Source organism: Pezoporus flaviventris, unplaced genomic scaffold (genome assembly GCF_033815535.1).
Source record: "Pezoporus flaviventris isolate CSIRO_AGI_PZ_B2104156 unplaced genomic scaffold, CSIRO_AGI_Pfla_v1 ptg000071l, whole genome shotgun sequence".
NCBI lineage: Eukaryota > Metazoa > Chordata > Aves > Psittaciformes > Psittacidae > Pezoporus > Pezoporus flaviventris.
In genome coordinates this window covers 2,218,176-2,279,123 of record NW_026892619.1, presented here as the reverse complement: position 1 = coordinate 2,279,123, position 60,948 = coordinate 2,218,176, and the positions used below count along the sequence as shown (strand labels likewise).

At 51.4% G+C, this 60,948-nt stretch overlaps 3 protein-coding genes across 17 annotated transcripts in view; 1 reads left to right on the top strand and 2 right to left on the bottom strand.

Annotated features, from left to right (window-relative positions):
* Positions 1–224: 224 nt before the first annotated feature.
* On the bottom strand, positions 225–38,427 carry NSD3 (nuclear receptor binding SET domain protein 3). Of its 9 annotated transcripts, none has more exons than XM_061472448.1 (24): positions 38,149–38,424; positions 30,385–31,127; positions 27,608–27,676; positions 27,051–27,210; positions 26,023–26,177; positions 25,090–25,593; positions 24,212–24,338; positions 21,644–21,744; positions 19,207–19,252; positions 18,565–18,695; positions 17,897–18,025; positions 17,168–17,294; positions 15,875–16,072; positions 15,187–15,357; positions 11,401–11,550; positions 8,832–8,988; positions 8,137–8,339; positions 7,565–7,677; positions 6,484–6,753; positions 5,324–5,440; positions 4,830–4,971; positions 4,243–4,349; positions 3,552–3,756; positions 225–2,602 (listed from the first exon to the last, which is right to left on the bottom strand). In XM_061472448.1, exons 2-24 carry the CDS (start codon positions 31,081–31,083, stop codon positions 2,361–2,363), a joined length of 4,323 nt encoding a protein of 1,440 aa, XP_061328432.1. In that variant the 5' UTR covers positions 31,084–31,127; positions 38,149–38,424; the 3' UTR covers positions 225–2,360. The 9 variants fall into 9 exon arrangements, 7 of the variants coding, with proteins under 7 accessions (XP_061328432.1, XP_061328437.1, XP_061328434.1 ...); XM_061472453.1 differs by having other exon boundaries at positions 11,401–11,424; positions 38,149–38,422; XM_061472450.1 differs by lacking the exon at positions 38,149–38,424 and adding an exon at positions 38,053–38,074.
* A 1,269-nt stretch (positions 38,428–39,696) lies between these two features.
* Positions 39,697–45,960, top strand: LETM2 (leucine zipper and EF-hand containing transmembrane protein 2). 3 transcript variants are annotated; one of them, XM_061472492.1, is made up of 10 exons: positions 39,697–39,845; positions 40,453–40,882; positions 41,290–41,433; positions 41,758–41,892; positions 42,277–42,480; positions 43,418–43,537; positions 44,124–44,234; positions 44,378–44,464; positions 45,201–45,275; positions 45,790–45,960. In XM_061472492.1, exons 1-10 carry the CDS (start codon positions 39,799–39,801, stop codon positions 45,838–45,840), a joined length of 1,404 nt encoding a protein of 467 aa, XP_061328476.1. In that variant the 5' UTR covers positions 39,697–39,798; the 3' UTR covers positions 45,841–45,960. The 3 variants fall into 3 exon arrangements, with proteins under 3 accessions (XP_061328476.1, XP_061328475.1, XP_061328477.1); XM_061472491.1 differs by having other exon boundaries at positions 44,378–44,502; XM_061472493.1 differs by lacking the exon at positions 44,378–44,464.
* A 6,984-nt stretch (positions 45,961–52,944) lies between these two features.
* FGFR1 (fibroblast growth factor receptor 1) overlaps positions 52,945–60,948 on the bottom strand; it is a 22,753-nt gene continuing 14,749 nt past the window's right edge. For 2 of the 5 annotated variants that reach the window (XM_061472457.1, XM_061472458.1), the window contains 13 exons: positions 60,074–60,197; positions 59,367–59,557; positions 57,323–57,467; positions 56,179–56,381; positions 55,284–55,429; positions 55,076–55,197; positions 54,853–54,963; positions 54,581–54,771; positions 54,358–54,480; positions 54,141–54,211; positions 53,856–53,993; positions 53,255–53,360; positions 52,945–53,162 (listed from right to left, as the gene is read on the bottom strand). In XM_061472457.1, coding sequence (XP_061328441.1) covers positions 52,986–53,162; positions 53,255–53,360; positions 53,856–53,993; positions 54,141–54,211; positions 54,358–54,480; positions 54,581–54,771; positions 54,853–54,963; positions 55,076–55,197; positions 55,284–55,429; positions 56,179–56,381; positions 57,323–57,467; positions 59,367–59,557; positions 60,074–60,197 — 1,848 coding nt within the window. In that variant the 3' untranslated portion in view covers positions 52,945–52,985. Of the gene's footprint in view, positions 53,163–53,254; positions 53,361–53,855; positions 53,994–54,140; positions 54,212–54,357; positions 54,481–54,580; positions 54,772–54,852; positions 54,964–55,075; positions 55,198–55,283; positions 55,430–56,178; positions 56,382–57,322; positions 57,468–58,838; positions 58,990–59,366; positions 59,558–60,073; positions 60,198–60,948 lie in introns of all 5 variants that reach the window. The other 3 variants (XM_061472456.1, XM_061472461.1, XM_061472462.1) reach the window with 2 other exon arrangements.

Below are 60,948 nucleotides of genomic sequence, written 5' to 3'. Positions count from 1 at the left end.
CCAGCTTATAAACCAGTCTCCTGTTGCTCCAGGTTTTGGCTATCCTTAATCTTAGCTTTTTGGTGGAAAAAAGAAGCACCTGTAAGGAGTTTGAGACCAAAATGAACCAAGACCTCGAGTGCATGGCACGGGAGCAGCAGCAACCCTCAATTCACAGCGTTTGACATGCTTTTAAGCCTTCTGTGAACCTCTGTGTGGCCTGCGAGGTGAAGGATAGACCACAGCTCTCATCCATGTGGAGCGCTCAAGAGGGGGGTCCTGGTGCCCTCACACCATTGACACAGTGAAAACTGCACTCACCCCATAGCCACGCTCTGTATTCCCAAGAGAACATCACCTGAACATGATCAAGCCTAATAAATAAGCTGAAGTAAACACACTGGGCCCTACTGCAGCAAGAGCTACGTCTGGCACTGCTGAAAAGGGCAAAGAGCCCCAGTAAGAGCCTAAAAAGAGACATTTATCACCAAAAACAGGAAGAAAAAGAAAAGCCTTTTCTGCAAAGGGCTTTTTGTGGTGTAAAAAGTACCAAAATAGAGCACTGCTTTCAAGCAACGTTAGTGTTTCGGATGTCCTCTGTAGCACGGACCACAAGATGAAGTGCTTTGCAGAGCCCAGGAGCCTCTGCACCATAACTGAATCCCCCCGCCCAGGTACACCCCAAGCACCCATGGGTGCTCAGGAGATGAGCTGCTGGCTCAGTTAATGGCACTGTAGTGTATTCTGTCCTTTCTAATTGCACGCAAAGAGATTCCAACCCCTCATCTGAGGGCTAAGACATCACCAGCCAGAGGCAAGACACCTTCCACCACCTCCCATGTACTTCTTCTGCCTTTGATTGGCTTAACTGAGAAGTCACCACGTTTCTGGAGCTCTCCTAAAGACACAGCTCTTAACCCAAAGGCTCCACTCAGCCAGATGCCAGCAACACTTGATATGAATTCCTTATCTTCAATACCTTATTCTCGAGTACCCACGTCAGAAGTGGGCTCTAACTGTACCAGGGCAAGGGGACACACACACAGTGCTTGGCTGAAGGGTGCACCAAAGGGGAAAGCAGTTCTCCAGGCTCCTTGCACATGAAAGAGAATGGTTCTTAAAGGAACCTCCTCCTGGAGCAGCCCCTTCATAAGCCTCTCCAACAGAGGAGATGCAAGGGAGAAGTGTTTCAAGAGGCTCACGTTGGCTGCTGTGAACACAGCCCGTGACCCAGGCGGAAAATACCCTGTTCATTGAAGTGCTGAGATTTTTCCTTAGCTCCATTAACAAAAATGAAAGCCAGAAGCTCTCTCAGCAAAAATAATACCTAAGCATTCCATCAAAGCAAACACATACATGGGTCTGATTCCTTCCGGGCTCAAATCTCCTCGGATCTGAAGCTAATGGGAGGTTGGGAAGGCAGCAGGAAGGAATCACATGAATGCAACTGCAGGGAAACAAGCCCAGACTTGGCAGGTGACAAATACCTACGCACAGAGCAGGGATTTGTCCTCCTCCCTCTACAGAAGTCAATGGCAGCGCTCCCATGGGCAGGATTAAGACTTCAGTTCTCAGTGTGCTCGCAGGCTGAGGCTCTCCTGACTAGGAAGGTTAGGCAGGAGAATGGAATGCCTATTGTGCCATTAAGCTCCTTCTGCATTTCCACCTGCCTGCAAGCACCCACTTACAGCTCCAGTAGGGAGATGCAACTCCTGCCCTCCATCACCAATGCCAGATCCGGCATTAAGAGCCCTTCCAAGAAGTCCCCCACCTCATTTCTCATTGGAAAAGCTTGACAACAACATTCAGAGGTTAACGTGAACATAACCTACCTTCTCCAAATGCCTTATAGCAGTAAACACTGGGATAGAGGCATTTCAGGGTCACCTGGTCTGAACCCCACATCTGCCAGTGTGGCACCTCAGCACTACAGAGCGGGGACGGCTTTGTCCTTGCTGTAAACTACACACAGAAGTGACCTTGGCTTTGCTGCTTTGTTTCTAAAGCCACGAAGCCTGAGCAAAGCCAGATCTTCCAACACCCTTTAGAAATTAAATAAATAAATACGCTGCTATGATTTGCTTTTCTACACTCAAGAGAACAGCTTGGAAACGGAATATTCTCTGCACTGTCAAAAGGTTTCTCCTCTGAAGGCCAAGACGTCTCTGGTTGCCCACAGGAAGAGCTGCTGTAGCACATTCAAGGCTAAAAGAAAGACCAAACAACAAAAACCCAACCACCACCGCCTGCTTCTGCTCGCTCGGAGGAAATGGTCCCCATCCCAGTCCGCGCACGACGATGCCAAAGACTGAACGTGTCCAAGCAGTCTCTTTGAGTTCATCGCCTGCCCGTCCCCTTCTCTTGGCTCTTTGTAACCAAATTCACTCCTTGGCTTCTTCAGCGGGGTTCTGTGCTTCCAATTTGCACTTGATCTTGCTCCAGTACTCGGGGGCCACGGGAGACTTAGGGTCGTGCGCGGAGCAGCAGGGGCGGCCGTCCAGCGCCGACGGCACCAGCGCTCCCTGCTCGTGGTCTTTGCAGAAGGAGTGAGGGCAGAACTCGCAGAAGGAAACGGCGGGGTTGCTACAGACGTCGCACTGATGCCACGGACATTCCCACTTTCCTGAGGACGGGAAGGGCAGGGAAGAGAGGCAGACAGGAAGCTGGGATTAGCGCGTTTCGAAACTGGAAAACCAGCTCTGACTGCGGTTGCCACTTCTGCTCCTCGTGTCCAACAGACACGGGGCATCTTTTAGGCCTCACTTGGCTCAAAGCATCAAAATGGGCTTAACCAGAGCTCAAAACAAAGAGAGCTCAACCTCCTCTGGCATCAAAACACCAAACGTCCTTGCAAGGGGAGTTGGGTTTGATTTGTGAGCATCTCTTACTGACCTGGACTTGCTCAGAGAGGCATCTCCAAACTAAGCTGTTCAATGGAAACCTGAATGCATTAGTTTTGGAAACTAAGTGAGAAATGGCTAAAAGAAGAATAAATTGGGTAAAAATACGTTGGAGCACAAAAGCCCCAGATCCCCAAACCATTCAGACACGTCTTTCTATGACCATATGCTCAACTCTCGGACTGCAGAGGTGCACTGAGCATAGGAAAAAGGGAAATCAAAAGCTTCTTGCTGCTTCTTCAGCTTCACTGGTGGCAGCTGCTTGGATTATTTAATCCTAGACTAATCTGGCCTTCCAATGATTTTCATCAAAGTCTTTGGAATCAGGAAGATTAAAGAGATAAAGGCTTTTCCCAAATCCTGCCATGGGATTAAGACGTTGTATTGCTGAATAACCTGAACCCTGGCTACAGAGAACTCTGCCTTAACATGGAGAAATCAAACAGAAGGGACGTGCCACCCTTTAGCAGTAGCCAAATTAAACACATGAGAGAACATGAAGTATTACAACACCTCTGCTCATCATGTCAGAACACTGCCACCTGATGTATGCCTAAAACCAAGCAGCACTGCCAAAGCCAATAAGCTGCTTTTAACCTAAATGAATGCTGCATTTCAGCTCTGGCACTGCAGGAAGGAAAGCTGAACAGGAAAGCACAGGACTGCTCTTACCAAAAGGGGGTTGAGTCAGGTTAAGGCATAGGAGGTGGTATGCTTTGGGACAGTCCTTTTTGTCACACATGACTAGCTCTCCCCCGTCTCCACACTGGAAGCAGTTGTCTTCATGCATCTGCTTCTGCTCTGTTTTTATTTTCCTCTTCTTCTGCTTTAACTTTGCATTCTTCACCTTCTCTTCGTTTGCTGTTGCAAATGCTGTCTGGCAATTACAAAGATCAGAGCATACAGTCACTTTACAAACCCCTTGCATTACAATTAATCACTTGGGCTTATTATTTGCATGCACTCTGCCTACATTAAATCCACCCCAAATAAGAGTTTAAGCTACAGAAGCCAGAAATGCTCATCCACGTGTGCCTGAATTAACACAGTTTGGTACATGAAGTCCACAACAGCACTACTGTGCCTTTAGAGGCTGTCAAGGGTGGAAAGTATTAGAATCATAGAACCATAGAATAGTTTGGGTTGGAAATGACCTTAAGATCATCCAGTTCCAACCCCCTGCCATGGGCCAGGGATGCCTCACACTAGGCCATGTCACCCAAGGCTGGCCCTGAACACTGCCAGGGATGGAGCACTCACCACGTCTTTGGCCAACCTGAACTAAAGAGTAACTCAAACAAGAGCCTCCCTGCCCTGCTCTCACTGGATCTGGTAGGAGAAGCTTCAGTTGCCATCCACGTACCTTTGGACGCACCCCGAGGAAACCACTGCAGTTCTCTGCCCCGCAGTGACACTCGGTCCTCCCATTGCCCAGGCAATCCAAGTTGTAATTGAAGGTTAACTCCATCCCTGAAACATGAAGAGAAAACAATTCACCCACAGAGCCGCTGAGGAAAGACAAGGCTTGGCAGGAGGCATCCATCAGGTTGAGCTTGGAGATCCAGCAGCAGTGTGTTTGGAAGGAAACAATGCACGGAGTTCCTCGACTCCACTATCACACAGAGCCAGGCACAATGGGAGATCAGGTGAAACGCTGAGCATAGAAAGATAACATCACCCCAGACAAATCCTGATGAAAGATCAGTACTGTGCTAAGCGTTTACAGGCCAGAGCTAACACTGTACTTGGCAGCAAAGCCTGGAGTCAGCTTTAACGGCAGCTTTCAGCTTCAAAATCTCCAACGACAGATCCCCAGAACTCAAATACTTGTCTTTGCTCCAATGAATGCCAAAGTTCCTATAAGCATTATGGAATTTAAGGGGAAAACCACCACAGCCAGTTACAGCCATGGAGACAGAAGTATATGTGCAGAACAGAGCATCTTCTTACCTGCAGGAATGTCACAAAGAGCAAACAGTCCAACTCTAATGTCCCCGTTCACTGTCCACTTCTGTGTTTCACAGTTTGGATTACAACTATGGTTCATAAACCGAGAGTAATTCCCCTTTGGGCCAGCATCTATGATCCGGTCCTTCAGAGCAAAAAAGACACAGACATGGTCAAGTAATTACAAAGAAAAAGGTGAAACAAGTGATTACTAATGGCCCAGGCAGCAAAAATACGCTTATTTCATATACTGCTTCTAAGTGCTAAGTTCTCCCTTAAGAGTTAATGAAAGACAGCCTGAATATTGATGCTACAATGTGAAATAGGCACAACCTGAGACACAGGTTCTCTGTTTCACCTCCTCACCCACTGCATTAAAGGGAAACACTGAGGTGTGGATAGGAGGGTAGGAGCAAACATGGAACAATGCTTCTGCCAGCATTTTGCCCCAAGTTTCAACCCTCAACAGCTCACACTGAACGAGGTGTGACGTGTACCTTTGTTACAGTTAACATATAGAAGTTGGTCACGCTGTTCTCGTGCGCGCGCTTGATGCGCAGTCTGCACTCCTCCTCGTCTATCAGCTCACCAACATATTCATTCACAAATTCACCCTGGAAGGGAAGGCAAACAAGTTAAGCACGGGTTTCTCATCTCCTTCCTATCCTAAAGGGAAGCAGCACAGGAAGAAAAGCATTTCATAGAATCATAGAATGGTTAAGGTTGGAAAGGACCTTAAGATCATCCAGTTCCAACCCCGCTGCCATGGGCAGGGACACCTCACACTAAACCATCTCACCCAAGGCCTCGTCCAACCTGGCCTTGAACACTGCCAGGGATGGAGCATTCACAACCTCCATGGGCAACCCATTCCAGTGCCTCACCACCCTAACAGTGAAGAATTTCCTCCTTAGATCCAGTCTAAACTTCCCCTGTTTCAGTTTGAACCCGTTACCCCTTGTCCTGTCACTACAGTCCCTAATGAAGAGTCCCTCCCCAGCATCCCTATAGGCCCCCTTCAGATACTGGAAGGCTGCTATGAGGTCTCCACGCAACCTTCTCTTCTCCAGGCTGAACAGCCCCAACTTCCTCAGCCTGGAGCTGCTCCAGGCCCTAATCATCCTTGTGGCCTCCTCTGGACTTGTTCCAATAGTTCCATGCACAGTGCTGCACGTGAGGTCTCATGAGAGCAGAGCAGAGGGGCAGGATCACCTCCTTCGACCTGCTGGTCACGCTCCTTTTGATGCAGCCCACATACTACAGTCATCACAAGAAGCATGGCAATTTAACCCTCTCGTAGGCAGACGTGAGTCTAAGCAATAATTCTGCTCAAAATGAGAACAGCAGCATAATAATCCTTCTATCTCACATTTCTAGAGACTGTGAACTACACTTTAAAGCTAAGGAGATAAATCCTTGTAAAAATAGATAAAAGCACCACATTCACAGTTTAAATGACTATCCACAAAGCTTTCATCCTGACATTGCACTGTGGGTTATCCTACACGCCGCCTGTGCGTACAGCTCAGCACCACGTTGGTTCTAATGGGGAAAGAATCAGTTCAGGATCTCTCTGCCTTTTCTGCACTTTCCAGCTCTCCTGGATGTCCTCATCTTCAATTGAGGACAAGGCTGCCTTTGTCCTTTGTAATTCTACCTTTTTAATGCTCCTTTTTGTCCTGAGGCCCCATCCCCGGCGATCAGTTTTGATGATTTCAGCATCAGGGTAGAGTCTTTTGGTGAAACACTGGTTCTGGCACCGCTCTCCCGCAGGGCACACTTGGGGATGGCACTCGTACTGCAGCATCCTGTTCAAACACTCCGATTCCAGGCCACAGGGGTTCTCATCCGAGGGCTTGCAGTTACAGCGAGGGATCTCTGACAGGTCAGCCACCTGGATCTGCACCTTCCCTATCACCTTGTTGGACTGCGGAGCAAAGGGGAAAAGGAACTGATGATGAAGGCAATGCACAAAGAGCATGGATGCAACTGCTCCATTGGAAAGGAGCTGAAGGATCATCTGGTCCAACCTTTCTGGGCAAAGCATGACTGAGACCAGATGTCCCAGGACCCTGACCAGCTGAATCTTAACTGTGTCCAGTGCTAGGGAATCCACTTCCCTAGGGAGATGATTCCAGTGGCTGGTTGTCCACTACCTGTCACTCAACCATGAACTTAACTAGGGACACACACTGTTCAGGGAAGCCAGCAGTAAGGGATTTAAGTGAAGACCACCAAAACTCATATGAGTCCAGACAGCAAAGCCTGAGTCTTCCCTCAGTGAAATCACTGCTTGAGGAGATCAGTGCACGCCAAGTTTATCAAGTACATCGCTGGGATTCCTTCCAACTAAAACCATTAAAGGGACAACATCAAGTCCTGTGTGTCCAAAGCTGCTGGCAAAGGGGCAGGGTGAGCAGTTGGCACCCTTGCTAGCCCTGAGGGCTGTGTTAACAGAGGTTGGTACACATCAGTAGCCAAGACGCAAGACAAGCTCACAACCAGCCAGTTTCTACCTCAGGTGACGCTGTTCTTCAACCATAAATGCTCTTTCATGAGCACTCTGCCATAATAAGTTAGAACAAAAGAGCATTGAAAGGAAGAGCAAAATGATTTCTTGGAATTTCCTTATGCTGGAATTGTCACACACAATGCTTTGAGTACCTCCAAATATTGATTTAAAGACCCAGCTTACCCTGGCACACACGGAAAGGAGGAAAAGAAAGAAGCCAACTCACTTTAATGTGTTTATATGGCGGAGGTTTCCTTGAATTCCTTTCAATTTCTAATGCCTCTTTGCTTTCTCTTTGTGCTTTCAGTTCCTGGAAGCGCTTTGCTGCTTCTTCAAGTGCTGTGCAAGGGAGTTCAAAATAGAAAGCCATTAGCACCAGCAGCTGTTAACCACATCAATACACGTATGTATGTTCATTTCTCTTCTTAAAAGCTAGGAACAGAGCTCCATAAACAAACCCCAACAAGCTAAGAATGAGTTATTGCAGTACATCATGAATCTATCATCAGGTACTTTGCAGTACGGCTACCCAACAATGATCCCATGCAGCAGAGCCCCAGCTCCATCTACACATCTCCCAGCCTGGGGAAGAATTGCACTTGCCCACAACGACACACAATGGGTAGGCACTTAAAGAAACAAGTTCTATCTGCAGTCAAGGGAGCTACAGAACGCTTGCATTGGAGGTGAACACAGAACACTAGTCACAGAATATTCCCATGCAGGTTAAGTGGTGGATGGAGACACAAACACGTGGAATTTTTGTCATAAACCACTATAAACTTTGTTTGATTTTACCTTTCTTGAAGGTCTTGTTAATACTAGTTTGCCCCTCAGCAAAGCTTTTATCTCCTTCAACATAAGGGAAAACTCTGCCCTGGTGTACCCAATAGTAGTCATGTGAACCAAAGAAAAATACTGGGAAGTCCCCGATATCATGTTTGAGGCCCTGTATGTTGAGAGGCACAGACCTGGGATTGCAGATCTCTGCTGGCCACCACCTGCAAAGCACAAAGAGAAAGAAGCACCTCAGTTCTCTGAACCATCTCTGCGAGGTTGGGCTGAGAAATCAAAGCCAGTTTTCCTAAAGGAAGGAATTCGAGGCTCCGAGCACCATGCATGACACGAGACAAGGTCTTACTCCAGACTTTGGGAAAGCTGGCATCGGGGTGGGTTTCTAAGATCACCCATAAAGTGCTTGTGTTCCTGGGGGTGACTAACAGCCAACACAAGCCACGACATCCTCCTTCTAAAGACAGCCCCTGGTTCTCCACATCACTATTACACTCTATAGAGCAAACATAAGCACAACCAAGTGTCCATCAGTGCCTGGAATAAGAGGGAGAATGTCACGTCAAGCTGACATCGATATCCAACACAAAGCAGATGAATTCCTCTATTTCTAGTTGTTGTTTAGAAGGACTGAGCTGATGTGAGTCATCTTCCTGGAATTCTATGGCACACTAAAGCCATCCAAAGCGTTAATGACTTGCCTGTAATTCCCAAGCTTGACCCAAACGATCTGCTTGTACCGTAGCTTCTTGCCAGCTTTACAGTCATTGCAATTCCAGCATCCCTCTGGCATTTCTATGTTGAGACACTCGGGGTGAAAGGAAGCTGGGCAGGACTCACAGCACAACAGCTTTCCACCTTTAAACAAAGAAAGCCTGCTTGGTTTATAGAAGTGAGGATTTGCTCCCCCCTCCCCGACACTCCTTTGGAATCATCCACTCCACATTCCCATGTGTCCCACAGGAAAACATGGCAAGAGAAAGGGATCAAGTCCGAAGTAACAATGTTGGTTCAAAAGGCCTGGGCAGTGAGTGATGGGCGAGCTGTGGCTCTCACCTGCAGCACAGATACACCAAAAAGGCAGCTGTTTCTGAAGCCAGCATTCCCAAGGGAAGCGCTGCATCCCAGAGCAGCGCCGATGGCTTCCACGTCTTTGGTGATGGCCCAACCTTTGCTTTATTTCTTTGGTGATGGCCAAAGCAATGGGAACCCCCCCAATTGGTGAAGAGAAACCCTTTTCCAATCAACATTGTTAGGACTGAGCCCCAGCCACCAGTCAGTGCGCATCGAACCCCGCAGCCTATAGGTTGAGCAATGCTTTTCTGTACCAAGGGCATTCCAAGAGAACTGCAGTGGCAATTCCCCCCCTCCCCCAAAAAGGGAAGTTTTCCACTAGGAGCAGAGCACCTAACACAGGATGAGACCCCACGAGCTGCCCCTAAAGCTCCTCTGGTGCCCAAAGGCGCAGCGATTCACATTGACTCCTCCGGTTTGCACTGACTTGGCTGGGTTCTATTTGGGCAGCTGGATTGAACGTGGAGAGGCCCAGCTCATCTCTAAACTAACAGAGCAGCTCATCCAACAACGATACATGACCCATACAGTAATATTTTCTATATGTAAGTATAATAAATACATAATCTTTTTAGAGGGATATAATTTTCCGTAACAAGTTTTCACATCCCAGATGGAAAAACCTGGGAGAGACTTGAGGGTATGTCAAGGAATCTTCCACCACAAGCTCCAAAGAAGTGGGAATAGCAACTTTCAAACAGTTACCAGAAAATCTTGGCCACCTATAGACTTCCAGCAGCATCATCGCATCGCTTGGTGCATGTCACAAAAAGCATTCCTTAAACAAACCACTTGCATGAGCAATCCTGTATTTCCTCTGCTAAGAACAAGCAAATCCGAACCCTAGGGATTTTCCAGAGCTTCCCAAACCCATCAGAGAGGATTGTTGCTTTTAGAAGAGCCTTTTGCAAATGGTTGCTTCAGAGGAAATACGGACCCGATGTAAATCACTGCAACGTTATATCCGAGATGGGAAAATGCCAAGGGATGCAAAAACCAAACAAAACCAAACACAAGACTTCCAATGCTAAGCAAGAGTAAAACCCCAACCCGTTGCTCTCGGGATGCATTAGTGAGATATTGCTCAAGCTAAGCAGAGGGCTCAAAATAATTTGTGTTTTCAGGAATTCCAGGAACTACTGACAGGGATCTGGCAGTGTCTGAAATAACCTAGCTGCAGCGTGGGTAATGGGGCACCAAGTCTGAACACCCTCAGGGAACCCAACTTCTATGGGGAATAAAGTATTGCATCTGTTTCATCCAGACAAGAGTTGTGCTCGCAGAGGTGCTCCAGGATGCCCCAGCGTCTCCATGAGGTATCCAAGAGGGATGTGGAGCTGTTGGAGTGAGGCCAAAGGAGGCCACGGAGCAGCTCTGCTCTGGAGCCAGGCTGAGAGAGCTGGGCTGGGGCAGCCTGGAGAAGAGAAGGCTCCTTAAGGGGAGACCTGAGAGCAGCTCCAGTGCCTGAAGGAGCTGCAGGAAAGCTGGAGAGGGGCTTTGGGATGTAAGGGATATAGGGACAGGACAAGGTCCTTTCCAACCCAAACCATTCCACGATCCTATGATTCACTTCAGGGATCAAGCACCCATCCTGAGGGAGGGGAAGGAGCACCGGTGGTCCCAGTGTAGCAGAGGTGGGATATGAAGCCCAGGGGTGAATGGACACATGCACAGGCAAAACCTCACTAACTCCAACTTGGGCCATCCTCCAGCCACGGTTCCCACCCTCATTCCACCTGAAAGCCCCTTTCTTCCCTCAGGCTCTGCACAAGCGACCTGGAAGGTCGGAAACAGAACACCCCTCCTCTTCTTCCATACCTAAAACCAATTTAAGAAGCTGTTTCTCATCATCCTGGGTAAGCACTGAACTGCCACAACATCAAGCTCCATTTGCCTCCCGTTCACATTCAGTGTCAACAGCTCCCTGCAAGCTGGAGCAGCCTAGGGCAGATAGAAAGGGATTGTCCCTCTTCCAAGGAGAATTTAGTGACAGCAATTATTTTAAGCCCTTTTGGAATCAAAAACGAAATCAAAATGGCCAACAACATGAACACAGGCTCACAATAATCAATGAGTGAAGTTCACTGGAAAGCAATAAGTGGTGCTTGACAAGCAGACATTCCTCGGGTGGAGTTGGGAGAGAAATAATAGGAAAAAGCAAAAGAAAATTAAAGAGAAAGAAACTATTTTGGTTACCTTTCTCACATTTCTTTTTGGAAGCTGACGAAGGAGGAGGAATCATAGGTAATTTCATCAACTCAGCACGATTTGACTCATTCAGTAGGTAGTGGGACTTATAGGCATATGAACTGAACAGGGGGTCTGAATGATCCTGCACTACCAGCCCTATACGAAACAAACAGAAAGAGATGAGTTGCAATGAAACTACCCATGATTCCATAAAGGAGAAAATAAAACCAAGCAAATGAACACCTCTAATGCATATAATGGGGGAATGAACAAAAGAGGAAATGGAGAAAAAAGAAAAGGCTGACAGAAAGCTGCCTTGCTAAGGAAGAGGTTTGTGTGTTCCAGAGACTGAATTCAACTGAACTGGGGAAACTCAGGAGGAATAAGCTGCTCTTAAGTGGGATTTCAACCCTTCCCTTGTGCACTAGGAGACAAGCACAAGAAAAGCACTGGCTGTAAAGGTGTGGGATCCACCCTCCCTCCCTAGGGATCAAAGCAAGCTGAGGGTGACGGACACCGCACCTAAGGTCAGGTTGTTACCTGGGGCTACAAGCAGGGAAAGCAAGAAGCCAAGAACTCACCATCCCACCTATTACAAACCTACCTCTTATTACCTATGAGAGTGTTTTGCCTTCATCGTTGTTGGAGAAAACTAACAAGGGGAGGCAGTGATGCTGGAAGGCACCAGAAGGGAAAGAAGGGACGAAGTTCTGCCTTACGCCGGCTGCTTGGGAGTGAAGCTCCACTGACCCTGCCCTCTCCTCTGTGCCTGTGCTTCAAATTATGTGCTGCATTTCTGCCTTCCTCCATCAAGAAGGGCTTCTCCTCATCCTTCTGCAGAGCCCTCAGCTACAGACCAGAAGCACTTGGCCAGTAATTCATGGGAAGAGCAGAGGCACTGATTGCCAAAGAAGCAGGAAAGACGAGCTACTGAGCCAAGCCACTGGTTCTTCCCTTTGTGGGATGCACCAGGGCTGGGTGATGTAGAGAAGCTTTGGGATTGGGGTGCCTAAAAACTGCTGGAGGGGAGAATGGCATCAGCCTACCTGGAACACATCCATAGGAGGAGTCCCAAACAAGCCTGACCCACACATGCCATCAGGTGAACTAGGATGTGCTCAACAAAGGCTAGCTGAGGAAAGGGGAAGAAGCATTCTCAAGATACATCACATTTCAAGTACCTTGTGATAAGTTTGTGTATGGTGTAGATCCCCTCACTTCAGTAACACTTAAACCTCCTTCAGATATCAACCAAAGCTAATTAAACCATCATTCTTCCATAGAGATGCCCAAGTGTTTCTAAGGCACTGCACCCCTCATGCCTTTCTGAGCTCCTGCCCTCACGCTGACCACATCTGACTAGACAGGACCCAACTCAACCCACAAAGGGGGCTTGCTACATGTAAACCTCCCCCAGTCTTTCTTGGGCAAAGCACACTGGCTCCTGAGCCCAGCTCAGGACAGTAACAAACCTCATAGAATGTTCTAGAAGAACAGGTAGGGAGTTGCTATAAAATAGAGGATTCAGTCAGTGGCAGTGATTTGTCACTTTTCAAGCTCTAGTAACTAAGATTGGGTGAAGACACAGGGCAGGAAATTCCACCTGCTGGGGATCAGAGGTCACTTCTACTGCCAGGAGAAAAGAGATTTGTGTGGTTTCAGCTCTGATGAAGGCAGGCTCAGGGATGAACAGAACCACTGAAGCAATGGTAAATGAAAGAGAAAATGAAGAAGAAAGCATGAGCATTCTTCTGCACTTGAGTTATTCTTCAGAATAAACCTAGGTCTGCATCTTCAGCAAGTGTAAGACTCCTTTACTGTACCTGAGCTTTGGAATTCTACTCCTGCATTCTGATTCCTGAGTCAGATATCTATCTATATCTATCTATCTATCTATCTAAGGTGGCCAAACAGCAGGTACTCCATAAAGCTTTTCAATAGGTTCTACTGAAGAGAAGTAGGAGGCACTGATTTTACACCTTTGTGTCACAGAGTAAGCAGCCAAAACTTGGAGCAAAAGTCCCCCAGAAGATTCCCCCTTCAGATGTATCTGTAACAAAGTACTGCAGATGTATAACCTAAGCAGGTTCCTCTTTAGAGTTTGGATCTCAAGTTGGCTTCTGGCATCTCTAGTAGATGTAATAAAGCACAACCTCAAAGAGATGTATTTAGCTGGTTAGTATCATGCAATGGATTTTGGTACTACAGCTTCACAGTGCTTTGAAATTGGTAGAAAACACACTATTTATGCTAAGCCCAGTGGCAGAAGCCTGCCATTGCTCTGCATTCACACCTTGGTGCTAACAGAGCTTCATAACTGAGACCAGCGACACCCACGTCAGCCGAGACCCCACGACCTACCTGGTGTAGGAGCAGAGCAGCAGGACAAGACATCACCCCCCTGTTCATACTGCCAGGGGCAGACTAAAGCCATGCTGGACCTTGCCAAGAGACATTTCTAAGCTGATATTCAAACCGGGCACAGAAAGTCTTCTGTCATAAACCTATATCTGATCCTGGTACCACACTGACTCCAGACAGTGATTCAGCCTGGGCATTTTGTAGGTGTAACAATACCACCAACCAAAGTTAAACACACACCAGATATAAAGCTACCTCAAACCTAAAACCAAAGGCCATAAAGACAGACGCACCATCAACTCTGCACGTGTACCTTTATGCAGTGCTGGGGCGATTCCCATTCCTGCACATCCTGCTTTGGGGTGAGCCCCAGATGTTTGAATAAGCCCACAAAAGGAGGAATACTGAACTGTGTTGTCACCATCCTTTTATACATTCAGAGGAGCTTTTCCTCATTCTGTAACTTCCTGTTTCTCTCTTAGCTTCTGGATTATTCAGATATATTTAAAATAATGGCTCCTAAATTACTTGGAAATGAGGAAAGGGGAAGAAAGGAGGGAGAAAGGGAATTATTCTGGCACCACCTTTTCCTTCCGATCCAGAGATCTCCATTACTATCTGCTCTTGCAAACTCAAGGCACTCTGTCCCATCCTAACCCTCCAAGTGACTGAACACAAGTGAAACCCAGGATCTTCAGGATCCATCTCCTTTTCACTTCCTTATCAGTGACTTTTCAAAGCTGCTGAGAAGAACGCAGCCAACAAACCCCTGCAGTACTGTACAGGAGCCATTGCAATTCAAACCTCTCAACCTGCTCCCTGCAGAAGAGTGGTGACTTCAGAGCCATGGAAGTAACAAGTGGGTCAAAAATAAAGAGGAAAAAAGGGAAAAAGAAAAGTCAAATAAAAAAAAAAAGAGAATTTTGGCATATGGAAAACTCTAGCATGAAACCTGCTCATGCAGCGCTGCAAATGTTCTCCTTTCAGAGTGCTCAAATGTGATGGTAAGTTATAAACTGAGATGATTTTTGTTCTAGCATGAGGAAACCCTACCTTATAGCCTTAATTTAAACGGGTTTCAGTTTGGGAGTGGTAAAAGGACCCCCTTTTGCCCAACAGACAGTGAGTGACCACACAGCATCCATCCTCAGCATGCAATGGCTGCAACTGGGGGCTTCCCATCCACTCTTTCCTACTGGCAAAACAAGCAGGCTCCTGAGGAGCTCCCACTGCTTCTGACCAGCAAATATCAGCAAGTGAAGGCTCATGAGAAGTGCTGAGCAACAAAGAGACAATTCCAGGCAGCACTGGAACCCCAGAGCATCCTGTGGGAAGGGGGCTTTAGGAAACACATTCTTTTCATCACTAAACTGCCCAAAGTGACCACAAAACTATAAAACAGGGGAGGGGAAAGAAAACAAGTGTGCTCACCTCTTGCACAAACGAAACAAAAGCCTACATTTACAGCTGATGAGGAGTGATTCCTTTTGGAATGGTTACTACAGATGAGAATGTGGGATGACACAAACAAGCTTCCTGCAGCAATACAGCCATCTCCTGAGTGATAGGCAATGGGACATCTGAAACATCTCACCATGCGACCTGTTTAATACAGAGAAATGCACCGTGTCACCCTCGAGTCAGGCTATGGCAGAAGACACCAGACAGCTGCAAGGCTGATTTGATTCCACCCAGAAGGACTGGATTGAAAGGAAACATTTACATCTTTAAAAGCTTCACAAAGTTAACTCAACTTTAAATCTCTGTTAAGAAAAAAACACATGGTTTTAGTCATTCTAGAGCCTGTTTTGAAGTATTTGGGGTTAATTTCTACAAGGATTCTCTGTCTCTGGAAGATGAGTTGTTCTAAAAGCCACTCCCAAGCATGTTCTAACAAACAGCATTGCACTACCAACCCTCCACTTCCATTGAACCCAGCAACAGCAGATGACTTGGGCTGCAGATCCGGGTCCACTTGAGCTGCTTTCCCACCCAGCCAGCCTGATGTTAAGAAGGAAACCCTCACTCCTCACTGCATTCCTAAGGGTAAAGTCACATCCATCTTTACCACGATGCGTCCGAGCTTCCTCCCGCAGCTCAAAGCCACTTCCCCTCTCACCTTTGCTTGCTTTATGAATATCCTTATCCATGGAGCAGGCGGTGCAGCAGTGCTGCGGGCAGCGGAAGCCCCGGGACTCAAAGAGAGCCGTGGCAAACTTCCGAACGCAGGCCTCGTGGTAGAACTTGCCACACGTGTTGACCGAGCAGCGCTTCACGTCCTTGCCAGGGAGCTTGCAGGAGAAGCACGTGTGTTCTCCTGGGAAGAGAAGGAATAAGGAACAATCCCAACTGCAACGGGCAATTCTTTGCCGTACAGATGTTGTGAACAGTGGTTTGAGCAACACGGGCTCCTTCCCTTCAAACCCTGGAGTTGCCCTAATCCACAGTAAAGATGCGATTGCTAACATAAAGATGCAACTGCTAACATAAAGATGCAACTGCTAACATAAAGATGCAACTGCTAACATAAAGATGCAACTGCTAACATAAAGATGCAACTGCTAACATAAAGATGCAACTGCTAACGTAAAGATGCAACTGCTAACGTAAAGATGCAACTGCTAACGTAAAGATGCAACTGCTAACGTAAAGATGCAACTGCTAACGTAAAGATGCAACTGCTAACGTAAAGATGCAACTGCTAACGTAAAGATGCAACTGCTAACATAAAGATGCAACTGCTAACGTAAAGATGCAACTGCTAACGTAAAGATGCAACTGCTAACGTAAAGATGCAACTGCTAACATAAAGATGCAACTGCTAACGTAAAGATGCAACTGCTAACATAAAGATGCAACTGCTAACATAAAGATGCAACTGCTAACATAAAGATGCAACTGCTAACGTAAAGATGCAACTGCTAACGTAAAGATGCAACTGCTAACATAAAGATGCAACTGCTAACATAAAGATGAAATTATTAACATAGAAGTCCCTCATTCTGAGTAAAACTCTTAAGCAGTTCTTTTCCCTCACCAGGTACTTGCCTTTTCTTCTTCCCAGCTGGAAAAGGAGAATCTGGCCTCAGAGGTTGAAAAGGTAGGATCATAGAACCATAGAATGGTTTGGGTTGGAAAGGAGCTTAAGATCATCCAGTTCCAACCCCCTGCCATGGTCAGGGATGCCTCACACTAGGCCATATCACCCAGCTTGGCCTTGAACACTGCCAGGGATGGAGCATTTACCACTGCCAGCGCCTCAGCACCCTCACAGTAAAGAGCCCATTAGAATAACCCAACCAAACCCCCTCCAAACCCATGGAACTCACCAACTCTGGTATCTCCGACCCTAGAACAGCTCCTTAGCAGAGGGAGCTCCCTCCCCACTTCCCAACCATGGGCAAACACTCACCATTTTTACACTCAGCGCAGATGAACTTCTCCTCAGGCATCGACTTCAGGCCAAGACATTCCATGTGGAAGACACTGCAACACTCGCCCTCGCAGGACACCAGAGCCTCGCCGGAGCTCTCACAGATCTGGAACAAGCAGACAAGCAGCTCAGCAGAGAACAGCAGGTCTTCCATGTAAGACTACCAGGGCTTAACAAAGAGTAGGAAGAGGCTGAAGTCCCTCTGAGCTAAGGTGAGGTGGGAGAACTGCTCTGCACCCTACAAAGACGTGGCCAAATTGGGCTGAAGGCAACACCAGCACTTGCTGCATCCTCCTCTTGTAGCAGCATGAGCATGGACAGAGCTAGGAGGGACAGAGCAGGAGCCCCCAGGCACCTGAGCAGCAAGAACAGCTTCTCCCTTACAAGTGACCGGGAAACTGGCCAGGAGATTCCAGGATTTTCTCCCCAAATACTGGAAAATTCTCACTCTGTCCCAGCCTGGAAAGACCATAGGGCAGAAAATGGCATCTAGTTATGCTACAGGAATGGGCTGGAGAGCACTTTCCAGCTTTTGAGCCTTTTAGCCTCTTACGAAAACTCCTAAAAGCCTTGATATTTTATCTGAGACACGGAGTTATGTGACATGGTTAAAACAAAGTGGTGTAATGTGAAGTCTTATCAGCTCAAACCAACAGAAACAGATGATAGAGCTTTGGTACATCAGCTCTTTACAGTTCCATCATTTACCTGACAAACAGTGTCCTTTTTGTTTGTCCCAGTCCCTCTCCTGGACAGGCTGGAGTCCACTGACTGCACATCAGAGGCATCAGCATCCGCAGTAGCTGAGGGGCTGTCCGAACGCTTTCCAAAACTACCCTAGAGAGAGGAGAAACCCCAGGCACTCAAAAAGACACTTCCCAAGGACAAGCCCATTGTGAAAGAGCATTTAAGTCACCACAGATTAAAAAGACCGTTCAATACACCAAGAGATGCAAAAGGTCCCTCAACACTGCTGAACTTCATGGGAGCGACCCAAGCAGCGCTGCCTTCTTGGCATTGCTTTTACCTGTACAACCAACCATAAAGGTATTGGGGGTCCTACTTTTCCCAGTTTTATGCCACAGACCATCAGCATCCCCAAAGAATCCCAAAACCTTCCCAAAAGCAAGCCGAAGCAGTGATCTAACCCCATGCTTTGCCAAAGAAACAGGAACACTTGTAAAGACAGATTCTATCTTCCTTTACATCAACGCAATGGAGGGGATTAGAAAGAAAAAGAACATGCTTTATATTTCAGTCAATCAGAGACATGAAAGGAGTAGAAAATGGTGTTCATACCTCCAGGAATACACAACCAAAACGCCTGGCAGAGAGATGAAATGAGCAAATCCCTATGAGCAACAACGTGCATTTACCTGTAAGTCATTGAGTCCCCTGGAGTCGGAGTCAGACGTGTCCCTGTAAGCAGAGCTGGTCAGTTCCACGTCGGTTGAGGCTCGACTCCTCTTCTTCAAAGGCTTGCAAGAATCTGAAATCTCGCTGGCACCTTAACACAACACACTGAGATTAGCTTTAATCTGTGTTCTTAAGCTTCATAAAGGAAAAGGAAAGATGAAAGCTTGGATTTGGACTTCATTCGCAGCCTTAATTGTGATAGTACTTTGGTTCTCCCTGAAGAGCTAACAACTGAAAACCTCCTTAGACCTTTTGATAAGCTTCTGAACATGCTGACTCAGCAGAGCAACTACTACATTGTCTATGACAGAGGATAAACCCTTCCTCTTCATTGTTCAGCTTTCAAATGCAGCTCAGCAAAGATGACTTCTTCTTAAGTACTTGAATTATGGGCTCACACCACATTAACACCATCCTTCCAGCTAGCAACACGCAACAAAAACCAACCCAGCAAACCCTCACAAGAGAACAGAGCTCAGCATCCATCAGTTCATCACCACAAAGCATTCCAACCTCTGCGCTTTACAGAGAGCAAAAACCCACTGCCCAAGTGGGATGGAGCCAGAGGTGTAAACAGAGTTTCTTTTTCGGCTGTCACTCACCTTTCTGCAATCCTGTCTTCACTGCTGTCAGGGGAACCATTTCAACCTGTTTGAATAGGAAAATCCAGAGTTAAAACCAGAGGAATTTTTCTCCCTAGTATCAAAAAGAAAACATTGCAGTTTAAGCGATTAGCATCTCTGAACTCAGGTGCAGGCTGCCATCCCCTTCCCACTGGGAGCCTTCTCGTCCCGTTGGCTTTAATCCTAGCTGTCTACGCTGAGTGCTGGGAGACAAGGCAGAGACACAGTCACTAGCAAGGGCCTTTCCAATCACTCCCTTGGGGCATGAAGATGACAGGAGAGCTTTATCCGTGTCCGCGGTGGGGACGGGGCTCCTGTTGGCAGCAAACCCTGATGCTCTGTAGAACCCCAGACCTGTGTGAGCGCAAGTTCCCCTCAATGGGCATTCACTGGGTTAGGGAGGCACTGAATGCATCATCTTGGGGTGCTTCCAGCAAGCCTGCACGCTCCGGAGCAGACTCCTGCCCTGTATAGAGCACTGCAAGGTCCAGCCCAAGGCGCAGGGCGCTGTGCAGGGCTCTATACAGCTCAATGCCAGCATCCGCTCCGTAGTTTACAACCTCACAAAGCACTTGGAGCTCTGAGCCTAGAGCAGAAGGGCCCCTTTCCAAACTGTTCTGCCAATGAACATGGAGCACGGAGAGAATTTGGCGACTGCATCGTACCTATAGAAGAAAGCTGTTGCCTAAAAGCCTGGTTTTAAGGTTAAGAATTAGAGGTTACTGCTTTACACTGGGGTTACGTGGGCAGGGAGGAAGACATTTCGGAAATAGTTAAGGATTATCCTCTACTTTTTTTAAAAAATATTTTATTTTGTTGTACAATAAAAGGTAAAAACATACAATAGAAGGATTTGTATCGGATACATTTCGGAATACAAATATAAAATCTAAACAATCACTTTTATTTCTCCACTGGTCACTGTAACAGTAGCATGAACATTTGGTTTTTCCCATTAATTGTACTCGTTCCAGTTATAATTTTATACCAAGTTGTTGCAGACTAATTTGGGAATCAGTTGCAAGGAAACTTGACTTTGGGTAACAAATATTGTTGCAGAACTGTAAGAAGTTAGTAAGGTCTTTCTTCTTTCTTTAATATAACTTAATACATTCAAAGTTATGCGCATTACAGTGCATCTGGGTTTAACTTTTAGTCATATACTTTTCCTGAGAAAAGCACTTTAATGGTCATAGTCTTAGTTAGCTGGGGAAGAGGAGCACACCGAGCTAACGGGGACCCATGAAGTTCATATTGTTGGTTCTTCTACCTTTGTTAACTTAAGAAACGCTTACACACATAAAAACTCATGTGATGGGAGGGAGGCCGAGGCACCCCCCTAGGAGGCTCATGGGGCTACGCTGGGTGTCTCATGCCCAACGGTGAAGCTGCTTCCAAGTTTCAGCTAGAAACTGTCTCGAGCTGGAGCATTCTTCTGCTGAACACAGATGGGAAGCGCTATGGCACCAAAAGAACGTATGGAAAAAGAGAGGAAAAACTGGGTCCACTTTCAATCTTGGAAGTGAATGAAGTGCAAAACAAAGGGCAAAGAATAAATTAAAGAGATAAAGATCATTTCCCCCCCCCTTCCCATATAAATCTTTAGCCTGACTGTCCCTTTTGTAAAGGTCTCACTGATAAAAGTTCTACTATCAAACAGCTGGATCCCAAATTCCCAGGTTTCAAGCGGAGAGGCCCTTGGAGAAGGAGAATCAACCACGGAAGGAAAAGAACCAACAACTTTGAGCAACGTGTTTGAAACGGGTGTTCTGGTTTTAAGAGCAACGTCCATCCACTGAACTTCCCTGCTCATTCCAGGCAGAATTGTATGGTAGTTTTGAAAGCAACAACATTTGTCTGTCTGACATCCGGATTAAAGGAATGCCCTGTACATGTGAGATCTACTTAAGGAAAGGAAACGTATATCCCAGGAGATGTGTTTTGCTGATGTCTGCCAACATGAAAAGTCTGACTATTCATCTGTTAAGTGAAATCATTCCTAAGAGTCCATTCTCAAAAGCGATCAGATTAAATCAGGCTAACTTCATTGGAAAAACAAAACCTCAATACAAACCAGCAGCTGAACCGAGAGCAAAAAGAAGGAACCTGGTGGCAATTCCATCAAAGAGAAATTACTGAAACCAAACCATTTTTTGCTCAGGACAGGAATCGCAAAGGAAACATGGCAGGTTCTTAGGAGTCTTGCATCAGTGAGTTCCCATTTCCATAGCCTGACTGATACTGTAAGATGCCAGTAGCAGAGTCACAGCAATGGTATTGACAAGGGGATTTCATGGAGGATAGTCCAAAACGAAACCCGATGGGGGAAAAATGGAGAAAAATGAAAAGGCACCAATATAAGCCACAACATTTATGAATACAATATATTTTAACTCTCTACATGGAGGAAGCCAACCTGCTCCTTTTTGATCTTCTTCTTTGGCACAACTTCGGTGGATTTCTCAGACTCTGAGCGGGTTCGAATCGATCTTCTCTGTTGCTTCTTTTCTACAGAACCTGAAGAAGGAAAAAGGTCTCCATTACACAACTCCTTGCATTCCCGAGGCACAGCGAGCTGCTCCACACCAACCCAACCGAGAAAGTAACGAAACCAAGACTTGTTCCTCTTTTGAAGGCTTTATTTTTACATTCAGTTCCAAGCTCTTTGCCAGCTGGTGCTGTGGCTGCAGACAACACCTTCCGATTCCAGAGACAGGGAGATGAGCTTCCGAGAAGAGACACCAGTAACAGAGCGAAACAAAAAGCTGGAATCAGCTGGGGGCAAACAGCACCTCCAGCACAGTCTTTGCTTTGGCTTATCTGTAACCAAATGGTCCATGTTTGGTGTTGATGGGAAGGTCTCACCACCCAACTTCTTGAGCTGAACCGAGCTCCAAAGTGAAGATGCAAAGCCCAGCTCCAGCTCTGTGCAACTGCTCCGCTGGCTGGCACAAGAACAGGAAGCAAGAACCACGCTGTAACATGTGCTGTCAATGAGACCTGAAGGCTCAGCTAAAGACTGAGGGGTGAGGGAAAGCTCAGCACAAGCAGAAGCAGTGATCATGGCGTGGTATCATCATTAAAGTACAAACCAAGTCTTTGGAGATACTGCTACAGGAATCAAGCTCAGATTAACGGCATAGCTCAAGAGATGGAGTAGGAGCTACTAAGCTTGGTGAAACCAGAAGACCTTTCTATGCTACAGGATCTCCACAAAGGGTACACAGAGAAACATGGACACAGCATAGAACCAAGCACAGGCTCAGAGCTGCACTGATGGAAAACTGGGATCTGAAGATCTACAGTGATCTGCTGGGTAGCATGACCTGGGCTTTCAGTTTGGGTGTTTCACCTAAAGAAGACGTGAATGGACAATACTTTGTGTCCTTCCAAACAAAACCACAAACTCCTGGGGCTGGGAATTAGCTCCCTGTGCTGACAGATACCCTGTTAGAGGTTGTAACCCTGCGTCTTCTTGTTAGGAGATGCACGCTCTAGAGAGAGAGGCTTTAAAACAGATGCTGCAAGAAGCCTTTAGGAAAAAAAAACCATGAAAATTCACCTTGCTCAATGGGATGAGCATTTTTAGGCCTCAGGAGCATCTTTGTAACTAAGCTTTCCAGCCTACCTAACGCTGTACAAGTACAGACACTGAAGCGTGGTGGCAGAGGCCAGGGACCTCACTTACATTGATCGCTGAGGTTTCTGGCTTGGAATCTCATTTACGTTCTGTTTGGGAAAGGAGAAGTAACCAAACAAATGGATAAAGCAGAGCTGATGCTTGGCAAAGGTCAAGAGGAAAAGGTTTGCGGGGTTTTCTGTGTATTCTAAGAAGTTTTCCACCTTTTTCTGCTTCCACCCCAGGAGCATCCGTACATTCTATGAGATGAGAGAAAACCCCAGTGTTCTGCTGCAACCTCAACTTTACTTTTCCACACCCAAAGTAAAACTAAGCGTGTCTGAGGCTATAGCAAGCACAGGATTGCAAGCTCGGTACCAAAGGTGCAGTAGTTAATGGGGATTTCACACGGCCCGGACAACATCTGCGGTTGGAAAACAGAAGTCACTGTAAAGACTGGAGGAACTTGAAAAGCTCTTGGTTTAAGATGACTCGAAACAGTGTCTTTTGAGGAACCTCCATCCCTTCACCAAAGGGCATCCAGCTCCTCACGGGGATGATGAGAGGACACTGCAGACAAATGTCTGCTGGTAGGGAAAAGCTCAATCCCTTTGGAAGCATTCCCATTAGCTATTGCTCAAGATCAAACATTAAAAACACTGGTTTCCTGTTCCAAGCCCAGAGAGCACTCATCCCATTTATCTTTCCCCTTCTTCTCCACCACCGTACTACAAATTAAACTTCAAATAGCTTGTTCCAGGCGTTCCCTTTTCAGTCTCAAGCTCCATTATCAGCTTCAGGGGTGGCTCGCCCTCAGACATGACTTGGTGCTTTATGCTGGGCCCCTAACCGCCTTCACAAGGCAAAGATCATCTCATTTTGCTGATGGAGTTAGCTGAAGCAGTTTAAAACAGTCACTTTCCTTTACAGAGGCAGGAACTCAAAGTCTAGCAACGTCCCCATCCCGCTTCGGAGCCGTCCTTACTCAACTACACCACTTCCAGAGTCTCCTCCTTTGATCCCAGCTGCTGTAATGTCCCATTTGGTGCCAAAAAGCCATCACAACACTCCGTTCACACACAGCCACTACATTGTCTTCTAAACCACCTCCGCAAGGCATCCATCCCCCTAAATAGTTGACCGTGAGCTGCGGACACCAGAAGTTCAAATCCCAGTGAATCCCACCCCAGCGGCATCCCGTGTTTTCTGGGATCACCTGGGCTCCCTGTGTGCTGCATCAGCCACGCCTGTCACAACTATTAAACAGAGAGATGTTAATAATCATTATTAACTCCTGTGAAATGCCAGGGTCGCTGTTTGAACCGACATAATAAGAGTGCTCGAGGATGCTGCAGCTCTGCCTACCTGTGGAGCCCGAAGTCGTTTCAGGAGAGGACGCGCTCTGCACCGCTGCTTTCTCATTTCTCTGACCTGATGAAGAGTTCAGCTTCTCTTGCCCCTTGACACTTATTTCAGGTTTGTTCCCAACTCCCTTGAAAAGAGAAAGCAGAGAAGAGATCGTCTCAGCCCATTTCTGCACTTGCTGCTGCTCACAGGCACACTGACCCACTCCTAAGTCTCAGAACGTGTATGGGTGTTTTCAACCCATACACGTGACTGTGTCTACCACTGAGCTGCTTTCCCTGCAGAGCTTCCATCCCTCAATCTCCCCTTCCATACAAGAGAACAAAACAAAGAATCCAGCGACTTTTCTAAACATTACCTTCTCTGTAATGCTTAGGATGAAATAAATACCCTCCAGGGAGAGAGGCAGAAGAAGGAGGCAGAGAAACAGTCCTAAACCTTTTCCTTACACTGACTGTGAGAAGCTGCTGTGCACCTGAAGGAATCCAGGAGGCAGAACTCATTTAGAAGTCAGTTATACAAAACATAGTTATTGCTCTTTTTAGTACATTATGAACAGTTTTGTTTCCCACATATCCACTGGTTTAAGGTTTATAGAGAATTACTGGAGTTCCACAGCTTTTGAAGGTGTTATGAGCAAAGATGTGACCATCTGTAGGGAGCTGCCACTGGCCGGAACAGTTACTCCCAGCAACGTTTGGATGCACTGGAATGAAGAGTTCATGCACCACGAGATGCTGTTGTCACATCTGTTGCCAGATGTAACCCCTCCAATGAAAGGAACATGTACAGCGAAACCTTTGAGGTTTAAGCTCCACAATGAGACAGACTCGGGGTCATTCACAAACAGAAGAGGAGTTGCTACCCAAAGTACATACCTTAGTGGAATAAACAAACTGATCGATGAGCTTTCCATCCCCAGCAGCATTCTGAAGGGCAAAAACCTGTTCAATTTTAACAACTGGAGACATGTTACACTTTTGGAGGTCCAGGTTGTGCATGGTGATGGAAGCTGGTAAGGATTTCCTGGCTGCAGCTGTTTTCCAGGCGATTTTCACTGGAGGAGCCTCCTCTTCCTCCATACTCGACTGCCTCCGCTGGCTTTGCCTCCGCCCCTCAGCGCTCGAAGGCGATGCTGCTGCCCCAGTGGCAGGGTCAGGCTGGGTGCTCAGCGCTGGCTTGGGTCGCCGGTTCTTCTTGGTCTCTGATTTAGCAGCAGCAGTCTTTTTGGCTTTTGACAAAGCCTCCTCTGGCTCTTTGTCTATATAAATGAAGGTGTATTGTTCTATCCTTTCTTCCCGAGTCATTTTCAAGGCTTTCTCAGCATGGGCAATCCCAATATCCCACTGAGCACGCTCCCTTTGCGGCCTTGGTTTGCGAATCTTAAGGAACAAAGACAAGCAGCTCATTACGCTGAAGACTGGGCCACAGACAGCACTTAAAATGCAGTCCTGAGGTTCTCCACACCCCTCAGGTAGCAGCTGTAAGTTCGCTTTTCATTTAGAGGGTATAAAGGTAGACAGTGAATCCCCTGCTCAGAGTACAGACACTCGAGCTGGATCGTTATGATCATCCCAATTAAAAGTGCTTGCCCCAAGTTACAGCTTCACTAAAGAACAGGCAGTATTCAAGCCTGTTAGACGAGACAGAATTAATCCTCATTTATCTACTTTTAAATCCTCCTTATTTCCCTACAAACGCTCTTCTCCTTCCACATCAATTTTCTGCCTTGCCTATACAGTGACTGCCCCACAGGGGTTTCCCTAACAGACACTGCAGGTAACCCTCTGCACAAAGGATGCTCATCGTACCTTCTGCTTCTCGGAGTGGTTGCTGGCCTGTTTAGCAGCCTCAGCCAGTAACTGCTCATACTGCTTGTGGCCTTTGTACTCCCGAACCCGCTTCTCGTGCACCCACGCCCGCTCCGGCTGGTTGCTGAAGAACTGGACGTGGTATTCCCGGGCACCTGGGAATGAGAAATGCTTGTCAGCGCTTTTAGCACCATCACAGAATGAAACAGGTTGGAAAAGAGCTTTAAATCAAGTCCAACTGCTCCCCAGCACTGCCAAGGCCACCACTCACCCGTGGCACTGAGGGTGTGTGAACACCTGCAGGGACGGTGCCTGCAGCCCTGCCCTGGGCAGCCTGTTCCAATGCCTGAGCATCCTCTGGGGAAGGAATTGTTCCTCAGCTCCATCTAAACCTGCCCTGGGGCAGCTTGAGGCCGTTTCCTCTTGTCCCATCCCTTGGGAGCAGAGCCCAGCCCCTCCTTGCTCCATCCTCCTGTCAGGCAGTTGCAGGGAGCGATCAGGTCCCCCCTGAGCCTTCTCTTCTCCCGACTGAACCCCCCCAGGTTCCTCAGCTGTTCCCCATCACCCCTGTGCTCCAGACCCTGCACCAGCTCCGGTGCCCTTCTCTGGCCCTGCTAAAGCACCTCAGTGTCCCTCTTGTAGTAAGAACTGTTCGCTTATGCCTTCCTTCTCCACATCACTCATGCCTGCAGGTGGAAGCACCTGGCTGAAGTTTAGAAGTAAGATAAGCCCAGATGTAGAACAGTTTAAGATGTGAAGCGTATCTTGCCCACACTGAACACTCTCACACTCCTCAGTGTCTCCTCATAAATACATTGCCTAGTGAAAAACAAGAATAGCTCTGCACAAGCCTAGTTTGCACAGGCTCACCTGCAGAAGTAATCCAACAGATTCCAGCTTTAGCCATCTCAAGTATATTCAGCTCAGCATGCACACAGCAGAACTCATCCCACACAGGAGCTCAAGATGTTTTGAATAAAGGAACCACAGACACCTGCTATGCTGTGCCAAAGACCCTCCTTCCTTACCTCTTGTATTGATTTTGGTATGAACATCAAGCTGCGGATCACACGAAACCATGCAAGGCCACCACGGGTATGTTCCCACCTTGGACCAAACCAGATCGCCAACCTGAAACTTGATGTCATGGGGGCCTTGTGTTGGAAGAGAAGGTAAGAACTGCTGGACCTACAAAGAAAAGGCAAGCTTGAAGCCACAGAAGACAACTCAATGCACAAAGAAGCACAGGAACATGGACCCTTCTCTTAGGTATCCCTGAGGTTTGATAACCTAACAGCAGAGAACCATTCCTTTGAGGCAGGAGATAGTCACTGACAAACCAAGACACCCACAGCAACCCCCTGCCACCACCCCACAAAAAGCTTCAGAAGTCAATTAAGAACGTTGTTTTGGGGATAAAATAAAGCAATAAGCACAGGATGAGAGATGTTTTGATGCAGTCATGATTAACAGGAGGTTCAAAGAGACAGCAACTGCTTTATCTGACAAATTAAAGGCCTGTCATCAGTCCCAAAATAGAAGTTGGAGAAGTGGTGATGAAGCGGTGATGAGTGGAGGTACTAACCGGGGTCTCCTCCAACACTGCATCTTCTCTGGGTCTTTCTGGCAGCATGCTAAGCCTCTCATTTGGTCTCTAGGAAATGGGTAACAACGAAGAGAAAAAGGGAAACAAACACAAACAAGGTAAGGGGCCAGGAAACCACACAAAGCTCATCATGAAACCAGGCCAAAACAGTAAGTCACGGAGAGAAAGGCAGCCATGAAGCCAGCAAACAGGAACGCGACGGCTCCTTCTGGCCAACCCAAACCAGAGTAGCATCAATCAAAAATGACCTTTCTTCCTACACTATTCACATTACACCCACACACCCCCATAACAGGTGATGGAAGAACATACTGTGGGCCAGTAAACCCCCCTATATTAATAGTCAATGTCAAAGAAAGAGACGAGCATATGGAGGATACCCCCAGGGCTGCGAGCTCTTTGCAACAGCTACAGTACAAAAATCACATGAAATACACAGCACAAAACCTGTAAAATCCACGGTAAATCACACAGAGTTGGCAAATGTTCTTTGTGGGATCAAAAGTCAACAACGGAAACCCCACAACCAGGAGAAGGTCGTGATGAAAGAGGGATCACCGTGAGTGGAAGCCAACACCTTGGTGGAGCAGCAGTGATAGGGAGCGTGGTGACCCACGGCCGAGCAAGATAAAGAGGTGGGACATGAACTATCTACTGAGCCAGGGAGCTGACTTTTGCTTTGTCAATAGTCAAAGGACTCAAAGAGCAGCCAAAAGAGGAGTCAGACACAGGCAGTGAGAAACCACTTATACTGGGAGTCCCAGTTAGGACTAGTCCATTGAAAACAGAGCCCCCAGGTTAGTGGAAGCGGCATGCTTCAGCTCAGAGAAACTAGGAAACACAAGTATCATCTACAGTAATGATGGTCAGCACCTCATTCAGAGCTGTCTGGAGAGAAGGAGCAGTTAAAAGCAATCATATGAGTGTACCCCAGGCAGAATTCCTTCCTCCCTGGTGCAGCAGGAAGCACAGCAGTGACCCCTGCCTTTCTTGCTCTAGTGGAAGCTTCCCCCACGCAAGTTGCAAGCTTCAGTTCCTCCCAGAACACCACCAGTGAGCTTGTTCTTAAAACAAGGATTCAGAGCTTGAAGTCCATTAATGTCTTCATAACATTTTCATTTCAAATCAGCCTTTCAAGTGTGAGCATTCCCACACAGTCAATGGCAGAAGGAGGAGACAACCTTACCTGGGAACAGCCATGCTGAGTAGAGAAGGGTAAAACAACCAAAGTTGTCCCTGAAGCTGGGTTTTGCTCCCATTAAGATGATCCTAAGTTACAAGTCTCATCTCATCAATACTAAATATGACAAAAGTGTGCATGCTGAAGGGGAAGTTGTACACTGGAGAGCCAAAAGGTGGGAGGGTGCAGCCGAGACTGTGCTGGGTAACTCGCAATGCAAAGCATCAGCACAAAGTCCTGCTCGTGGCGGTGATCTGGTGTCTGCAACGAGGGTGAGTAACATCAAAGATCTCGCTGCAACACCACCTTCTGAAAGGGAAATGGAAGCTCCAAGGGGGGACAAAAGCAAGACTAAGAGTTCTGGTGAATCCTGCATGGCACATAGGAGTAGGAACTTGGGATTTGAGGGACAAGGCTTTAGTTCAGAATCATTTAGTTTGGAAAAGGCCCTTAAGATCAAGTCCAACCATGAACCCAGCACTGCTAAGCCCACCCCACATCTACACGTGTGTTAAATGCCTCCAGTGATGGTGACTCCACCACTGCCCTGGGCAGCCTGTTCTGGTGCTTGACAACCCTTTTGGTGGAGGAATTTCTCCCCATATCCAGTCTGAACCTGCCCTAGTGCAGCTTGAGGCCGTTTCCTCTTGTCCCATCCCTTGTTACTTGGGAGAAGAGGCTGCAAACAGTGGTGTGAGTGTGAAATCAGAATGCATTCCATTAAAAACACCACCACCACATCAAGTGCATGACCCTGCTGTAAGCAGATCAGAGCCTTGATCCCCATAGGCCAGGATGGGTTCCCACACCTACCAGAAGCAGCAGCTATCACAGGGTGATACAAGTTCTGTGAGCTGGCATGGCCTGATATGGCACTTCCCTATCCCTGACACCCCTCTCCACTGGGAAATACAGAATCCAGCATCCCAGATTGGCAGGAATAAACAAGACAAAAGGAAGCCCAAGTAATGGAGTGGCTTCTAAAACTGAAAGGGAAACAATGGCCGAGAGTACCAGGACTTTGCTTCCTGGAATCAGTTAAACCACCACTTCCAGACAACACCCCTTGTGCAACCACACTGCAGTAACAGGTATCAAGAGTGAAACCTCTCCAAGTTTACCGAGTCAACTGGCATTTGTTTTGCCCACTGGTTTCTACACATGCTTCAGAGCTATTGGGTTTCATACATAATCATGGCATTTAGAGTTACCTTTCAGAAACTCATTCAAAGCTGCAATGCTGAACGCTCCTTCCAGCGAGTAACCCAGCAGCCTGTGTGCTTTGGGCCCAAAGCTCCACCTTCACCGCTCCCCAAAGCACAGCAAGCGTGCTAAAACACTAAATAGGATTTAAACCCCACGATACAACCTTTTCTAGCATCCATTATGTCATATACAGCCTTTTAACCAAAACTGTCCTAGAAATACAGGTTCTGGCAAGATGAGCATCTAACAATAAAGCCCCATGGCTTTACAGAGGTAATACAACTAAGAGTAAGGAGAAACAGTGCCCAAGACGCATTACTCCATCAACAGTACCAGGTATACAGACGGCTGAAACTCTGATTCCACTTACATTTTGCTCCTCTGGTTCTAACTTGGGGATTTTGTGTGACTTGCGCTCTTCCGAGCGGGAAGAGTCATGCTTGCTACTCTTTTTCCTTTTCTCTTTCCTCCCTTCATGTTTCGCCTTAGCATACTCACTCGCTTGTACTTCATTTAAAAGGTCCCCACAGAGAGAGGACTCAAACAATTCCCTGCCGTTCTGGATAGTTTTGGTTATTTTTAGTTTGATCTCTGGTGAGCCAGTCTTCTTTGGAATCACCGCCGCCGGGACCGAAGGTGGTGGTGGTGGTGGTGGTGGTGGAGGCGGTGGCTGTGGAGGAGAAGGTTTCTCCACCGCATCGTGCGGCCGTGCGCTCGAGTGGTCCAGCTGGAAATACTCGGGGGGGCTGAAGTTCCTGACGGTACCGAACCCGTTGGCTGAACCATTGGGGTACTGGGGGTACGCCTGGTATTTGGCTTGAGGCTCGTACATGTTGATGGTCGGGGGGTAGCCGTTGGTGAGGGGGGGGAGCTCCTCGGCTGCGGGTGCAGGGTAAGGGAAGCCCTGCTGCAGCGCCGCCTCGTAGGGCGTCTGCCCAGCATCTTCAGCAATGTCGCTGCTGCCATCGAAGGCGTCCTCTTGGCGGATGTTGGCGGAGTCAATGAGTTGAGGTGGTTGCTGAATTGTGTTTCCCATGATCCCTTGCATGAAAGAGAAAGAGAAATCCATTGTTCTGCTCCAGCATCCTTAGCTTTCCCTTCTTCTCATAGGGCCTACAGCCGGGAAAAGGGAAAGGAGAAAGCGGTGTGAATCATAAGCTAATAATTAAGCAAACTGCTGAGATTTAAGACCCATTCCCAACCCTTTCATTCAGCAGCACCCTGTTGTGTATTTACAGAGTACTACTGAATCACAGAACCGTTTGGGTTGGAAAGGACCTTAGGATCATCCACTTCCAACCCCCCTGCCATGGACAGGGATGCCTCACTCTAGACCATGTCATCCAATCTGGCCTTGAACGCTACAAGGGATGGAGCATTCACCACTTCTCTGGGCACCCTGTGCCAGCACCTCAGCACCCTCACACTAAAGAACTTCTTCCTTTTATCTAACCTGAACTCCCCCTGTTTCAGTCTGAACCCATCACCCCTTGTCCCATCGCTACAGTCCCTGGCAAAGAGCCCATCTCCAGCATCCTTCTAAGCCCCCTTCACGCATCTCTGCAGAGCAGCTTTTCTAATGACCACTTTCTTCCTTCCCAAGACATCTGAAGAAATGTTCTAAGCACCTCCAAGTGCTTACAGATCTAGGAGCCCAAGTGTTACAAAGCCACAACAGCAGGGCTGGAATTCCAGCTGCTCCCTGAAGCCCTTCCAGCTTGGTGCAGGGAAGCACAAAGCACACAGAAGATACCAAGTTCTCTTGACACCACAGTCACTGCAAACTGGACAAGGCCAAAAACCCACCCAGAGACCACTCAAACAACGGAAACCTCTTCCCTTCCTCCCCACCTCCTTGCCAAAGCTACAACCGGATGAGCAGCCCTCAGGCTGGCTGGAGCCCAAACGTTAAACCTTTAGGGCTTCAACACTACGTGGATCTGAAGGAAACAGCCTCAGCATCAAACCATCTCCAAACCTGAGGTTTGGAAACACTGATGCAGGTTACAGCTGAGAGAGCTGTCTCACACACACACACTTGCCATTTCGCATTGCCTATTAAAACATGACAATCAGATGAAACCCAAGTTCGATTTCCAAACCTCAATTACTGGCTCAGCAAAGGTGTTTGCAGTCACCTAAATAATCCCAATGTTCAATAACGAGTGACCTGAACTTCAGGTAAGAACCAATGGTTTGCTTGCAGACAAGGTCAGTTTATCCCTTCCAAAGCAAACACAGCCTGGTGATATTTATCCTGTCCTTGTGTGGGCACAAAGGAGGGTTACTGTGCCCTTCTGGTCGGGGCTTGAAGCTACATTAACACATCCCACAGATACTTCTCATTATAAGAAGCTCCATCTAACCCTGCCCACATTCAATTCTCACCTCAATGCCTTACCTAATGGTTTTCAAAACACTGAGAGCATTTCCCTCCTCCGGGGCTGCAAAAGGAAACTGAAGTCATGAGAGCAATGAGGACGAGCTTCACACTGGGGGTTACACTGATGTCTGTGCTCATCTTTACAATCACAGAGGCCCCTTTGGTGCTGGAATTAAGCGACCAAGGGAACAACTTGACAGCACGACAGCAAAATTCACTGAGTGCAGTAACCCCAAACCCACCCCAGAAGCGATGCTGCCCAGGGGAGGGTGCACAGAGGAACAGCACCCGGAGCAGGGCTGTGTACCAAGACCAACACACAAAACCACCAGCTCCAGGAAGAGGAAGCGGCACTGTTTGTCCTCCTCACCCACTACTTGTGCTTTAGGTCTGTCAGCCTGAAGAGCAAACAACACATTTCTCACCCTAGCAACAAACTGCACCCGAGGCTGCTTCTATTGTTACTGAAAGCAGGTTCAATCTTCTTTTTCTTCTGGGTACTTAAAACCCCCCTAACTTTATCTAACTGGTACATCCACTGATGGGCAGAGTCAAAGCAGGGAGAGTTTAACAGAGCTTAGAATTACTTTCAACTTCCCAGTTTTGGAAGGCTTTGAATAGGAAATAAATCACGTTCTTTTACCCAAATACAACAAAAGTAAGACCATCCCCTTAGTTCAGCATGAAGCACTAGGATGTTCAACAAGGGATCTGCCAAAGGACATCACACCAGGACCCAGCCTTTGGCGAGGCCACACCAGAACTATATCAAAAGCAAAAATCAACTTGAAGAAAAAGAAAATCTAAGACAAGAAAACTATAGAGAGTTAAAGAGTAACCCTGCTAATGTCTCATGGTGCTTGGATAATGTTGCTTTATGTCCTCCTGAGGGTGGAAATGCTGTGAGCTTTGGGCCCTGTTGGAGGATGCTCATCTGATGCGGGCAAAGAACTTGAGCACATCTCATTCCTCCCCTTAGAGCAGACCCTTCCCTGTCACACTGGCAACTTCCAGGCTTGCCTCAGAAGAGCTTCCACACTTGGGGATATGAACCCAACTGCTTTGTGTTGTGTTTCACTGGGACACCAAGGCCCATTGCAGGGTTCTGTGTTAGGCTACTTGCCTTCCCCCATTCTGATCCCATCTATAAACATCACTCTGAAACTGAGGATCTACAGACTGCTGAGTGATTTAACAGGGTGTTTCTGAGCCTCAGCTGTGTTCCTATGGGAAGAACTCCCTTTCACAAGGCTAGAGCACCAAGCTGTGACAATACCCCAGGCTCCTTGTCACGGTCACGTCTATGGGTCTACAGTGAGATGCAGCATTCAAAGCAACACAGAGAGAAGTTCTGGCCTGTTCCTTCAAGGAATGCTCACGCCAAGGCAGCTTATTTTAACTTAGAAGGGCTGGAATAAGGTACAGCAGCAAACCCAGCAGTTTTGGTGGTGTTGAGAAGTTCTCCCTGCTAACACAACTATCCCAGAATGGAATTAAGGAGATCCAGGCATGGCATTAACAGAACTCTAAAGCTGCAAGCCACTGTCTGGTGGCTCTTATCTCCTGCCCACAGAGTCCTTGGGTCAAAGTCTGCCCACGCTGCCAGTCCCCAGGTAAGGCTGCTCCTAATGCTGCCAACACAGTCGCCTCCACAAGGTCTATGTGTTGCCAGCACGCTTCATTTTGTTACCTGGTGAAGGCTATGGGTTAATGGCCTTCAAATCTCTCTTTTTCCATTGGATTTAGGAGTTTCCAGCACAAGAGAGGAGCTTGGTTATTGAACTAACTCCTTTGTGGAGCTCACCTGGGTAACACAGCCTGCCCTTCACACCTACCTCAGTACCTCCCCATCCAGGCTGCAGCACCAGGGGCTATTGCTTCACTGCTACTCTCAGGTCTTAAACCTCAGTTGTGGTACTCTCCTCCCACAGAGGTTACATCATCTGGAGCCTCTTCCTTCCCCGCTGTCATCACGGCTCTCACACCCAGAGCTCCCCACCCTCCCCTCCTCTCCATAGCTCTGCATTGCTTTGGTTGTTTCCCAGTTGCTGCCCAGTGAAAGGACAGCCCCTGGAGCTACCAAGGGATCAGAACCATCAACGCGGAAAGTACAGGAAGCTCGACAGCCAAACCCCAGCAAGGATCACTTTGGACAAGTCATTCCCATGTATAAGTCATCCCCACGGCTGTTGGAACATCAAAGAGGCTCAAGAGAGTTGGGCCTGTCCCTCCTCAGCAAAGGAACACCACCTAACCCCCCAGCTGAAGGTGATTTTCAGTAATCCACGTTGATCCTGCAAGGAAGTGGTTCAGAATAAGTTCTTGCCATTACAACAGCCATCACTCTATTAAATCACAGTGTCAGCCTCCTGCAAGCTGTAGGATTTTGGTTCCGAACACGATCCACAATACATGTAACACTGGAACTCAACCAACAGCTAAAGAAACCTATTACTTCAGGTCTATAGGAAACAGGCACTTCAGAGCAGCTGGGAAACACCATGAAGCCATCAATACCTTCCAAACCACAACTGGATGTCCTAAGGAGGGAAAAGAGTTTGTCCTCCAAACCTGGGGAGAGAAACACAGCCTGCCCATGGCCCTTTCCCTGCAGGATCTTCTGCCCGAGCAGGGAATGAGCCTGTTTACAGACACTGCTTGAGCAAATCTATTCATGGGAGAGTCCCAGTTCCAAGTACCAGAGGGGAAAGCAAATGAACGAAAACATAAAAGCAGTACGAGGCAAAGGGAGGTTAACCTGGTAGAGCTCTTCAACTCACACTAAGTTTGCTTCACTTCCCACCCCATCCCAGCTTCTTCACTTGAGTTTGACTCAAACCACTCAGGACAACGGGAAGGTTTCAAAGAGCTCTGGAACCCTCTGGGTTCACCCTGGTACTTCTCTAAAGCCATTTTTAGCAGGAGCATTTCGCAACTTCCCTCCCAGCAAACCACCCCCCCCCCAGTATTCCTGCTGTGCTGCAGCACACTAAATAACAACTGAGCCCTCAGATCATCAAACAGCTCCAAAGGATGCTGATCCCATCTGATGGGAGCTGCTCTTCCTCCTGAACAAGGAGCTTTGGGCTCCCACAGCAACACGGGAGCGCCATGGATCCATCCACTGTGCTCCTGCTCCGGCAGGAAGAGCTCAAAGCAAGGCGAGAAGATCCCTGGAGCTGACACAACATCAAGGGAGGCACGGCAGGATTTCCACAAAGCCTTTCTGTATTCAAGGCACCCTTTCCCGGGGACACCCCCACACGGGGAGCCCTGCCTGCAGCAGTTGGTTAGCGCTTGGGAGAGCCAAGAGGATGGCAAACGCATCTGCTGTGCGAACAGGAACTGTCCTACTGGCTCACTGAGCTGAAACAGCACGCGTTTGAGTCAGCCTTATGTGCTCAGTGAACGGTGTCACCGCCTCGTCACCCTCAGCCACGCTTCCGATCAACAGGCTCGAAAGCAGGAGTTCCAGGGATGTCTTTACACTGTAACAACAACAACCCAGCTCCCATCCACGCCGGGCTGAAGCAGAGAGATTCAAAGATCTGTTCACATCATAGAATCCCAGCCTGGTTTGGGTTGGAAGGGACCTTAAAGCTCCTTTAGTTCCAAGCCCTGCCATAGGCAAGGATAGCTTCTACTAGAGCAGGGTGCTCCAAGCCCTGTCCAACCTGGCTTTGAGCACTGCCAGGGATGGGGCAGCCACAGCTTCTCCATTCAATCCATCCCAGCGTCCCATCACCCTCAGTGAAGAACTTGAGAGCTCAGCTCAATCTCCCTTGTACCAGGTTAAAGCCATTCCCCCTTGTCCTGCCCCTCCATCCCTTGTCCAAAGCCCATCTCCAGCTTTCCTGTAGCCCCCTGAGGCACTGGGAGCCACTCTGAGGTCTCCCTGGAGCCTTCTCCAGCAGAACCAGCCCAGCTCTTCACTGCCTGAGTCACCGCACACCCATTCAGTGCCACTTTCCACACTGTTTCATTCCATGTACCCCCGTGTCTCACCCATGCTGGTACCGGGCACCTCCAGCATCTCCTCCACGCAGCTGAGCTGAGAGCTCTGCTGTAGGTGTTTCACCAAGGACAGCTGCTGGGCTGGAACCGAGCTGGCTCACTCAGGTTTAGAAGTGATGCAATCAGCTCCTGCTGTGTTTCCATTCCTGCTCTTAACACCTGGAACCAGGTGAAACACCTGAGGCTCCTCACCACCACTGAGCACAGCCTCACCTTGCCTATGGTCACGTCCAAAATCACCTGCGGAGCTGCTTCCTCAACCCTAACAGCCTTCTGTGATGCTCACAATACAGGAGCAGAAATAACAGAATGAGTCTTCCCCATTCCTGCCATGGGGATTTGCAACCTCCTCTGTCCCACTTTGTCCTGCATGGCCTTAGGAAACCATTCATGGCAAGCTTGCTTTACACACATTAAGACAACACCGAGTTTTCCATGGAATCCTAGAAGGGTTTGGGATGGTTTCCAACAGCACAGAGCTTCCTTAGCAGAGGAACTGCAGCCTGTGGACCCCTCCTGGCTTCAGCTGGGCTCTCCTGGCAGCCATGGAGGGTGAATCAGAGGCCTCTAAACAAACCTGAGGGTGTGTGGTGAGACTGCCCCCTCCCCTGGGTCCCTTCCTAAAGGTGCTTTGCTTTTGTTTAAGGCCAGAAGAAAGAGCCAAGGCTGAAACCTGGGTTTGAGAAAGGCACTGCACGAAGTTACCCCCGGAACGGAACAACTTGGGCAGCAGCAAAGACAACGCTATGGGTTAAAAAGGGAAAGAAAAGGGGTCGCTTTGGGGCTCTAAATCATCGGGATTTAAAGTCTCGGAAACCAGCTCTTTAATACCAAGCCTTGTAAGAGTCGTGACGTCCTTCCACATCTCAACCCAGTGCAGTAACTGCACTGTATCCCATAGGAATCCCTTCAAGCTCAGGGGCAGTGAACACCCTGAAAGCCTCACAACGCTGTTGCATGAACCCAAACCATGCAGCCCTCGATGAGCATCCTCTCCTCCGTGACTCCATGAAGCCCATGCTCACTTTTGGGAGCCAAGCCTTCCCAAGCAGTTCATTATTCCCATTGTAACTCTTAATCTGCCCCAACTTCCTCTGCGCATCTCGACACTAAAGCCACGGGAACAACCACTAAACCAGGCTACAACTTCTTCCTCAGCTCCCATTACCTTACACCGGCTTTTGGGGCGGTTTGTACACAATGAACTGGATCAGCGTTAGGATTCCTTCTTAACACCTCCTCGAAAACCTTCAGCCTTCATTAAAACTGACCCTCCAAAGCAAGCCGGCCGGGACACACAAGGAAGCAACAGCACCAAACCCACCCCAACCCATCCAAGCGCGCTCTGCCCGGCATTCCAAACACAGGAAACCCTTACAACCGACGGGGAGCCGAGGGGCACAGCGCCGCTCACACCACACACACACCGAGCCCGAGGTTCCCCCCCACACACACCTCCCCGGACCCCGGTTACCTGCCGCCTGCGCAACCGGAGGGGTGGGAGGGAGGCAGGGAGCGGGTCCCGCTGCCCGGCCCCACGGAGCCCGCGTTCCGCTGCTGCCCGGCCCTTGCCGCGGGGTCGGCTCGGCTCGGGACAGCCCCGTTCACACCGCCCCACCGCCCGCCCCGTGGGGCCCGCGCCGGTGCCGCCGCAGCGCCGGCAGCAAACATGGCGGCCGCGGCCCCTTTAAGCCCGGTCGGGCCGTTGCCGCCGCCGCCGCCCCCGCTGCCCCTCACCTTCAGTGTGTTCCATTCTAACTGCCCCCGCCGCGTCCACCCAGCCCAGCGGAGACAAAGGCCGGCGGCGGGGGCTGCGGCGGCGGCGGCGGGCGGGCCTCCCGCCTCCTCCCGCTGCAGCAGCAGGCCGCGATGGAGCCCCGGCCTCGATTTCCGCGCCCCCGCCGCTGGCGTCCGAGCTCCGCCCCGGGAGGGAGGCCGCCCGCCCGCCCCCCCCACCGCCCGGCTCCCGGCCGCTGCGGCCAAGGGGAGGCGCTCGGCGGGGCGCGGGCGACCGCTGGCGGCGGGGGAAGGCGGCGCTCGGTGCGCTCAGGCCCGGTCCCGGCCCCGCTTGCGCGCCCTCCGCCTCCGCCCCCCCGCCGCCGCCGCCGCCGCCGCGCACGACGTACGGGACGCCACCGCCCCTCGCATCCTATTGGGTACCCGGGCGGCGTCGGCCGCAAGGCATTATGGGGGTTGTAGTCCGGAGGGGTCAGCTCGGCCCCGCGACTCCGTGTCCCGCATCCCGAGGAGCTCACGGTGAGGCCTGGGAAGCACCGGCCCCGGCCGAGGGACCCCAGTGGGAGCCGGGAGGGAAGCGCCGTGGCTCGCGGGAGGTTGTGAGTGGTGAAGGAGACATCGGGATGGTCGTGGTTAATTCCCCTCCTTCACGGCCCTCCCGGCTTTATTTAGCCCCGGAAAACACAAGCGGAGCGCACGGAGTGAATGTGCGCTGCAGCGAAGCCAGCACGGGGCAGGGGGGGGGGAGACAAGGGAAGGGAAGCAAGGAAAGGCGAAGTAAACGCGATGTGGAGGTGACACGCGTGGACAATAAAGCAGGAAGGATGAGGTAGAAGGCGATGAGACCTAACACGGAAGAGGAAGCTGAGACACGAGCTGAGTGATGATCTCATGGCCCCCAGTGTGAACGGGGATGGTAAAGCAACTTTCTTTCAACACAATCAGAGTTGGGCTGGGAAAGGCTTTCCCTCTCCCTTCTGTGCATTCTAAATGCGTGGAATTAAACGTTAATGGTCACTGCATACGGTTCTGGTGTCCCCAGCGTAAGGATGGGGAGCTGTTGGAGCCCATCCAGTGAAGGGCATGAGGATGAGGGGAGCAGCTCTGCTCCGGAGCCAGGCTGGGTCAGCCTGGAGAAGAGAAGGCTCCTTAAGGGGAGACCTCAGAGAAGCTCCAGTGCCTGAAGGGGCTGCAGGAAAGCTGGACAAGGGATGCAGGGGCAGGCCAAGGGGAATGGCTTTAAGCTGCCAGAGGGGAGGCTGAGATGGGCTCTTTAAGCAGTGCTGCCCTGTGAGGGTGCTGGGACACCGTGATGGGTTGAACGGGGAAGCCGTGGCTGCCCCATCACCGGCAGCGCTTGGACCAGCCCGCTCTAGTGCCACCTCGGGTCAAGCCCCGCCTCCTCCCCGCTCCTATTGGGTGTCCTGTGCGGCAGGGCCTCAATCCCGCCTTCTGATTGGCTCCCTCGGAGCGGGCCGTGCCGCCGCGCCGTGGCGTGATGGCGATGCAGCCATAGAGCGGCGCTCGCCGATGCGGGAGCGCTGCGGACCGGGCGCGATGGGGCGGTGCGGGAGCCGCCGATGGGGCCAGCACCGGGAGCTGCGGCCCCGAGGGGAATGAGGGATCCTCCGGGGCCCGAGCCCGTCCGCCATGGCCGCAGGCGGATGGAGCTTGCTCCGCGCCGCCGCCAGGCACAGGTAAGGAGCCGGTGGGGTTTCCAAGCACTCTGTGCTCCAGGGATGGGGATAGGGATGGGGTAAGCGCACCTCTGGGGGTCCCGGGCACCGCAACGCCTTGCTTTAGCCGTTTATATGCGGTTACTGGCGCTGTGCGGTAGCAGCAATGCGTTAAGACGCTGCAGGGATGCGTTAAAACGATTCCTGGGTTAAAGATGGGAAATGCAACGTTTGGTTTAACTAAAACACAGGGATTCCGGTGGGCGAGGTCTTCTCCCATTGATAAAGGAGATGGAGTTTGCCCATGATGCCCAAGTGATGCTGCTGGGGCAGGAGATGTGATCTCCGTTCTGAACATACGGTTTGGGTTTAAAACTAGCAAATTTGGAGCAGTGCAGTTGCTAAAAGGGCTTTCCTTCAGTGTGAAGTCCTGAGCTGTTCTCCACCAAAAGAGCTGTCAGCACTGGATGGATCATAGGGCACTGCTGTGATTCTCAGTACTTTCCTCTCAGACCCCTTCAACCCAAAGCAGTCGGTGGCTATGAATTTGGCACTAAGGCCATTAATGTGTGTCTGAAGCCTGGGTACCACGGCCGCGCTGCTCTGACTTGCTTAAACACCTTCCCAGTTTCAGAGGCTCCCATCTCCTCGCGCATTCCAGTTCTCCGCACTCCCCAGCAGCTGCTTTTGCCCAAGCAGTGGATCCTGGTTTAAGCTGGACCTGTGTAAGAGACTCTGTGAACCATGGGTGCCGTGCTCCCGTGGGTACCATCCTGCCCCATCCACTGGCTGCATCCCTACGGGCATTCCACACCTCCAGCTGCTCACACCAGGAAGAACCCACATCCCGCAGCGATGTGACCCATAAGGCTCATCCCGACACTGCTCCAGACGCAGAGAGGCCCAAGGGGACAAGGTCTTTACGCCAACGAGTTGTGGGGGAACTGAGGCATTATTACAATGGATTCCACTTGCTTTGGATCGACACGAAGGTGGCTGCCAGGATGGTGTGGAGGCTGCTACATGGCCAGGTCCTCACTAGGAGGGAGAGAAGAAGGGTGAGTGCTACCCGGCTGAAATGATGCGATAAGAGGCTTGCAGTGATGGAGAGGGGCTCTTCATCAGGGGCTGTAGCGATGGGACAAGGGGTGATGGGTTCAGACTGAAACAGGGGAGGTTCAGGTTGGAGATAAGGAAGAAGTTCTTTATGTGAGGATGCTGAGGAGCTGGCACAGTGGTAAATGCTCCATCGCTGGTAGTGTGCAAGGCCACATTGTGTGACATGGTCTAGTGTGAGGCATCCCTTGCCCATGGCAGGGGGTTGGAATTGGGTGATCCTCAGGTCTTTTCCAACCCAAACTCAATGGTTCTATGAAAGGCGCTGAACCGCTCGGTTGCCACGCTCCCTTTGGAGCCCATTTGTGTGCCTGGTTGAGTGGTGATTTCTGCTGTGTCTTCTCTACAGCTGCTGAGAACTTGTGCAGATCTCTTCCGCCTGGTTCCCTTCCTGGTGTTTGTCATTGTCCCCTTCATGGAGTTCCTGTTGCCTGTGTTCTTGAAGCTCTTTCCTGAAATGCTGCCCTCGACGTTTGAGACCGAGTCAAAGAAGGTTTGTGTCCTTCCTGAGGGCATTCTCCAGCTCATCAGAGCATCTCTACAGCTGCACACAAGAGCTCTTGCTTCCTGCCTGTTGCTGTGGGTGAGGAACAGCCTCATGCACAGGTCGAGGGCCCAGCTTGTTCCTATGCTGAGCACCAGGGTCTGGTGGGTGTGCTGTAAGCAGTGATGCAGGAAAGCACACAGCAAGTCATTTACCTGCCTCAACCCAAGCCTGTTTGCTTTCAGCCCTGAAGCCCTATCCCATCTCCTTCCCGCAATCCCCTCCTGATTTTCAAGTGGAATTCCTAATTTCTGTTTCGTTTCCTAAATGAAGGAAGAGAAGCAGAAGAAGAGGTTAAACGCGAAGCTGGAGTTAGCCAAGTTCCTGCAGGAAACCATTGCAGAGATGGCCAAAAGGAACAAAGTGGAATCAGCACAAGGAAAACAATTCTCCTCTTATGTGCACCAGGTAAAATGGGCTGGGGGGTGGTGGTGGTGGGGTTTAGCGATGCTGTTTTGAGCAGAGAATGAGGGATTTGTACTAAGATTGCAGAGCTGTCTGTCTGGGGTTACCATTAACTGGATGCCCTCCTGCTGCTGATGCCCTGCTGGCACTAGCTCTTGACCCCACCACTCAGAGCTATCCATACGGACAAGCATTCCCATGCTGGAGCGTCCTTTAAGTGGCCACTCAATGCTGTTTCCCTTTGGCCTTGTAACTATAGGCTCTGGTTTCCATCCAGAGGCTGAAAACCCAGTGTGAGAAACAGGAAGGGCCCCTTCCTGAGAGGGGCAAGAGGATCCTTCCCAAGCTGGGGTGCTCTTTGGCCCTGATGCCTCTTGCTTTGCCCAGATCCGTCGCAGCGGCCACCAGCCCAGCACCCAGGACATCGTGCGCTTCTCCAAGCTCTTTGAGGACGAGCTCACCCTGGAGCACTTGGAACGGCCTCAGCTGGTGGCTCTGTGCAAGCTGCTTGAGCTGCAGCCCATCGGCACCAACAACCTGCTCCGCTTTCAGCTCCTGCTCAGGCTCAGAACCATCAAGGCAGACGATGAGGTGAGCTTGAGGCAGCTCAGATGTCCTTGCGTTGGTGGAGCGCAAGCCCACTGAATCACTGCTGCTTTCCAGGTCTGGAATAGACATCGCATGGAAACACCATGAACCAAGTGAATTCAGGATGAGTTTATATTAGTTTAGAGAGTGGCTGCATTCCTCTAGCCTGGAGAAGGCCAAGGGAGGATGCACCTAATGGGGTTGCTTAGCACATGGAACCAGACTTAGAGGTGCACAGGAGGAGAACAGGTAAAGGTCATCAGTTGCAGCAAGGGAAATTCCATCTTGATAAGGAAACAAAGTCAAACTCAGTGGGTAAACAGTGGAACGGGTTTTCCAAAGGCTGTGGAATCCGCATCCCTAAGGATGCTCAAGGCATACATGGAAAAGGCTGAGCAATGTAAAGAAATGTGTAACTTAACCCTCTGTTGAACAGGAGGTTGGACTGGGGACCTCCAGAAGTCCCAGCCTATGTTTTAGGCTTGTGTAGGAGCTGTGGTTTGAAATGGTGTAAAGAATCCTATTGGGACACAAAAGAAAATACCAGAAAGGTTACTGCTAGGAAGAGGTGAGGAGTTCTGACAGGCCCATGCAACTAACCAGGTTAACTAACTAATTAGTTAACTAGCCAGCTAACTAACTAACGCTGGTCCAGCTTTAAAGCCTGCAGTTGAGTGTGTGAAGGAGCTCTTCGGACCTGCAGCATCACGTGTAACGTATGCCTGGGGGGAACCCAAAGTAATTAGGATCCAGGTTTTCCATCCTCTGGAGCTGAAAGCTGTCAGAAGGAATAACCCACAAAGGTTCCCTCTCATCTTTGTATCGGGGTGACTTTATGCCCATTTACCTAAACAGACCTTTCTTTGGGCTCAAGCCCAGCAAGTACATCAGGGTTTTGGCTTACTCTGTGCCTGGATAGGAGCATCCCTTTTCATTGCAGCTGATTGCCAAGGAAGGAGTCAATGGCCTGAGTGTGTCCGAGCTGCAGAGCGCGTGCAGAGCCAGAGGGATGCGGTCACTGGGTCTCTCAGAGGAGCAACTGAAGGAACAGCTCAGACAGGCAAGTCCACTCCGGTGTGGTCCTAGGACACAGTGAGGAGCAGTGCTCAGGCCCAGCTTCACCAGGGATTCATCCATTCCACGTGGATCCTCGCCTGACAAAACATATTAAAGGCATGCAGGATCCAGATGATGGCTTGGACTAAAGAGAAGACCAAGTAGCATCAGGGCCAGCTAGAAGGAAGATGAAGGGAGGGGGTGTGGAATATGATTTAAGCTTCTAAAGTAGCCAAGAGTTGTAGCAGAGCCAACACCAGTGTTCTGTAAGCATTGAAACAGGTTACACATAGTGCGGTAGGTGATGTTTGTGTAAGACACAGGTAACTCAAAGTACTCTGCTTTAGCTGGTGGCTGCTTCTCAGTAGTGATGTTTGCCCTTCTGAGCAGCTGGGAGCATCCTCTCTAGTGTGTATTCCATTTGGTATCCTTAACTCTTCCAAGCTATTCCTTCTCATTGTGGCAACTTCAATCTGTGCAAGTCAAACTCCAGATACCTTTAAGCTCCTGAAGGACAAAGGGTGCTGTGTTTTCTGTACTGACATAAAACCATGTATGAAATACCTTTTCCTTCTGTTTTCCTCCAATAGTGGCTGGATCTGCATTTGAAAGAGAACGTTCCACCTTCTCTGCTCCTGCTTTCCCGTGCCTTGTACTTGATAGATGCAAAGCCACAACCTGCTCCAGTTCCCCAAAAGCAGGTGAGTTGTTTGAATACAGCTTTCAGGTTAATAGCTCAACCATTACACGTTGTAAAGGTGAAGCCCTGAGACAAGGATCTTGTTCTTTGATCCTCGGAGGGGGCTGAAGTTAGAACTGTGCTGAGCTCAGTGTTCTTCTGCAGAGAGGTGAAACTGCTCCAATCTCGACATCCACTCTCAAAGGCCAAGAGACCCTGATGGATCCTGCCCCTGTTGTACAGGGAGGAAAGGTTGGAAAAGAGCAATCTCCGAGTAGGACAATGAGGGTGTATTGCTGTAATCTTTGGGAAGAGCATGGGGACAAAGCCTTCCAGAGCTAGGCAACACCCCTTGTTTGACACCATTGTCCAGAGCACACAAGCAGTGCATGTGCTTGCGTTGTGTTTGTGCCACAGAGCCTCATGGTTGCACGCTTTGCCTTGAGGCAGTGAAAGGTACCGAGAGCTATGGCACATCTTGGGCTGGTGCTGGAAGCAGCACCAGGATTAGGGTTAATAACCCAAGTTAATCAGTACCAGGGTGCTGGCTTCCAGCAGAGGAGGGCTCACAAGCTGCTAAGTTGCTTTAGTCACATACAGAGACCTCTGTCCAGGTACAATTAGCTCAGAGAAGCCAGTTAAAGGTGACTTTGAGACTTGTTTTCAGCTCTCTTAGTGAGCTGGGGAGTGGTCCAGGACAAGGGGAGACAAAACACCTGGAGCAGGAAAGCCAGAGGGGATGGTTCTCAGCATAAGGCTGAAGAGAATTCCTTGGATTAGTCCAAGCTGATAGAAGCAGCAACAGAACTGAAGGAGGACATTGTGTCGACTGCTAGGAGGACTCCCAAACAGCACTGTTAGGTTGGAGATGCTGACCTGGAGCTCTCACAGGCATGCAGTGCATGGGAAGGAGAAGGGGCTGGATGGGATGGAGGTAGAGCTTTGTTTTCCAAAGCTTCTATGTCTTAAAGCTGCTTTTCCCTTAAAGGATGAAGGGGTTGTATCCCAGCCAACAGAGCAATTGCCAGGCTCAGAAGTGCCAGCAAAGCCTCCTCCACAAGAGGTAAGCTTTTCCAACCTCAGACTTCCCAAAGGAGATTGTTCTTTCCACAGCTCCCAAGCTGGGGCTGGATGCTACGAGGTGCTGGGGATGTTGAGTTCAAGGAGCACCTGGGGTGGATGAGAACTGCATTGAGGGCTGCTAAATACAAACCCACCACACTTGACAGGCACTGTGGGGAATTCCCAGTGTGCCTTTCCCTGTGTTCTTCCTTAATATCCGCCTGTGGACCACGAGGATAAACCCACCCTGGGGTTACATGGCATTTTGTAGCTGTAAAGTCCTTTCTGCAGTGACTTGTGCCTGTTTTCTTGCTGTAAATACCTGATGTCAGTTTAGCTGCTTATGCAGACATCCAGGCTTGATCTCTGCAAGGAGGAGGATGCTCCTTTCCACAGTAACTTTGTTCTTAGCCTGCTTCCCATAGGGAAAATACCTTCTTCCAAAGAATCCCTTGCATTTCAAGAAGCGTTTGTCCTGATAGTGCTTCAAATCCACATCTTTCTCTTGCACCCAGGCTCAAATGGAAGCATCTCGGAACAGCAAAGCCGGTGCCAATGGAGCATAGCCTGGAGCCAGCGAGGACTGTGTGACACTGGGAGAGAAGCACTGTCCCCTCTGCCCCTCCTCAAAAGGAAAGAGGGATTTTCCCAGAGGATGCATCACCCAAAGAGGGGGCAGCAGCCCTGTGTGCTCCAAGCTTGCTGGCACTTACCTGGATGGCACCGGCTCCTCTGTTGCGCTGGATCCCCCTCCTAGTTTAACTTATGGTATGTTAACAGTGATGCCATTGTCAGCACTGTTGCTGAAGGGGGGTGTTTGTGCTCTTAAACCTCAGGAAAGGCAACTCTTCATTGCACTAAAGCCCAGAATGAGCTGTGCTGGAGCTCTGGTAAAGCCTGGTGTACAGTGTGAGACCCCCATCCCCAGGGCCTGCAGCATCATCTGGCTGCTGCAGCTTTCCAAGCTCTTGATCCTAGCATGGGTTAACCAATAAGCAGTGCACAGAGGGGCCTGTGTCGCTGTTGTGTTTCACTGTTCCATGTGTACCAAGGTGAATGAGAGCAGCAGAGGGATGCCAGCACACTCTTCAGTGCTGTGGCTGAACTTAACTGGTCAGGAGGACCTAAGGACTTGCTGGACAAGAGCAGGGCTGTGAAGAGGATGGCTTCACTGCTGGACCAAGTCTGACACAACCTGCATCAAGTCAATTAAACCTTATCAGGCTCAGAGCTGCACATCAGTGTGCTCAGACCCCTTGTGCTGCACAAGGTGATGCTTCGGGCACTCCAATGCTGACTGACTCTGGAAGCCTCTATGGGAGGATGCTCAAAAGCTGGTTTTAGCATTTATGTGTTTTTAACTTGTCCTATGTCTTCAACAATGACTCAGATGATGGGTTTTAAACATGTATTTATACTTATTGTCAATGTAAAACTAGACTTGGTGCTAAGTAGAATGAAGCATCTCTTGTAGAGGTCAGACAGCCCTTAGAACAATCCAACTCAAAAGCCCGGCTGCTATCAGCACTTCAAGCACACAGCTCCAGGATCCTGCTCACAGGAATGCCGTGTTCCCTGTTCCATCCCTGCACCCTGCCTTGGGACGCAGCATGGAGTATTGGGGGTTAAGTAAAGAACAACTAATGTTACCTCAATAAAACCACCCCATTCCTCTGCGTGGTGCGGGTGAGGTGTTGCTGGTGGCTGACTCAGAGGAGCTTGCTCAGTGTAAGATCCCAGTGCGGGCACTGAGATGGGTGTGCAGAAGGATGCGAGCAGCTTGTTCTCGTTATGGCAACAAGCGTGCGAGGAGGGAGCTGGAGCTGCTGAGCACAAACGGGACTGACCCCGCGGCAATGACGGGAGGGATGCGGGTCCTTTCTGTCAGCGCAGTGAACGCCAGTGCCGCTTCCCACCGGTAGATCGCAGCATCACCCAGTGCTTGCATTGACGAGCCCCAAAATGGGCTGGTGGAGGGAATCCACTATGTCCCAAAGGGCAGCCGGGGCCGACCAGGAGCCTTTAGAAACACCTGCAAAGCTTTCCACATCCCACATGTCTATGAAGCCCTTGGGATTTAAGGCAGGGCCCTGCTTCCAGGTCCAAGCGACACCCAAGGACCAGCCTTAACCCCCCCCTAGAGCCCATGAAGTCATGCTCCTGATTGCACCCAGGTCTCGGTGCTCCTGGTGCCCATGCACAGCATCCCTCCAGTAACGCAGGAAGCCACATGGAGGAGGTGTGTTGGGAACCCTCCTTTAAAGAGCTGGCTGCAGCCCCACGACAGCAGAGCAGCACATGGAGAGCCTGATGCTCGCACGCAACACCCCAGCATCTGCCTCAAGCTGGGAGGAGAGCGGGTTTGGATTCCCAGGAGCTGCGGGAGGGAGCGATCCCAGTTCCCTCCCGGCACCCATTAGAGCTGAGGAATTCCGAGTTCCCGGAATCAGCCATTCATTACCGCGGGGTAATGAAGTGTTCTCAGCACCAAGCAGACTTCAAAGCTTCTCCCCGTGCCTGCTTCAAAGCCCAGACCCTGGCCTTGCATCCAGACCCGCTGCACGCAGCGGCCAAGGCAACCCCACCGAGCTCTGCAGCAGGGGGTGCTGCTCCCTTCCCCAGCCCCTAACGGTGGTCCATGGGGCGCAGGCATCCTCAAAGCGCCCACAGATCCATGGGCACCATCGCTGCCTGGGTGCTGCGCCTGCAGCCTGCCCGAGGGATGCACCAGAGCCTTGTCCTGCCCCACACAAGCCCCTTTGCAGGCATCACCAGCACATGGATACAGTGACTGTGCCCCAGCAGCTCACCAAGCCCATCACCACTGTGCTTGCAGCACCATGAGCCTACCTGATGTGTTGAGCGAGCCTGGTGGGTGCCTGCTGCACAGCAGCAATGAGCTCATCTTCCTCTGCTTTAATACTAGGGGCTGGGTGTGCCAGCAGCACCAGCAGCTGAGCAGGATCAGGCCATCAGCTTCCATCAGGAAGCAACCAGGGACAGGCTTGGGAAAGCTGGGTTTGAATGGCCTCTTTGTTCCTCCGCAGCAGGAACACGGGTGAACAGCAGCAGCTCCCTTTCTCAGGGTGTCCCATATGGGTGGGAGTCGGGAGGCAGGACCCTGGCTTAAATCCATAGGGATTCATCAAAGCCAGGGAAGAACAAGCTGTGCCAGCACCAAAAGCCCCCTCCAAGAGCTGTGACAGGCTCCCAGGAAGCAGTGGGATGCTGATGGGATGAAGGGGTGAGCTGAGGGCGAGCTGTGGTGCTCTATGAGCCCCATCCATGCTGGTGTTTATGAGCGAGGAGTTGCTTTGTGTCTGTTTTCCTCCTGTGATTCCCATTTAGAAGGATCTGGGAGGCAGGGAATGCCGTTCCCTGGTTGTCCTGCTCCGCACGGCTCCGTTGCCGGCTCCAGTGCTGAGCACCAGTGGGGAGCAAGGGCACTGCGTAAAGCCACAGCATCCTTGGACCACTTCCACATCCCTAACCAAGCCCCTGCAAGCCCTTGTGGGTTGTTGGCTTTCCATAGGGATGGGGCTCAACCTTCCCCCCCCACCCCAGCACACAGCCAGCCCTGGGATGGGAAAGACACATCCTTCCCACATGGATTTGTGCTGCAAACGGGAGCCCTGCTCCCACCAGCTCATCACTGGGCACCTATGGGTGCTGTAGCCCAAGCCCTGGCCCCCCGTGACCCCCAGCCCTATGGAAGGGAGGGGTTTGCTGCATGACCCCAGAGCGAGAGGAGCAAAGGGACCCATAAGGAGCTGGATGCTGCTCTGCAGCACGGGGTGCATGAACACGGATCCAGGGCCGTGTGTGCTTTGGCATGGGGAGAGCTTTTCCAGCCGTGCCGGTGCCAAACACCTTCCAGTCGTCCCCCCCCTCGCATCCCAGAGCCAGCTCCTCGCTGCTTTATCCTTCCCCAGGGGCATCCCGGTGTTATCCCAGCTCCAGGGGTTTGTGGCACCCATTCCTGCAGCTGTCCCCTGTGCCTCTGCCTTGGAGGTGGTGGGGATTTCACCTGGATCCTGGTTGGAAGCGTCTCCTATGGCACAGCCCCGGCCCTTGCGTCAGCCTCTTCCCCACAAAGATGCAGGGCTCAGCACTTTGTAGGAGATGAATATTCAGGGGGAAAAGCACTGATTTAGTGAGGCCCAAGCACAACAAAGGCTGAGATTTACAGCCTCCTGCATCCGAGCTGCATTCCGAGCAGGCCTGCTGTCTGTGCTGTAAATCTGGAACAAAGGAGAAGGAGCCTAAAACCAGCCTAAAGTAACAGGGAGCGAGGGCTCAGCACCCAAACCTTGCTTGGGGTGCTGTGGGGGGCAGACAGCAGCATCCAGGGATGGTCCCATCGCAGAGCCCACAGGGAATGCTGGACACCTTCCATTAGAGCAGGATGCTCCAAGCCCCTGTGTCCAACCTGGCCTTGAGCACTGCAGGGATGGGGCAGACACAGCTTCTCTGGGCAGTGCCTCAGCACCCTCACAGGGAGCAACTTCTTCCTTGGATCCAACCTGGTTCTGATCCACATCTGGTTCTGGTGCTGATCCACATCTGGTGCTGATCCACGTCTGGTTCTGGTGCTGATCCACATCTGGTGCTGATCCACGTCTGGTTCTGGTGCTGATCCATATCTGGTGCTGATCCACATCTGGTTCTGGTGCTGATCCACATCTGGTGCTGATCCACGTCTGGTTCTGGATCTGATCCATATCTGGTGCTGATCCACATCTGGTTCTGGTGCTGATCCACATCTGGTTCTGGATCTGATCCACATCTGGTTCTGGATCTGATCCATGTCTGGTTCTGGTGCTGATCCATGTCTGGTTCTGGATCTGATCCACATCTGGTTCTGGTGCTGATCCACATCTGGTGCTGATCCACGTCTGGTTCTGGATCTGATCCACATCTGGTTCTGATCCACATCTGGTGCTGATCCATGTCTGGTTCTGGATCTGATCCACATCTGGTTCTGATCCACGTCTGGTTCTGGATCTGATCCACATCTGGTTCTGATGCTGATCCACATCTGGTTCTGGTTCTGATCCACATCTGGTTCTGATGCTGATCACACCTGGTTCTGGATCTGATCCACATCTGGTTCTGGTTCTGATCTACATCTGGTTCTGGTTCTGATCTACATCTGGTTCTGGTGCTGATCCACATCTGGTTCTGGTTCTGATCTACATCTGGTTCTGGTTCTGATCTACATCTGGTTCTGGCCCTGCTATGGGGATAGAGCCAGACCCCCGGAGCCCCACTGCTGGCTGGGAGGTGTGGGACAAGGGGGTTGCTGCCCATGCACCCGCTGTGCTGTAGGACCCTGCATCAAGGTGCAGATGCAGAGACACTTCCATGGCTGGCAGCAGGACAAAGCCCAGCTCAGGGGCTGGGCCGTGGCCAAGAGGTTGCCTGGGTCCTGCACAGCCAGAGGGCTTTAAAAGGAGAGAAAGAGGAAGGCGAGGAGTGGAAGAGACAAAGGATGCTGCGAGGGCCAAACGTGCTATGGGGGCTGAGCACCAATGCCCTGCCAGTGCTTGGAGGGGGGTCCTGCAGGCACCCACTCCAATCCCCCCTTGTTTTGGGGTCATTTCCCATCTCACTCACCTCCTAAGTTCAATTGCAGCCCCTGGGCACTGCTTGGGCGATGGGGATGGCTTTGGTCCTGCAGCCTTGTCTTGCGCTTGCTGCCACCCTCGGGGATGATGCTCGGGGTCCAGCTCCACGTGGGGCCACCCATTGGGTGGGTGCTGACATCAAATTTGGGGTATCTCCATGTTGAGGGGTTGCCCACGTCGTGATGATGCTGTACCTGGAAGAGCAGTGAGGATCCCCATCTCCATCCCTGCATCCATCCCTGGGTGAGAGGCAGCGCAGCATCCCCAGGGCGCTGCGGGATGCAGGATGCAGGGATGCTCCCGCTGCCCACCCCATCCCCATCAGCAGCATTGCTCTGCTCTGATCCTATTGAACTGCCCTCCTGGTAACCCCAGGAAACAAGCAGGAGCTTGTGGCTGCAGCGGTTCCTGGTGCTGTGAACACGAGCTCCATCCCTCCCTGCCCTGCCAAGTGTATCCCAAGGGAGCGGTGATTGATGGAGACCCCCAGCCCCGCTCCCTGTGCCTGGTTTCATCCCCGGGCTGGGAATTCAACATAAATCACTTCATTAAAAGCTCTACTTAATTTAGGAGGAGGGGAAAGGGGGGGCAGACACTGCTGATCGATTTAATCTGTGCAGGGAAACAGCAACAAGCAGATGCTTTTAAGAGGACCAGTGAGGCCGATGATGCTGCAGCTGGTTCATCCCAGCCGTTTCAGTGGTTATCCCTAAGGAAGGGACCCACTGTCACCATCACGCACTTGTTTGGGGTAGCAAAGGGGTTGAACGGAGAGGATGCTTGAGCCGTGCTAAACAGCTCCCATAGGACCAGGCACCGTTCCCTGCTATTCCCTCTATGTCCTTTGGATGAGCTGGAAGCGGGGACAGGGCAGCGGAGCCTGGGTTAAAGTCTTTAATAATTACAGGAATTCCAGATTCATTACAGAAGAGTTTACAACAAATAAGATTTCTCCATACAAAGGCAAAATAAACTTTTCAAGTAATAGCGGCCTGGCTCCGGAATCTCAACGCCAGTGACGGGGAGGGAGGGAAGGGACACGTGTATCCCCATCCCTGCCCATGGAAACACCCCAGCCTGTCCTCCCCAGCACCGGCTCCATGGAGCAGAGCTCGGGCAGGATGCGGATGCTCCCGGTAAGGCACTGGTGGGCATCACCCGGGGAGGGGGCTGGACCAATGCCTTGGGGTCCGGCATGATCCCTGCTCCTTCCCATGGGAGCCAATGGCAGGGGGTGCAGCCCCATCCCCGGGTACCATCCCAACCCCTTGCTGGCACAAGCACCCCACGCACCAATATGGTGCCATGGGGTGCGGGAGGGCCAGGGAAGGGGCAGGCACATCATGACAACGTATTCCCACAAGGCATCGACGTTATTGGTACTGTTTAATAGAGCCCCATAGAAAAGTGAAGCAGCAGCAGCAGCAATTGATACCGAGGGACCTAAAACTGAACTGGGTTTAGAACATAACTTAAAAAATAAACCATAAAACCAGCAAAAAGTAGCAAAATATATGGATTTTTTTGTTGTTGATGGTGGTTTTTCATAGCAACTGATCCCTCCCAGCCACTAGAACCTTCCTACCCACCTGGTGCATCTCTGGTAACAACCCCTTTAAAAAGACATGTAAATATATATTCATATTTATACATATTTGTCGTTATGTACACAGGAGTTTTGTCTTTAGCACTGGAAAAGGAAGGGGGGGGGGGGGGGTGGCACCCGCTGCAGCTCCCGCTCCCGATGTGCCAAGGGTTTGGCAAGCAAATCCCATCCGAGCTGCAGGACCAGACCCCTTGCACAGCCATAGGATGCTCAGCTCCAAGTCCTGGTTAATCCCGGCTCTCCGAACGCATCCCGGGGTGATGGGTGCTTGGCTCCTCGCTTCCCGCAGGAGAAGATTCCGGCTTAACCAAGCGGAAATATCCAAGGGAAAAGGAAGAGCAGAAGGAAACCTTTGGGGCTGCAGGGAGCTCCCGGCACACGAGGTGGATGGATGCGGTTAGGGGGAGATGCTGCCGTTGCGTCTCTGCTCCGAGCAGGAGCGGGCAGCCCATGGCGGTCCCTATGGCGATGCCAGCCCTCAGTGTCGCTTCAGGCCCCCGTTGGTGTGCTGAGGTGGGAATTTGGGAAGGCACGGCTCGTCCGGAAGAGGGTCGTGGGAGAACACCGAGTCCTCTCCCGAGGAGCACGTGGAGCTGCGGGTGTCCGGGAAGCCGGGGGAATACTGATCCAGCGGCATGGAGAGGTCCAGGTACTCCTGGGAGGGAGGAACGGCGAGGATGGGCTCCGGATGGGGATCGAGCATCCCATGGGGAGCGCCCAGCCCCGGCACCGTGGGGCCTCTCCTACCTGGTTGGAGGTCATGGCCACGATCCTGTCCAGGTCTTCCACCAACTGCTTGAAGGTGGGTCTCTGGGATGGGACGGCGTGCCAGCAATCCCGCATCATCATGTACCTGCGGGCGGAGGGAGGCGAGGGATGAGCATGGGGACCCTTGGAATGGCCACTGGGAGCCCATGGCCAGGAAAGGTGTTATTCCAGGGATGGAGGGGTAATGCCCTGCATGGAAGGAAGGGACCTCCTGGCTGCAGGGATGCTTCGGGAGGAGGATGCTCGGGGAGCTGGGCTAATCCCTGCTCCGGGGTCATCCTGGCATCCTACCCTGCAAGAAGCAACGGGGGGAGTTGGTTGAAGAGGAGGCTTTGGGGAGACCTCAGAGCACCTCCAATGCCTAAAGGGGCTACAGGAAACCTGGAGATGGGCTTTGGACAAGGGATGCAGGGACAGGACAAGGGGAATGGCTTGAACCTGATAGAAAGGAGACTGGGATTCAGACAGGGCTTGGAGCATCCTGCCCTAGTGGAAGGTGTCCCTGCCCACAGCAGGGCATTGGAGCTGGACGAGCCCTGGTGCCGCTGCAGCCCCATTCCCTGCCCCGCTCCGCACTCACAGCTCGTTGGTGCAGTTGCTGGGCTTGTCCATCCTGTGCCCTTCCTTGAGCAGCTTGAAGAGCTCCTCCACGGGCACGCCGGGGTAGGGCGAGCCTCCCAGGGTGAAGATCTCCCACAGCAGCACACCAAAGGACCACCTATAGAGGGCAAGCGCAGGAGATGCTGGGGCACCCATAGGGCCAGCATCCCCCCTTTGGGTTCATTTGCTTGGGGGCTTCCCGCTGCATCACTGCCTTCGTGTCCCTGCTCCCTTATCCCATCCCATGTCCCACGTTGCTACTCACACATCGCTCTGGTGCGTGTATATTCGGTCAAACAGAGCCTCTGGGGCCATCCACTTCACTGGCAGGCGGCCCTGGGGCACAGGAAAGCTCCCCATCAGCTCTGTGCTGACAGGGATCGGGACAGGGATGCAGCCCTGCGTGCCTATGGCATCACCAGCACGGGATGGAGCATCCCTGGCACACGGAGCCCCTCCGGATTCCCATACCCAACACTCACATTCGTGGTCTTCTTGTAGTAATCGATGTGGTGGATGTCACGGGCCAGGCCGAAGTCAGCGATCTTCATCACGTTGTCCTCGGTCACCAGGACGTTCCTGGCCGCCAGATCCCTATGGATGCACTGCCCAAGCACCGGCACATCAGCAGGTCCCCAAGGATGGGTCCCCGCTATGAAACGCGCTTGCATCCCGAGCCCCGCATCCCATCGGGATGCTCCTCACCTTCTTGGAGGCCAGGTACTCCATGCCCCGGGCCACTTGGTAGGCACAGGAGACCAGGTCCTTGAAGGAGAGCTGCTCCTCGGGGACACGTGTGGGGTTGTAGCAGTATTCCATGCCCGGGGGCCGCCGCGCCTGCAGGTATTCCCGCAGGTTGCCCTTGCTGGCGTACTCCACGATCACATAGAGGGGTCCTATGGTGGGATGAGAGGTTGGATCACAGAGCAGGAGCTGCGGGCTCTATGGATGCAGGGAGAGCCCTTTCCCAGCCTCACCGTCCTGCGTGCAGGCTCCCAGCAGGTTGATGATGTTCTTGTGCTTGCCGATCATCTTCATCATCTCCATCTCGGAGATGAGGTCGGACAGGTCCTTCTCTGTGGCGTCGGCTAAAGGCAGAGGTTGGTGATGGGGGTTGGATGTGGGTACCCCCATACCGCAGCATCGTGCCCGGTGTGTGTGTGTGTGTGTGTGTCCCCCTTCCTTCTCACCACCACTTACACTTGAGCATCTTCACAGCCACTTTGGTCACACGGTTTGGTTTGTCCTTGTCGAGCCCAATGGCTTCTGCCAGCACCACCTGCCCGAAGCATCCTTCTCCCAACGGCTTGCCCAGGATGAGCCTGGCCGGAGGAGAGATTCCAACGTGGGCGCACGGCAACGCGCATCCCCGGTGCCACCAGCCCCGCATCCTCCCGTGGGCCCTCACCTGTCCCGCGGCAGCTCCCAGCGCGGGTCCTCGGGGAGCTCGTACTCCGAGACGCCGGCCAGCATGGGGGTGCCGCTGGAGGAGAGGCGCGAGGGCCGGACCAGCATCACCCCCGAGTTCATGGAGGAGCTGGAGTCGGCCGAGACCTGCGGGGGGGACCGTGGGTTACCTTCACGCTGCACCCGCTGCCCCCGTGGCAGGGGGATGCTGAGCCAGGGGCCTCACAGCCCAAACCCTGCCTGCAGCCCCCTGCCCGCACGTGCTGCTGCCACGCTGGGTCCAGGCTAAGGTGCAGTTCCAGGCTGAGAGCATTGGGGATGCTCAGCCTGGAGGAGAGAAGCTGCGTGGAGACCTCAGAGCAGCTTCCAGTGTCTAAAAGGGGCTACAAGGATGCTGGAGAGGGGCTCTGCATCAGGGACTGTAGGGATGGGACAAGGGGTGATGGGTTCAGACTGAAACAGGGGAGGTTCAGGTTGGAGATAAGGAAGAAGTTCTTTATGTGAAGGTGCTGAGGCGCTGGCACAGGGTGCCCAGAGAAGAGCACGCTCCATCCGTGACAGTGCTCAAGGCCAGCCTTGGGTGACACGGTCCGGTGTGAGGTGTCCCTGCCCACGGCAGGGGTTGGAACTGGGTGATCTTCAGCTCCTTTCCAACCCAACCCATTCTGTGGTTCTATAGCATTAAGCTGCTGTAAATCCTTCTCCTCCTCTCCTCCCCCTCACTGAGCCATGCCAAGGGGTCACAGTGCATCCCCTCTGCTTGGGGGATACCCATGGATGTCCCCCCTTATCCCGCACCACGATGGGCACCAAGCTGAGAGGGTTGCAGAGCTCCCCCAGGGCTGGGTGTCCCCCCGGAGGGGCAATAGGTGCAAACAAACCCCCTCTCTACTTTCTGTTACCTGTCTGCGCAGGGGGATGCTCTTGGCCAGCTTGTGCACGGCCAGCTGGCTGTTGAAGTCCGTCTTCTTGGTGGTGCTCTTCATCTTGTAGATGATGATGGTCACCACCATGCAGGAGATGAGGAAGGCCCCGGTGCAGTAAATGATGATCTCCAGGTAGAGGGGGGACGTCATCATGGCCGGGGTGTCTTCAATAGCTGGGTCGGTGTGAAGAGGGCATTAGCATCCATGAGCCCCCCTGGTTCTGCATCGCTGGAGCCTCAGGCAGCAGGGACCAGGGGGTGTCATCACCCATCCCGGAGGGATGGGGCAATGCAGCATCCCGGGAACAGGCCCCCTTTCCCAGTGCTCTGCATCCGCTCAGAGCTCAAGTCCTGGCCATGGTGGGATGGGGCCTGACCCAGGGCAGAGCAGCCAGAAGCACCTCCAGTGGCAGCAACCTTGCAGTGGGACCCATCCATGGGGCAGCCCCCGCTTCGCTGGGACACATCAGAGCCATGCACAGCTCCATAGGGCTGCAGCCTCACGGCACGGTCCACAAACAGTGATGGATCTGCACCCCCCCCAACCTGACCCCCCCCTAAGAACAGAGCCTCAGAGAGAGGTGTAAGAGGGAGTGAGGATTCCGGTCCCATCTCTGAGCACACCCGGCTGGAAAACGGCACCTGATAACGGGGAAAGCTTTTGGCTGGGAAGCACCAACCAGGCAGCATCCCAAAAGCTTTCCCGGATGCTGTTATCAGGCTTTGGTCCGTGCATTGATGCCTGAGGAGCAGCATCAATGGGGACACAGGGGCACAGCAGAAGCGACACACACAGAGCCCCATGTGGGTCCTGTGCTGCAGGGCAAGGCAGGGAGCACCCCGAAACCTTGCCCTGGGTACGGGACCCTCCTGCTCCAACGGAGCAGCCCCTGGTTAAGCACCCGGGTATGCATCAATGGGGCCAGGGAGAGAGCAGGGGGAGGCAGACCCCAATGGGGGCACACAGCGGGGGGATGCGCATCCCATCCCGCTCCGGCTGCAGGGAGCATTCCTGCATTCAGTGCATGGGGGGGGGACCGGGATGAGCTCTCTCCCAGACCACGATGCATACGTTGGAAAGGAGGGAGGAAAGGGAGAGGAAGAGGAGTATATACCTTCGAGAACTGTCAACCATGCAGAGTGATGGGAGATCCCAATAGAATTACCCGCCAAACATGTATACTCCCCAGCATCCTCAAATGAGACATTCCTTAAGTGAAGGACTTCCATTTCTTTGTCTGTCGTGTTAACGCCAGCCGTCTAGAGGGAAAAATGGAAGCAAAAAACGGAGAAGCAAACGCCATGAGATCCTGTGGGAAGGAGGCCAGAGAGGAGGGAGAGCCCAGTCTCATTTGCCAGACCCCCAGGGAGCAGACAGAGACCAACTGCAGACCTGCTAAAGAGACCCTCGGGATGACCACTCATCCAGGCGGACCTAAGGAGATGCTGGTTAAAAAACCCTTCACCAAACTGAGTGTCCTGCCCATCGGAACATGCTGGCAATGGGCTGCATGGAGAAATGAGCCTCAGGCAGAGCCGGCCGGGTGACAGGGACGACATGGGGAGGTGCGAGGAGGGAGGTGGGAGGATGGAGACGGGAGGATGGAGACAACAAGGATGGAGACAATAAGGATGGAGACAACAAGGATGGAGCCAATAAGGATGGAGACAATAAGGATGGAGACAACAAGGATGGAGACAATAAGGATGGAGACAAGGATGGAGATGGGAGGATGGAGACAGGAGGATGGAGATGGGAGAATGGAGATGGAAGGATGGAGACAACAAGGATGGAGATGGGAGGATGGAGCCAATAAGGATGGAGCCAACAAGGATGGAGACAACAAGGATGGAGACAACAAGGATGGAGATGGGAGGATGGAGACAACAAGGATGGAGACAACAAGGATGGAGATGGGAGGATGGAGATGGGAGGATGGAGACAAGAGGATGGAGATGGGAGGATGGAGACAAGGAGAATGGAGATGGAAGATGGAGATGGGAGGATGAAGACAAGGATGGAGATGGGAGGATAGAGACAAAGAGGATGGAGATGGGAGAATGGAGATGGAAGGATGGAGACAACAAGGATGGAGACAACAAGGATGGAGATGGGAGGATGGAGACAGGAGGATGAAGATGGGAGAATGGAGACAGGAGGATGGAGACGGGAGAATAGAGACGGAAGGATGGTGACGGGAGGATGGAGATGGGAGGATGGAGATGGGAAGATGGAGACTAGGAGGATGGAGATGGGAAAATGGAGATGGGAAGATGGATACAGTGAGGATGGAGATGGGAGGATGGATACAGGAGAGCAGCACAGATGGGGGACACAGCACCACGTTGTTCCCATCCACACACAGACGGGTGCCAGGGCTGGGTGCGCGCTGGCCCCATATCAGCACCACAAGGACCAGTGCTCAGTGAAGCCGGATCCACCAGGCACCCGGGGTGGGAAGCAAACAGGAGGAACACAAGGACACACACAGGGGGCACAAGCCCAGCCGGCCCCACTGAGGATTTTTCCATGGCTGTGGCACCAGGAACAGCAGAAACAAGAGAGCCCAGAGGTCTGTTCTCCACCGCTGATGGTCCGAGGAAACACCCCAGGGGTGTTCTCCCCATTACCTTGTGCCCGAGGCCTGGTGACCGTGAGCCACGCAGACTGGTTGGCCTCGCCAATATAATTGGAAACCTTACAAACATACTCCCCGCTCTCCGCCTCTGTCACATTATACAGGGTCAGCACCTCCGCATCAGAGCTATTAATCCCCGAGTGCTGGAACAGACCAACAACATGGAATCACATTGACGCTGCGAGCACCGGCAGCGGGGAAGGGATGGGGATGAACACGGGATGCAGGAGCAGACGTGGGGCCGTGAGCATCCTGCTCCGCACCTGGGGATGCTGGTGGGCGCGCTGCGAGCATCACTGCTGCGGTGCAGAGGGAGCTGCTCTCATCGGGATGGAGCAGGGGCTCAGCTCCCTGCATCCAGCCCCATGCATTGCCCAGGGTCGCCCACCCAGCCCCATGGCAGGACCTCGGCACAGAGCCTGGTGGTGGCTTTATGGCTCCTGCTGCCCAACGGTGGTACCCAAGCATCCCATAGGGCCGGCGGGGATGCGGGATGGAGCATCCCGGCGTGCGGCTTTACCTTCAGGATCTGGACATAGGGCAGGTTGTCGGGACCGATCTTGCTGCCGTTGACCTCGATGTGCTTCAGCCACTGGATGTGGGGCTGGGGGTCGCTGTAGACCTTGCAGACAAACTCCACGTTGCTGCCCAGGGCCACTGTCTTGTTGGCAGGCAGCCCTGCCTGCAGGATGGGCCGGTGCGGGGACCGCTCTGCGGGATGCAGGGCCACGGGGCACCTCAGGATGGGGCTCGGGATGCTCGGCCACCCGCCACTGTGCTATGAGGAACCCCAGCTATGGGATAGGTGAAATCCCGGTGCGGGGACACGAATTGCCCCTATTTTGGGGGGGTGAGAGGTCAAACAAACCTAAGGAGGGCCCTGCTGTTAACAAAGCGGCTGCCACTGCGGTGAGTCAGCATTAACAAACCCCTTTGTTCACCTCGCTGGCTGTTCCCTTCAGTTTGCTCAGTGTAATCAAATTAAATCACATTTTGAATGGTTCATTTACTGGCATTTAGAGCAGCTCCACATGTGGAAGTGCTCAGAGCAGCCTTCCCAGCTGGGAATTATGGCTAATAAGGCGGTTAGGACAAGTTTCTGTCTGGTCTATGGAATTATTTCCACCACAATTAAAAAAAACCCCAGATTGAACCTCGCCATCCCCATCCCTGCAGCACCCGCATCCGCTGGGAATGGTGGGGTAGAGGGGACCACGTGCTCCTCACCCACGACATCCAGCTGGTACGTGTGGTTGATGCTCCCGTATTTGTTCTCCACTATGCACGTGTAGTTGCCTTTATCGGACGGCACCACCGAGTCCATGATGATGCTCCAGGTCGCGTAGCGGACCTGGGGATAGAGGGATGGCCACAGGTCACATCCGAAGCTGCGGCACATGAGTCCTCATCCCCATCCACACCGGAGCTGGCTCGGCCCCTCCGCATGGATAGGACATAAATCTCCCTTTGAGGTCACCTTTCCCCTTTCCTAGAGGGACCATAATCGCTCCCAGCTGTCCCGGGACAGCCTGGCCATGGAGCCAACTGCACAGGGAGCAGATGCTGGGATCGGAGCGCGATGGGCACAGGGACATCCCTTTGGAGCGCCCCAGTGCACGGAGGGAACAGACAATGCAGGTCTGTTCCCACTGTGCTTCCTGGCTGGCTCCAGGCTCGGATCCGTGCTGCTCCCCATCGCCAGCCCCGGGATGCTCACTGTGACCAAGCACATTCCGCCTGGGATGGATCCCAGCGGCTTGGCTCTGGGTGCTCCCTGGGTCCCTCTATGGGCACAGGGACAGTTTTCCTGCTCCCTGCGGCTGCATTCTTCGCTCCCAGCTGGAATCTGGTTGTTTCCACATTTCAGCCCCATTAGCTATCCAGGGCACTGCTGTCACCATACAGGGAGCCGTGGTGCTGCCAGCAGCCCCGCTGTGAGCCCATGGCCCTCCCCGGGATGTGCTGCATGGAGCTGTGACGTGGCCACATTCCTGCTGCTTATCCCTGGCACGGGAGCCCCGGGCAAGAATATGGGATGGAGAAATGGGATGTGCTCCCTTATGGGGTCACCAGGGGGGGATCTCTGGGCTGGAGCTGCAGCC

Bases quoted from the DNA above. Each gene is read 5' to 3' on its own strand.
- NSD3 (XM_061472448.1), bottom strand. From the start codon at position 31,083: ATGGATTTCTCTTTCTCTTTCATGCAAGGGATCATGGGAAACACAATT. The intron at 8,989-11,400 runs GTAACCAAAATA...CTTTGTTTAAAG, and splicing joins CAAAAAGAAATGTGAGAAAG to GTGGAAAGCTGTTGTGCTGT. The intron at 7,678-8,136 runs GTAAAATCAAAC...TCCCTTGCACAG, and splicing joins TAACAAGACCTTCAAGAAAG to CACTTGAAGAAGCAGCAAAG.
- LETM2 (XM_061472491.1), top strand. From the start codon at position 39,799: ATGGCCGCAGGCGGATGGAGCTTGCTCCGCGCCGCCGCCAGGCACAG. The intron at 43,538-44,123 runs GCAAGTCCACTC...TTCCTCCAATAG, and splicing joins TGAAGGAACAGCTCAGACAG to TGGCTGGATCTGCATTTGAA. The intron at 45,276-45,789 runs GTAAGCTTTTCC...TCTTGCACCCAG, and splicing joins CAAAGCCTCCTCCACAAGAG to GCTCAAATGGAAGCATCTCG.